The sequence below is a fragment of the Dipodomys merriami genome, unplaced genomic scaffold (genome assembly GCF_024711535.1).
Source record: "Dipodomys merriami isolate MVZ:Mamm:240054 unplaced genomic scaffold, mDipMer1.0.p SCAF_21, whole genome shotgun sequence".
Classification (NCBI taxonomy): domain Eukaryota; kingdom Metazoa; phylum Chordata; class Mammalia; order Rodentia; family Heteromyidae; genus Dipodomys; species Dipodomys merriami.
The window spans coordinates 16,510,638-16,582,443 of record NW_027203493.1 but is presented as its reverse complement, the minus strand read 5'-3'; the positions used below and the strand labels follow the sequence as shown (position 1 = coordinate 16,582,443).

At 42.4% G+C, this 71,806-nt stretch overlaps 1 protein-coding gene and 1 non-coding gene across 4 annotated transcripts; one reads left to right on the top strand and one right to left on the bottom strand.

The window, feature by feature from the left end:
- Positions 1-19,168: 19,168 nt before the first annotated feature.
- Ehf (ETS homologous factor) lies at positions 19,169-65,728 on the top strand. Of its 3 annotated transcripts, none has more exons than XM_070032608.1 (9): positions 19,169-19,328; positions 43,150-43,249; positions 47,857-48,102; positions 50,537-50,599; positions 54,573-54,641; positions 54,754-54,822; positions 60,443-60,505; positions 61,747-61,942; positions 62,035-65,728. In XM_070032608.1, the coding sequence occupies exons 2-9, from the start codon at positions 43,153-43,155 to the stop codon at positions 62,132-62,134; spliced, it is 903 nt and encodes a 300-aa protein (XP_069888709.1). In that variant the 5' UTR covers positions 19,169-19,328; positions 43,150-43,152; the 3' UTR covers positions 62,135-65,728. The 3 variants fall into 3 exon arrangements, with proteins under 3 accessions (XP_069888709.1, XP_069888710.1, XP_069888708.1); XM_070032609.1 differs by lacking the exon at positions 19,169-19,328 and adding an exon at positions 19,499-19,570; XM_070032607.1 differs by lacking the exon at positions 19,169-19,328 and having other exon boundaries at positions 60,446-60,505.
- Positions 57,504-57,626, bottom strand: LOC138834269 (U6atac minor spliceosomal RNA). The gene has a single exon (XR_011374039.1). It is a non-coding gene; the product is annotated as a U6atac minor spliceosomal RNA (small nuclear RNA).
- Positions 65,729-71,806: the final 6,078 nt, after the last annotated feature.

Here is a 71,806-nt window from a genome sequence, read left to right as displayed (position 1 = left end):
GGTTAGGAAGGCTGAGAAGCAGTGAGCCAAGGAGAAGGGGAAGTAATGTATTCTGGGAAGGTACATCAGCATATGTTGAAATTTAGGAGTGGGTAGAATGGCCTGCCTGCTTCTGGTACTGTAATATTGCAAAATATGTATTGAGTACGACTTAATTTCCTGGGGTTTTTTTTTTTTTTGGTGCTGGTACTGGGGTTTGAACTCAAGGCTTGGGCATTACCACTTAGCATTTTTTTTTCTCAAGACTTGCTCTACCACCTGAGCCAGAGCTCCATTTCCAGTTTTTTGCTGATTAATTGGAGATAAAAGTTTCATAAACTTTTCTTCCTGGGCTAGTTTTGAATCATAATTCTCAGATCTCAGCCTCCCGAGTAGCTAGGATTACAGGTGTTAGCCACCAGTGACCAGATTTGCTGGCATACAATTATTATAAGCCTTGGAATCAGCTGGGCACCCGTGGCTCACATCTGTAATCCTAGCTACTCAGGAGTCTGAGATCTGAGGATCGCAATTCAAAGCCAGCCCAGGCAGGAAAGTCTGTGAGACTCTTTTCTCCAATTAACTACCAGAAAACCAGAAGTGACACTGTGGCTCAGGTGGTAGAGTGCTCGCCTTGAACTGAAGAGCTCAAGGACAGCACCCAGACCCAGAGTTCAAACTCCATGACTGACAAAAAAACAAACAAACAAACAGAAAAGCCTTGGAATCTCCAAAAATGAAGTGTCTAAAGATACTTAAGCTAAGGAGTTGTGATGGAGGCTGGTTGATGGAGGGAGGGGGTACCTACTATGTGCTTAGATAATTGGAACTCTGCCCTGCACTCCACCTGGGAGGATGGGAGAAGGGCTGGGAATTGAGCTAATCACCAATGGCCAATACTTTTAATCAATTAGGCTGAGGCAATAGTGTCTTCATGAAAACACCAAAGGATTGAACCCCAGACATCTACATACTGGAAATATTTCACCTCCATTCCATAGGAATAGAAGCAAATGTGTGAATGTGGGGAGAAGATCCTTCCAAACCTCTATGTATCTCTTCATCTGGTTGCTCACTTATATCCTTTAAAATCTATAATAAATTGATAAACATTAGCAGGTGTTTCTCTGAGTTCTGCGGACTGCTCTAGTAAATCAATCAAACTTCAAGGATGGGTTTGGGAAGATCTTGATATAAAGCTGTTTAGTCAAAAGGGCCGATAAAAAAAAAAAAAAACATCTCTGGGAGCTAGGTACCGGTGGCTCACACCTGTAATCCAAACCACTTCAGGAGGCTGAGATCTGAGGATCACAGTTGGAAACCAGCCTGGGCAGGAAAGTCTGAGATTCTTATCCTCAATTAACCACCAGAAAACCAGAAACAGCACTGTGGCTTAAAGTCGTAGAGTGCTAGCCTTGAGCAAAAAAATCTCAAGGACAGTGCACAGGCCTTAAGTTCAAGCCCCCCCCCAAAATAAAAGTGAGGATGAAGCAGTTTTGTGGGATCTGAATCCATCTCTAGTGTCAGAATGATTAGAGAATGCCTAGCTAGTATCTTCTACTACCTTGTTTGCTTGATACATGTGAGAAAAGGAGAAAAGGTCACACACTTTTGGGCACAGATGTGCTCCATTTATTGTATATGCTACAATAAATGAGGTGTTTTTTGTTTGCATTTTCTATCTGTTATGGGACTTGAACTCAAGGCCTAAGCACTGTTCCTAAGCTCTTTTTCTCAAGGATAATGCTCTACCACTTTGAGCCACAGCTCCACTTCTGGTTTTCTGACAGTTAACTAAAGAGAAGTGTTTCACAAACTCTCTTACCTGGGCTGTCTTTGAACTGTGATCCACAGATCTCAGCCTTCTGAGTTGCTAGGATTACAGGTGTGAGCCACCAGCACCTGGAAATGAGGTGGTTTTGACTTCCTAGTTACTAAAAGCAGGAAGGAAGGTAGGAACTATAGAGAGAGAAGGCTGGATAAAAAAGGAGATGCAAAGTCTCAAAGGCTGTGCTTTATTCCAAAGGGTATGGAACTGTGGATGGATGTTAAACAAGCAGGTGCACAACATGGACAGCCCTCTGGGATCTCTTTTCCTTCTATCTGTGGGTCTGGGAGCAGGTCCTTAAGGGACTCTTGGGAAGAAGTTCATGTAATATATACTAGGATGAGTGCAGTCCCACCATCACACTAGGGTTTAGACACAACTTCCACAGAGCTTAGGACAAGAACAGAACAATGATTCACCTTCCATCAACTGGGGGAAGGAGGACTTAGGGTCTTTGCTGATGGCTTAGGGATTTAATCATAGAACAAGATGCAGAGGCTCTTATTGCCTTCTCCACTCTTCTCCACCCTTTACCTCTCCTTTTCTCTCTGCCTTTCTCCCTTCCCCTTTAGATTTATTAGACATTCCTAGGTATTGTGAATTTTATTTCTACCAAAGAAGCGGATCTAATTATGTCTATGGAAGCCATATTGCAGATCTGGAGGCCTGGAAAAGGTACATGGACTTCCAGTCCTGGTTTTACCGTCCACCAGCCACTTGACATGGGGTCCAAAATCTGTGCCTCTACTTCCTTGCTTCTAGAATAAGAGTACCATGGGGATGGTGTAATATTTAAGTGAAGTTTTGTTTGCGATGTTTCTCTCTATACTACAAAACTTTGTGTAGGTTTATTTTGGATTACATATTCAGATTCTACTGAAGAAGTGACCGAAAGAGGCACTGAGAGATGGTTTGTGCATTGGATTGCTATTGTCATATAAATATGCATCAAAGAATGTGACTGTCCCCGAACCTCAAACACAGGGAGCAACTCTTAACTCCTTGCTGTAGATCATTGAAGAAATACACAAAATACATGTATTAAAAAATACAATCATAAAGCTGGGCACTGGTAGCTCATTTCTTTAAGTGGAAGTGGAGCTGTGGCTTGTTAGAACAAAAAAAGCTAAGGTACAGTGCCCGGCCCTGGGTTTAGGCCCCAGGCCCAGCACCAAAAAAAAGTACAGTCGTTTATATGGACATTCTTTCAGCATTATGGCATATAGACTACAGATCCAGGGCCTCAAAAGTACCAGGCAAGCACTTTTACCACTGAGCTCCATTCTTAATCCTGTATTTGTCTGTTTTCTTAGTATGACTTTATGGCATAGATGGACCATAATTGCGCAGAGAGTTTCATTGTCATATTGTTACACATGCACTCCATGCACTTTGATCAAATTTACCCCTTCCATTACTCTTTCTTATCTCCTTCTCCCTTTACTGAACAATTTAAAAGGGTTTCATTATTCTATTTTCATACATATGTATGAAGTGCTTTGGTTATATTGAGCCCCTCAGTCACAGTTTACTTTGTAAGAATACTTCACTTCCATCCTAGGGGATTATTATAAGAGGGGCCATATTTTTCAAGAAAGGGAGCACATGGCACCCGTCCCTATGCAGGTAGCAGGAGGGTCTGAGGGTGGGAAGTGAGGTAGGTGTGTGCTCAGGTGGGTCTGGGCAGAGAGAGGGAGTGGCCAGCTGTAGGGGGGAACTCTAGGGCAGGGAGGAGCTCAGGGCTGGGTGGAGCTGAGGACCAAAGGTGGGGATAATACTAACTTACTTAAGCATTCTTCTGTGGAAGAGTATTAATGCTATTTTCACCTTTTTAACGTATATTTTTGTGGTCTTTTGTACACACACATATCTATGGGAATTGTTTTACATTTTGATAGATAGTCCTAAATTATTCTCCATAGAGATTATATAACTATGTCCTCCTTCAAATTGAGTGCCTGCCTCCCATACTTGAACCAACTCTGAGGGTTACTGGTTCTGTTGAGGTGTTGAACACCACAAAACCTTCTTCCTCCCTTGACTGGCCATGGGGTCCCTGATGCCTCAATTCACTGCTTTTTGCCTGACAAACTTGATTCTTTATGGCACCAGTAGTTAGATCGTCTGATTTTCCAATAATATCATAGACAGCTTTGGAAAGCTTTGCTCCAATACTAATATCCACATGTATTCTGGGCAAATAGAATGGTGGCTGACCTACTAAATGATCATTATTGAGTTTGTCATAATAGACAGCTTGACGCACAGATCTTGGTTGTTTCTGGCAGTTTGGTAATGAGAGAGAAGAGAAAGTGTGAGGAAGTCAAGGTGTTTGGAAAAAGGGCTGTCTCTGTCCATTGTCAAGCTGTGACTAGACTCACGTCCTGATCTCCGGACCAGGTGTTTCAGGCCTTTGGTGTTACAAAATGCAAAATAACCAAATAGCATTTCCATGGAAAGAGCTCACGGCCTGGGGCTGTGTGCAGGTGACAGTGAATATTTAGAAAGGGGAGGGTGGCCAGAGTGGAGAGGGCAAGAAGGGGGCCTCCATAGACTCTAAAACCAAAAACAAGGGGCCATTGAAAAGTTCTGTGGTATCAATAGCTGACAGTACAGGTGCTACTCAAGACATGTGTGGGGTGAGTCAGGAATATAAGATGGCATTGGCTCCCAATTCCACTGGCTCCATTTGAAAAATTCCCACAAGCAAGAACAGAGGGTTGAGTCCGAATGGCCATGGGGATGTGGCAATGGATGGAGCGTGTAGGATCGAGGGCCAAGTGCTAGGGGAAAACGGGGGGGGGGCAGAATCCAGAATTACAGGAGTAAAATGACTGCCAAAACTGCCTTTCACATGCACTGTCTAAAAATGCTACATCCTGAAGATCTTCACTTAAAAACAAAAGAGGAAGCAGAAGCTCAGTGAGGTCAAGTCATTTAGTCAAGGTCATACAACCACAAGTAGCTAGCTGGGAGCACAGGAGGCCTGCCTGACTCCAAGTGGAAAGCCTTCAACTTCAGCATGGCTGAGCAAGACCCAGAAGTACGGGCTGAGAGTAGTAGGTTTCATTTTTGGTCTTGATGAAAACTGGGTGATTTTTTTTTTTTTTTCAGAATGCCAGTGACTCACACATGTAAATACTAGCCACTCAAGAAACAGATCTGAGAATCATTAATTGGAAGCCAGATTGGGCAGGAAAAGTCTGTTGGTGAGACTATTACCTCCAGTTAATCACCACAAAGCCACAAGTGGGAGCTCCCAGGTCCTGAGTTCAAGCCCCAGTACTGGCACAGACATACACACAGCCACACACACAGCCACACACACAGCCACACACACAGCCACACACACACACACACACACACACACACACACAGAAAACAATGTTTTTTACTCTATTGAGGGACAACATGAAAAACTAGGATTCTATTTTATAACTGATATCCTATAATATTTGTTATTGTTTTGGGTATTTGAAAAAGCTATCACACCCCAAACCTTATACCTCTTCTTATCATTGGCTGAGTATGTTGGGCTTATGGAGATTCAGGCTTGGGTGTGTGTTGGGGAAGAGGCAAGGAGATCACAGTAAGGTATAAGACTGGGAGATTTTTGCCTTTTGTTTTTAAAGTTCTACTTGGGTACCAAGTGCACTGGTGGAGCCTCTAGACCTCCTAGAAGTCTTTGAGGTTGTGATTTATCGTCTTATAAACTAGACTGCCCTTGGCCTTTGTGTCGCTGCTCTAGCCTGTAATTATCTTTGCCACAAGTGGCTGCCTGGCTTTGTTCTGCAGTTAGATGCTCCTTCCTTGGTCCCTCTGTGGTCCTGAGTCATTCTCAAGCTCACAAGTGCTCCTCCAGTCTGGTGAGTCACCTGGGTGGGCAGAGCTGGTTTGGAAAGGGGAAGACAGTGCCAGGGAGGAGGGTGCTCCTAAAGGAGATCCCCTCTCTCTCCTTCCTCCCAGGCCCCTGTGAAGAACAATGGCTGAGCACTGACTGCTGAGCAGAGGATGCTTCTCCCTCACTCACAGTGCCATCTCGTCATAAAGCTATGTTGTACAAGCTATGAGAAATAGCATGCAGCGATGAAGAGCAAGGGTCTACACTTGATTAGAGGTACAACCATCTACAACCGTGGCCCCATTTCCTAATTTCTTTGAGCCTTGATTTCCTCATGTGTAAAATAAGAATAAAAATAGTTACTGCATCAAAAGTATTTGATACAAAGGTTCGAGAATAGTACTCTGAATGGTGATGAAGGTAACAATGATGATATTGTTGACAATGATGTTGATAGTTCTTGGGCCAACTTATACCCATTTTACAGGGAGGAGAGCAGAGTCACAAGCCATCCATCATGATATAAAAAGTAAATAATGGAGTCGGGGTGAAAAATCCCAAGTCAGTTTCCAAGACAGAAACCCTTTCTTTAATAATCCAGGAATTACTCTTTATTAGTCTGCCATGAGCTGAAAAACAATCTGTCCAAATTTAACAATGGTAATGCTTGTCCTGATGGGCTCTGGGTTTTCTCTCTAGTCTAAGTTGCTCTAGTGGAGCAACTTAATAAGATTATGTAAATATTAACTCAAGGTTCTGGGAAACCCAGCAGAGTTTCAGGGTAAACCATCTCTCCCAGCAAGCAAGGGCTTGTCTGATAATTCCCCTTCCTTCCATGACTGGCCAGATTGCCCAGTGCATGGTAAAACACCCGTTTTCTTCTATCTGGAGGGGAGAAAAGCTGTCAGTTCCTGCAGAGGTGGGGGAAGAGTATGTTACTTGTGTGTGGAGGTGGTGGTTAAATCAGAACTTCTGGGGTCAGGCAGACCTGGCGTTCATCTGTTCTCAATAGCATGGCCTTCAGCAAGGGCTAATCTCGCTCAGCTTCAGTTCCTATGTCTTGTGTGTGTGTGTGTGTGTGTGTGTGTGTGTGTGTGTGTGTGTGTGTGTGTGTGTGTGTGTGTGTGTGGTGTGTGTGTGTGTGTGAGTTGTGGGACTTCAACTCAGGGCCTGGGTGCTGTCCCTGAGCTTTTTTGCTCAAGGATAGCACTCTACCACTTTGAGCTACAGCACCATTTCTAGTTTTCTGGTGATTGATTGGAGATAAGAATGTCACTCATATCATTAAAATTTGGGTTAGGATATAACTTTCTGAGGACTGTGTGAGCATTAAATGCAGGAGGAGAAATTGCATGGAAAATAAAACAGTATCTAGCATATAATAAGTGCTTAATAAAAAGCATTAAGATGGGTTGAGTGTGTGGTTTACAGCCCTTGCAAACAAGTTTCTAGTTCTTGCCATTTAGAGACCCTGGTAAGAAGATACCTGCTGTGGTCACATGACTCTTGGGCCATGTCAGCCTCAAAATGTCCATGTCCACTCAGCTAGCCTTAAGCAGCTCCTAGGTTCTTTGATTCAGCTAAAATACTTCCTTTTCATTCTGGCAGTCCAGGTTTTAAAGGTATTAATCACCACCATTCGTGGTGCTGGTGAGCTACTTAAGTGCCCATTATGTCTTTTTCCTAGCAGCAGCTCTGGGTGTGGTTTTACCTCCATGTACAGATGAGAAAATTGGGACTTGGAATTGGTAGGACACTGCCCAAGGACACAGCAGAGTTTCATGTCTGTTTGCTATGGCACTGGCTTGGTCAACTTTTCTTTTCTTTTTTTCTCCTGGGATGTGGGGCATTTGGTCCTCAAATAGAGATAATCTAGGGTGGGTTGATGCTCTTGTGTAGTCTTCCTGCAGAGACTTGGCAATTGTTCTGGAGAGAAATGGAGGTAAGAGAAGAAAAAGAGATACAGAAAGAATGACTGTGGCTGCTCTGCCCTGTTCCTTGCAAAGACTTCCGGGTTTCCCCGCTTGCGTGTTTCTGGATGTCTTCTTCTTTCCTGCAGCCACCACATTGCCTCATGCCATCAGATGCTCAGAGCCTTATGCGGGTTTCACTCCTGGGGGGAATTAGAGTTGCATGTGCCTGGAGCAGTTTTATCCTCAAGCTTGAACAGAGAGTAGCACTCTTACATTCCAAGGACAGCCACAGGGAAAGAATATAAGGTTGTCCTCAGGCTAACATAGACTGATGATACAATCTCCGGAAATTCACAAAACCCAATGGAGTCTTCATTCCAACCACCTTGTTTGCACTACACATTGTCTCAAAGACATTGTGGGATCTGATGAGAGATGTGGAAGAAATGGTTTCCAAAGCACAGTAAAGACATAGAGTCAGCTGGGAGCCAGTGGCTCACACACTTGTAATCTTAGCTACTCAGGAGATTGAGATCTGAGGGTCATGATTCAAAGACAGCCCTGGCGAGTCCATAAGACTTAAGCTCCAAAAAACCCACACACAAAAAACTGGAAGTGGAGCTGTGGCTTGAAGTGGTAGAGCGCTAGCCTTGAACACAAAGGCTTAGAGACAGCACCAAAACCCCAAGTTCAAACCTCAGGAATGGCAAAAAGTAAAAGACCATGGAGTCTATGGCACTAGAGCCCTGGCTCTGGCTCATATGACAGGTGCCATATGATTTAATTCACAATAAGTAAATTTGGATGCCAGGAACTTTGCATGGAGTTGTGTAAAGCCTTTCTGGAATAGGACCACAAAAAAGAGTCTATCTTCCCAGATTAACCAGGCTGGCTGGAAAAAGCAGTGCCCCAAAACAGGCTGAACAAGAAACATGTTACTACCTCACTTAACCAGAACCTGTATTCTTCTCAGGATGGAATTCCCACTGTCTAGCTCAGCTTTTCCCAACCTGATAGAAATGCTGTAAACACTGGCTATTGAATATTGGACATTGAATGGATCCAAATATAAATTTGGATGGAGGCAGTGGGTGCAGCCTGAATGGAGGAATGGGGTACTGGCAAATGGTTGGTGCCATTTTGCATGACCCCTGTGGGAGGATACAGGAAAGCATGCGATACTTATGCAGAAGTGACTCAGTCCACCATGCCTGGCATGAGCTATCTAAGATGAAGTCGGAAACTAGCTGGTAGAGGATGGTGGATATCATTCCTTTGGCAGTTTGGATGTCTAATGTCTTTAAGGTATTTTCTCCCCAAGTCTGATGACCCTCATTTTGTTATTATTTCTTACCCATCTCTGTACTCATTTCTATTATTTACTTAAAAATTTTCCTTAAGTCCACTCACTCTTTTAGTTTTATTAAATTGGTTTTGATGTCAAAACGACTTAACTGTGCAAATAAGCACCAGTATTTGCACTTAAAATCATCTTGTATGCCACCTGACATGGGAACGTATTGAGGAATGCTCCTCAGAATATGGGAACAGTTCTAGAGATTGGGGAACTGGCAAGCACTCTATTACGTGAGCCATGCCTCCAGCCTTGTTTTGTTTTTGGTGCCAGCCCTGGGGCTTGAAATCAGGGCCTTGGCGCTGTCTCTGAGCTTCTTTGCTTAAGGCTACTGCTCTACCACTTGAGCCCTAGCTCTACTTTGGCTTTTGGAGATAATTGGAGATTAATTTGGAGTTAATTGGAGATAAGAGTATCACATACTTTCCTGCATGGGCTGGTATTCAACTGTGATTCTCAGATCTCAGCCTCCTGAATAGCTAGGATTACAGCTATGAGCCACCAGTGCTCAGCTTTTGCTGTTTTTTTTTTTTTTGTTGTTGTTGTTGTTTTGGCAGATGCTTGAACTGTGATCCTCCAGGTCTCAGCCTCTTGAGTAGCTAGGCATATGAATGTGAGATATCCGTGCAATGAGCCATCAGTCTCACAATGATGTTTAAATGAATATGTCCCTATAATTTGGATACAATTATGACTTTGGTGTGCTTTTCAAAGTGTCTTGGGAGGGAGCGGAGGTTGTCTTCGTCGTTGTCGTCTCTTTCTTCTTCTTCTTCTTCTTCTTCTTCTTCTTCTTCTTCTTCTTCTTCTTCTTCTTCTTCTTCTTCTTCTTCTTCTTCTTCTTCTTCTTCTTCTTTCTTCTTCTTCTTCTTCTTCTTTCTTTCTTTCTTTCTTCTTCTTGCTGTCCCTGAGCTCCTCAGATCAAGGCGAGCACTCTACCACAGTGCCACTTCTGGTTTTCTTGTGGTTTATTAGAGATGAAAGTCTCATGGACTTTCCTGCATGGGCTGGCTTTGAACCACGATCCTCATATCTCAGCCTCCTGAGTAGCTAGGATTACAGGTGTGAGCCACCAGCACCCGGCTTCCTTCTGTGTTTACTTCACCTACCTTCCTGGAAGCTTTGCCTTCTACCTCATGCTTGCTATCAACAGTTTGAGGGACAGAGAGGGACTGAACTTTGACTGTATTGCACATGAGGCTGTGCAGGGACCCTTTAGGCTCTGAGTGCCTGACACTTACATCCCTTGCTAGCATGGTCTGTGGCTTTCTAGTCTTGTCTGACTTCGTTCTCTAGAGAAGGTCACCCTACGGCCACTAGTTCACAGAGCACCGATCCAGTCTTTCACTAGCAGTAATACATTGTTCCCAGGTGTGCCTTCAGTCTTCAAGTGAAGGGGACCTGCCAAGCTGGAAAGAAAAATGTATCAGCAAAAGTCAAGTATTTGGCCAAGGGCACCCCTGCCCAACCTCCACCATACACAATTGTGAGAATGAAGATTAGACTTTTGGAGGTTTTCTGCTTTGTGGTTCCAGACCCTCCTGAAGAACCACAGATGAGTAAATCTGAGAACCATGAACCTAGGATAGACTTTAAAAAACATGGATGGTACATGTCCATTCCTATCCAACTTACATGTTGATGGATAAAGTCCCCAATAAGCCAAGCTCACCTCTGACATTCACTGTGTCAGCTTGGCTCCTGTCCCCGACTGCCCTCCACAACCTACTCTTTGCAGAATACCAGAATACCAGGCCTTCATGTTTTCCTCAGTGAGGAAGTGAGCAGTCTGTGCTGGTCCCTTCCACAGCAGGGCTGTCCTTCCAAGAGAAATTTGCAGATGTACTGGTTGCAGATTGGGGCTCAGTTTGCCGAAGACTTCCTTATTTCAGTTTTACTGGGCTCCCACCTACAGCAGACTTTCAGAGCTATTAACTCCCAATGTTAAATTAGGACTCGCAGCAAACTTTCCTGGGGACATTGTCATGTAAGAAACAAAGTCTCCAAAATAGGACTATTTAGCAGGCAGTTCTTGTCCATAAACAGAGACTGACTAATTCCAAACCCTGAAATGAGATGTGGTTACCAAGAATGGAGATGGGAAGAGAGAGGAGAAAAATCACACACATGCCATGATTACAAGTGGGGATATTTCATCTGGGTTTTTCCCCAAATACCAAGTTATTCAGAAATAATTCCAAGGGCTTTCTTTCCTGACATTTCTCCAGTGTGCAGGTGGCAGATGTTTTGAATGGACTGAATAGATAACTTATTTATGCAAATGAGCTTTTTGCATAGCCCCAGTGGATGTGTCTGTCAACTCTCTGGTATTATTTTCAGGTTTGTAGATGCAGTTTCTGTAAGGCTAGATTCCGAATTTCCATCTGGTAGACACTGAAGGGGCGGCATGCTGTTTGAGGACTTCGAGATGCTCTAGGTTGTTTGTGAAGAATGGGAATGGGGAGTGACCCCTCCCCCATTTCCAGCTAGGCTTTACTGTTCCTACTTGATGCTGTCATCATCACTGCAGCTTTCCACTTAGTTCCTCTGTTTCTGAATCCAGATGTCTAAGGACTTGTCACGTGGTGCTTAGCCTGCCATTGTTCCCAAGCCTAGTGAGAGGCAGAGTGACATTTAGGTCAAGTGACCCTCATGACTTTCCAGGCAAGACCAAATCACAACTTTTCCAATGGGTTTCCCCTCAGTTTTTTTTTGGGGGGGAGGGGTCTGGTCATGGGGCCTGAACTCTGGCCCTAGGCGCTGTCCCTCAGCTCTTCAGCTCAAGGCTAGCGCTCTACCACTTGAGCCACAGCACCACTTCTGGCTTTTTTCTTTTTGCTTATGTGGTGCTGAGGAATCGAACCCAGGGCCTCATGCATGCAAGGCAAGCGCTCTACCACTGAGCCACCTTCCCAGTTCCCCCCCCCCTCAGTTTTTATTATGAGCATTTAGCACTTCACATAGTTGCTATTGAATGCTGGGGGGTGGAGGTGCAGGACTGAAGAACTGGCTTGTACGGTCTAGACAGGTTTGCAGTCTTTTAAGCTTTTCTCATTTCAACTTTCTTTCCAAGCTTGCTTTTCCTCAGAAACACTTATGGTTCCAATTGTCTTCTGGAACTGGTCTTAATTTTTTTCATATCTAAGTAAATTCTTTATGATCCAGATCTCAACAAGCTGCTTGACTTTTTTTTTCTGGAGAGGTTGTAGGTAAGAGACCTTGCTTTGGGACAGCACTGACAGTTCTGAGCACCAGCTTCTTTCTGTGACCTTGGAAGTGACCTTATCAAGTTTAGGAGATTCAGTTTCCTTCTAAGTTTAGTAAGCATAGTACCCTCCAACAGATTTCTCTGAGGATTAAGTGAGCTAATGCCAGTTAATTTCCTAGTCTAGTGAGTGGGACATGATTAAAACGTACTAATGAGAACACCCATAATTCTTTCTTTTATCTATGCCTTTCTATCATCTGTGTTTCCTATTTTTCTTAGAATCATAGAGGGTTTGAGCTCTGGCCACCCCTATGGAGCTTACATCTGGCTAAGGGGAACTTTGAGGTTCAAGCTCCATACCTAGTAGAGGGGGAAGGTAATTGTTTTCTGAGAGTCTGACAAGCACCAAGCATTCTCCTAATGCTTATGTAACTTCTCATTCAATTCCTCAGCAGCTCATTGAAAACCTTAATATCCCCATAAACAGATGAGGAAACTGAGATCTAAAGTTTAAGTAAATATGGCAAATTTGGCTCCAAAAGCTATATGCTTTTTTATTCCTTTTCCCTCACAGCTGGTGCTCTACCACTTGAACTACATTTTGGTGGTTAATTGGAGATAAGAATTTCATGGATTTGTCTAAGTAGGCTGGCTTCAAACTATGATTCTCAGATCTTAGCTTCCTGAGTAGCTAAGATTATATGTGTGAGCCATCAGTGCCTGGTCAAAGATGCATTCTTTCTACCACATTATACTGCTTCTGAGACAGTTTAAGCCAACTAGTTTTTATTTATTTCATTTTTTGTGGGGGTTATTGGTTTGTTTTAAAGACTCAGGGTATAGTTCTGAGCATCCTTAGTCTTCAGCCATTAAAGATTGTCCTAAAGAATCATACCTCTGAGCTGGGTGTTGATGGCTTATACCTGTAATCCTAGCTACTCAGAAGGCTGTGATCTGAAGATTGTGGTTCAAAACCAGCCAGAGAAAGAATATCCTTGAGACTCTTCCATTAATCACCAAACAGCTGGAAATGGAACTGTGGTTCAAGTGGTAGAGCAGTAGCTTTGAGCAAAGAAGTTCAGGGACAGCATCCAGGTCCTGAGTTCCAGCTCCAGGAACAAAATACACACACACACACACACACACACACACACACACACACACACACACACACACACACACACACACACCAGGTCCTGAGTTCCAGCTCCAGGAACAAAATACACACACACACACACACACACACACACACACACACACACACACACACACACACACACACACACACACACACACACACACATTTTATACATTTCTTTCTCTCTCATGTTTCCTGAGTGAAAAAGACCTGGCACTGAGACCTTTAACCATGAAAATGTCCTCTTAGATGGTTGGAATCATGTTTTCTAGTTTATCATCTGAGGAGCAATATAGGAGCCCACTTAATATGACTAGACAGTGATAAACACAAAAGGGCGATCGGTACTGCCATTACTGCATGCTTGCAGGTATGTGCTGATTTGACAGAAGTGAGGAGGAGCTCACTGCCCTGTGACACTAACTCTGTTGGTCCATTGGCTTAGAGCAAGAACACAGAGGGAGGATTATATAGCAGAGAAGATTGTATACCCATGAGCTAGGAAAGGGAGCCAAGCTACCACAATTGTCACTGTCTTACCTCCAATCCATAGGCAGCAATGATATTTTAATCTGTTTTTATCTTTTAGGGTCTCATGATAGTGGGGAGTCCTTAAGCTAAAATAAATAAATGAAAATAAAAAACATAACAAATAAGATTAAAAAGGAATGATGGGTGAGTAAAATAGGCTCTATTGGGTGAACAGGTATCAGCAGGAGGGGGAGGGTGAATAAAAATGACTAGGGTATAAGTAGCTAATTTGCATATATGAAAATAGAATAATGAAATGGATGAAATTGTTTTAAGAAAGAAGAGGGTAAGGGAGAGTGATAGGGTAAATTTGATTGGGATGTTTTGTATGCATGTATGAAAATGTCACAATGAAACTTCACCTTGTTTAACTAATATATCCTAATTAAAAAGGTAAAGAAATAATTTAAAATAACCTATAAAAATAATAGTTGAGTTTGGGATGTGGCTCAGTGGTAGAATACTTTCCTGCTATATGCAAGGTCCTGGATTCAAATCTTAGTATCACAAAAACAAACAATCTCACTCCCTTGTCCACCCTCCCACTAATTATACAACACAGTGACTACAGTTAATAATAATGCATTGTGTACTTGCAAATTGCAAAGAGAGTAGATTATAAATGTTCTCACTACAGAAAAATGATAAGTATGTGAGGTAATGCACATGTTGATTATTTTGATTTAGCCATGCCACCTAGCCATATATCAGAGCATCATGTTGTAGTACACCACAAATATATACAATCATAATTTGTCAATTAAAGAAAGGGTAATGCTAAAGAGCGGGGGAAGGGATGGAAAAGCCAACTGCTATATTTATAAGAAACATTTACCCATAGAAAAAGAAGAGAAAATACTAGCCACAGGAAGTCTGAAAGTCTGTCTGGAAGTGGCCAATATGTCTAAACTTTCTGGAGGATACAAATAAAAATTCTGTGGTGAAGCTCATAGCATGGGTCAAGAACCAAAGTGCTTCTCCCAGCAGTGAAGTTGACATGAGTCAGGACAGGGTATAAAGCTATCTGTGAAGAATGGCAAAACCAGAAATCAGACACCTGTGAGGCAGAAGAAACAAGGGAGGGGTGAGGATAGTCATTCTGGGAATCACTAAAATATAAAGGGCAAGGCCATAATCTTTTTAGGTAAGATTATAGTTGCACTCATAAGCTGAAGTGTGTGTGTGTGTGTGTGTGTGTGTGTGTGTGTGTGTGTGTGTGTATGCATGCGTTGGAAGAGGGATTGCTCATAGATGATAAAAGTGATGGTAAAATCTACAAGTGCTCCATATATTAAGACAGCTGTCAATGCGTGACCTCACAAAGAAAACTCAATTGTCTCCTTCAGAGACCATGAAGCTTCTCATTGCACAGGGAGATCCCCTAAGCCCTGACCTCAACCAGTTGGGGGCAAGAAAATATTTATAAACCCTGGCTCTTTATTTGACTATAGCCAGGGTAATAGGTATCGATATTCTCTATTTGACTCTCTCTTCCCTGTTTCATAGGACCAAAGAATTTCTTGCTCCTTTCAGGCCTGTTCTCACTACAGATATCATACGTTTGTCACATCCAGCCTTGGAGGTAGTTCTTTGCCATTAGAAGATGATAGATAAATCTATATGTTAATATACTGGATAGTAAAAAAATAAGTAAGTACACTTGGACATGATATATTATACAGGACTCTAGACATTCACATAGTGAGACCAGGAGAATATTCTTAGGAGAGGATAACAAAGGCTCAATAGCTATGTGCATATGTTCATATAAAGTGATGGTTATCGAAATAGACTCCAAGAAATGGAAACATGAGTTTTTTTTGTTATTTTGTTTTTGTTTTTCTCCTTTGTTGCTGTTTTTGTCTTCTGTACCTTTTGTCTTCTATGTACATTTATCTGTTTTAGGGAGGGTAAGGGGAACACAGAAATGGAGGGGCAAAAGGTGAACAAAGGGTGAATACTCACTAGACACTATTTTGAAAATGAACAAAACAACTTGTGGAGGGGAGTTGGAAGGGAAAAACTGGGAGAAAATGAGGGAAGAGATGACACTGTTCACAAAGAAATGACTTATGTACCTGACTTATGTAACTGTAACCCCCCTGTACGTCGCCTTTACAATAACAATAAAAAATTTTGAAAAGGATGATAGAAATCCATACAAACACATAGTTGCTTTCAAAAATAAATGCCAACGTCTACTTCAAAGCCATCAGTCCTTCTTGCAAAGCAAGCCCACAAGTACCAATGACCTTGTAACCACAGAGTGTTGGTACTAAGACTCAAATCCATAGGGCTTGCCTTGGAGAAATTCTTTGTCTTAGCCTTGATTTGACATTAGGTCCCTAGGGCTCTATGTGTTCATAATGGAGCTCTTCTAAGAGAAAAACCAACTTACTCAGAGGCTTTCCCCTGCAACGAGCATAGTCAAATTTGTTTTATTCCCCTTTTCTCTGTGAGCAACTGCCTTTGGTCTAAGACCCATAGAGAAAAACAGGAAAGTTTCTATATAGAATACTTGGATGACTACAGTTGGTTCAAGTTCCTGACATTATCTTGGTCTTGACTTTGGCTCTTTATTCCATTCTCCACGTCCTTCCTCATTCTCCCAGAGAATTTTGGTGGCACAGAACAAATGAGGGAGACCTTCAATGAGAATGAGACTTTTGCCTGGTTTTCTCTCAAGAATTTATGATGTGTCTATGTAGGGTGTGTGCTGTGTTTGAGGGAGTCATGGTACGACTTGAATTTCTCACTATGAGTGACTTTCTTGATATATATGAGATTCTTGCAAAAAAGGCCTCATCAAGTTCAATTTTCAGTACTCTGTTCTCTCCCCCTCTCCTTTCTCATTCTCCTCCTCCTCCTCTCCTCCTCCTCCTCTTTCCTCATTCTCCTCTCTCACATCTTAGCACTATCTTATTGAAGTTGACTATAGAGTAAAAGACTTAATATTCCAAAGGAATTTCCCTGCAGATGCAAAAGGCCTATCTGGCTTCTCTTTTCATGGAACAATAAATAGTTCTTGCTTATGTTTTTCTTCTAGGGAGTTCAACTAAGATAGAAGAAAAGAACCAGCAATAAGTAGCCATGAGGTACCACACACACTGCTAATTACTTCATATAAGAAATTCTACGAACAAAGTGGCTTCTGAGAATGAGATGACATTCTTCTGTTCCTTTCCACCCGGACCAGTGCCCCAAAATGACTCCTCTTAGGAGTGCCTTCATGAAGCTGTCCTGCCATCTGGCTGACAGGAGTGAGTGGAAAGAAGAATGGAGAGAGAACCAGGATTCTTCACCTACAAATTAAAGGTCTTATAATTAAAGGTAGTTGGGCCCTTAGCCAGGGCCAAGGAGCTGCATCATACTAGGCATTGCATTTGAAGTTCACTACCTCAGGACCACACATCATTTACCTGGAACTGTACTCTGCTGTGGCAGGTTAATTTCAGGCAAAAGTGCCAAGAAGGCCAAGTTTGCCTATTTGCAGTCCTACCAGCAGTGATTCCCCACCCCTACCCCTGCATGTACCCAGTCATGGGTGGAGCCTAAGCTCCTTGGGCTGCACCTGATTCATCTTTCAAGCAAAACACCAGCAGGCTGTTTCCCCAGGGCCATGATCTCAGATCTGGAGCTGATAAGCTAATTGGGGCTAATGTGATAATAGGCAATAATGACATTTACTGTTTTTATCAGGCTCAAGGCATACATACACCTTTGCTTGTTAACAAGGCCCTCCCTCGGCTAATACAGGAAGTGGCATCTGAGGAGAGGGTAGCAATGTGTGATGGCGGCTAGAGAGACAGAGGGCCTTTATGGAACTGCCTGTTCACTACTCAAATCTTCAAGATCTCCTTTAAGATCTGTTGGAATTCCAAGAGTCCCCTCTCCAAAGCCCCCTACACTTTTAGACTTCTCTGCATACATGCTGCCTAAAATAAGAAACTGAGCAAGAAAGAATGATGCTTCTGTAATTCCTTTATCCCCTCCCCTTAGCCAGGTAGGGGCCACCTACTCTGTTTGGTTCTGTTAACAGCCAGCCTTTGCTCTTAGGCCAAGGAGTTTCTTCAACAGACTTTGAATCTCTTTCCCAAAATGTGATTTCCTTTTCCTCTCCCACAAAGGGCAGGCCTTGTGAGTTCAAGAAACCTGCTCAGCTCTTGCCAGATTGGTGCCCAGCAAGGAGAGAGCGAGAGAGAGTAAGAGTGAGAGAGAGGGGGTAGAGAAAGAAGAAAGAGAGAAAGAGAGAGAGAGAAAGAGAGATTGGGGGATGGCATTTTTCCTTGCCAGGGAAATGGCTCACCTCGTCAGGTAGAGGAACATTTGGTGGCCCATGAAGCAGGAGCAGAAAATGAACTCCTGGTATACCCTTGTCCCAGGGGATATGAGGGAGTTTGGGTGTTTGAAACCTGTAGAAATCCTACCCAGTGTTTCACTTGCTTGCCCAAACTATATTGTTTTTCTTTCCAGTTGTAGCATCTTGGCTCTCTCTTTCCTCTAGCTCCTACAGAGAGTGTCAACAAGTAGTAAGACAAAATAAAAAGATTTATGTCAGTGTTGGGAGGATGTAAAGAACCTAGATAACTCCAGCCAATCAGCCCTTGCATTGTTGGGAGTTGATTGTTGGACTTTAACATCTTGTTGTGCCCCTCCTCCCTTCTCCATTTCAGATTCTCTCTCTCTCTCTCTCTCTCTCTCTCTCTCTCTCTCCCCCTCCCTCCCTCTCTGTCTCTCTGTCTCTCTGTCTCTTCCCTCTCTTCATCTCTCCCCCTCTCCTTTTCTTCCTTTCCACATCTTCTCTCAAGGTTCTTTTCCAGGGCTGGGGGATTTGCCTTTACAAAATCCACTGAAATTACCCAAGATCATTGTCAGAATAGGTAACCAAAATGATGCCTGGAGAGAGAACTGGGAGCTCCTTTCAAACCTGGTACCAGAACAGCCCAAGCAAAGCTCTAAATGCAGGCTGGAAAATGCGATAGATGTTCAGGAGGCCTCCATACCCTCTGCCATCACCTCTGACAGATTTGGACTTCTACTCGTTTTGCATTTTTACCTTCTCTGTTCCTGATGGTTTCTGTGGGGAGTGAGGTGATTTTTTTCACCTGAAACTGCCACTAAGCCGAAAAGAACAGTCACCACCAAATCAATTCCTCATCCATTAACAGGTTGTCTCTGTTCTCGAGACACACAGGCATAACCTGGTTAGACCTGTTTTGTTTGAACACTAATGTGTGAGTTGGCCAAATGCAAATGAGCCAATGTTTGTAATCCTTTATTTTATTTTTTTAAAGGGCTGGGCAGCCAATCAGAAGAGGGGGAAGTGACTTAGGGAATTCCCGGTTGGTGGCTTATTGCTTAACATCGTACAAAATGATTTTAAATTATTGTCATATGCATTTATCTTCACTCTGATGAGGGCTCAGACGTGATAGCACTGTAGCTCCCCAATCCTGTAGGAGCTGGCGTGCTACCTACTGCCTCCTCTCCATTAGCCAGAGCTATTGGATTTCCCACCCAGAATCTTTAGGTAAATGAGGTAAGTCCTGATTTTTAAACCTTCTTTTGAACCTGGAATTCAAATACCGGAGTGGAAAGAGAAGCCTGTCTTGAATGAGACAGATGAAATAAAACACACTCCCGGAGGCAGCTGGCAGGAAGTGAAGCTTGCTTTACCTGGGCTCACCTCACTGGGTATTGTTAGAATCGCATTTTGAGGGGCAGCTGGGCTGTTTTGGATGTTATCTGTGAATTCCTGCATTGTCTGGACATCTAAACACGGTGAATATAAAAGCCCTCATGGCAAAGCCATGTCCCCTGGGTTGGATTCTTGTGAAACAAAAAACAGACAGGTAGCTCGGCCATTGCTCAGTACTGGGTAGGTTGGCTAAGGAGCTGTTGGAGCTTTGAGTACAACCTCTTCTTTTCTACAGGTATCTTTTGCTAATAATTTTCTGACATAAACTATAGAGAAAGACAAGTTAATCTGTGTGTTCCAACTCCTAGGAACTGGCTAGAAATAGGCAAAATAATTTTTCCCCACACTGGAAAGAGGGACCAACTGAGCCAAAGTAGGCAGCAGGAACATTGGGAGGAACTGAACCCTTAAAACGACCCTGTCTAGAAAATCAAAAGCAATGTAGGGAAAGTATTTTACCATATTTTGGGGGACAAACTAACCCTTTGTTTCTCTGTAATGGGCTCTGTGGCTAGACAAGCAGATGTGACTCACTAGCAGCAAATGCCTTCGCTATAGGGACTCTTTTGATTTTGTTTGTATGCTGCCAAGCAATATTGGTTACTGCATAGACAGAACTGGGAATAGAGGAGAAGTAATCTTTATGTTGGTTGATCATAGCACTGCAACAGCAAAATCACATTTCCAACATATTTGCTAACGTAGGGTACTCCAAGTAGTAGGCAGGGGTTATTTGTTTTTGTTTTTGTTTTTAGATGAAATGTAAGATTTTGTGAGCCTGTTTACAAATATCTTTGGTGGTTGTTGTCACTGATCCCCAGTGACAGAGAAAAAGTGAATGAGTAGATTCTGAGCACTTTCTGACCAAAGCTGTGTCTCAGGCCCTGGTCCTGTGGACATAGGTGTGAGGATGAGTTCCAATGGTGTCTTTCAATGTGGAAAAGGGAAGTTGAGAGTCACACAGAACTGTGTGCTACTTCCCCTGAGGTCAAGAGAAGAAGAGATTTCCAACAGCATTAATAAAGACGTTAAGAAGAATTTCATGGTTAGGAAATGCTATTAGAGAAGGCTCTTAAAGGGATTTGAAGAATGTAATCGCTACCTTTGAAGTTTGTAGAAGGATCCATTGTCCTCTTTTTGTCACTTAAAATTCTAGGACTTTGAAATAACTCATCAAGCCCATCTTCTCATAATACGGAGCCAAGTGGTTCCATGTGAGAGTCATTTGGACTGTGTTTTCAAATTGTTTGATGGAAGCAAGAGCAAGACTGGGAGAATGGCTAAGATTAAAGTCTTCTCATCTCATCATTCAGGATGGTTTTCAGGATCTTTTAAAGCTAGCTAGGGGCAGAGCAAGATGCTGGTGTAGGTCTGATCGGTACAAAAGTTCTCAAGTTTACTTACATTTATTCTGTTGTGCTAAAAATGACCAATTTGTTAGATCCACTCAAACTTTTAGATTATTTTTATGTGAATTCAATTGATTAATAGTATTAATACATTATCATTTTTATCATTTTATCAGTTACCACATTCTAGAATTTTAAAAAAATTCTTAATATATTCATTGATTGCAATTTCTTGTGGAAGAGCCTTGAACCATTGTAGCCCTTCAACAAACCATACCCATGATTCCCAGCTTAGAAGTTTTTGGAAGTACTCCCATTCACAGACCAGATCTACCAGGGGCCTTTTTGGCTTCTCAATGGTCTGAGACAAAATGGAAACCGAGAAGTTACGATGTGGACTCAATTATATTCAGCAAGCTAGCTGAAAACTAGAAGGAACTTATATTAAGTCTCAGGTCAGCGTGTGCGTTCTTTGGGTCAAAGTATCTTTCTAAGGAAGTAGAAATTAATTTCCTTTCTTATCTCCTGTCACTCCTCCTTGAATTTGGGTCCTGAATACCAGGTCATGTTTATTGAACTTCATTGCTTTTCTGGAAGTCTTGTGTAAGAACCAACGTTTCATACTACAGTGTCACACAGTCAGAGGTTCAGACATTATAAGGGTTCTCCTTCTTCCAGGTGTGCTTTCAAATAGAGGTGGCCTTCAAAGACCTCTGGGAGACAGGATGACATGTGGGCACTAAGAATATCATAGCAGAATTTGCTAATACCCTCCAGGGACAATGCCATGCATTTAGTGAATCAGAACTTTGGTTCTGATTTTACAGCGATTTCAGCCCATTTCTCTTGTTAGATTTACTCTTTGGTAATGTCAAAGTGGTGTCTTTTCTGTTGAAGGTGAGGTTCTTGTTGAGACATTATGTGCTGTTTAGAGACTGCACACATTTTCCCTGCCTTAACAAAGGCAGAGCATAGTGGCTGTCAGCTTGAGTAAGCCGAATGTGTGGTGGGGTTGTTATTTGAGCACAGAGGCCGGAGACAACCATACTTTATTATGTCTCTGAATAACTGAAAGCAAAGAATAGATTTTTACTTTTTCAGACATTTTCATATGTGAGTTTTAGAAAATGCCCTCATTTATTCTCATGAGCAATTGTACTCCTATTAAAAATTGTTTTGTGTCTTTAACTTGGACAATTTGAAAGGGCCAGATTGCTAGGCTTGTACGGGAAATCAGCAGTGCTGAGTGGCAAATACACCCCCAAACAGATTATTTCAGGAGAGATCTGTTTTCTAGCCACACGACAATGAGATCAGGAAGCAGTGATATACTAGAGGAAAAAGTCCCATGGATCTTTCAGAGTTATTTGACAAAATAATCCTGGAGAGCAAAGATATTTTCTTAAGAATCTTTTCTGAAGAAGGCCAGATTCTACCTTTGGAGTGATGGGCACACTGTGTGGTACAGTGCTTAGGATGGTAGTCAGAAGAACTGGCAAAGCTATGTCTCAGAGCACCATACTCTCTGAACTTTAGTTTCCTTCTCTAGACAAACCTTTAAAATCCATTTCAACCCTCAGGTACTATGGCTGTTTTGATCAAAGTGGTGGGGTGGGGGAGGGTAGAAAGGAAAGGGGGCAGCTATGTCTGAAGGTAGGGGGCAGTAAGACTACTTGGGAAGTGGGTGGCAGATGCCCTATACGGATGAGATAGGAAAGAAGAGTTGGGTACACACTAAATTTCCTTCCTTGGATCCCTCAGAACTTTAGCTAAGGGATTATTCTACGAGGAGGTACTTAGACCCAACGCCTAGAGTTTTGTGGGTGTACAAGAGTCTACTTCCATCCATACCCCATCTTTATCAGCTTTTGTCCCGTGCTCAAAGCCAGCGTGAGTGTGGAAGTGGATGAAGCTGTGGGCATAGGAAGTAGCCAATGTACAGGAGCAGATACTCTAACAGTGTTGTCCACAAAACACCTCTGGAAAGGTGGCATTTGGCACCTTGGCATCCAATCCGTCCATATGGGCCCTTGTGAGTTTGCTACACTGACTGTCCAAGAAAACTGGGCAGAGGGGAAGGGATCGGGGCTCCTTCTCTTTGCAAAGTCTCAGTGGGAAGTCGTGGAATGTTCCCTGAGGGCCTCAGCCATGTATCTGGAGTAACTAGAGCTTGTAACAGGGTCAAGCAGGGTGTCCCACTTAAAGATGTTCCTAGGGTACTAATTGACTTTGTTTTAAAAGAGACACCCTGTAAAATACTCCTTTGAAAATGATTTCACTAGCACCTAACCACATTCTGCCCTCAGTTTGTTTGACGGGACTGGGCCCCTTTACTCTGGCCTATGGGATTCACGTTCTCCTCCAATCTTTCTCAACTCTTGGGACCCCAGAGCATGTCTTGGGTATTTTCTTGAAAGCATTGTAATTATTGCTCAGGGTACATGACTATTTATTTCAAATATAAACAGTGTGGCTGCATTTAAAGCATGCTTTCTCATGAAACAAAGCCTAAGCTTAAAAAGGAGCCAAAGTGCCAAACTGATAATAGTCTGATAATTGAACTAATGAGGCACCTTATTAACACTGCTATCAGCAGAACAATTTTTTTCTACTTTTTCATGACCTTGTCTGCAGACTTTCTTTGATATGTGTTGTAATTGTGGTGAACCTGAAATATTATACCTACTACTTCCTCCGCACTCCATGTCATAGATACACAAACAACAATATTGAGGGCCAGCATCTTACAAGTTAGAGATTGGAGAAATTTCAGTCCCTCCATTAGCCTTCCTCCTCGCCTGGTGCAAATTATCCTCCAAAGCTCTGATAAGCTTTTCTTGGAATAGGAAAAGGATCTTCTTTAGAAAATTTCCTTAGTAGAGTTGATGGAGTATTTTAGAGGACAAAGTGAAGGTAGTCTGAAGAACTATTTTCTGTTTATATAGTGACATGGTTCTGTTTATATAGTGACAAGACTGGTTTTTTGTTTTGTTTTGTTTTTTTGTTTTTTTTATCTGTAGTGAGGTTCAACTCAGGGCTCAGGCCCTGTCCCTGAGCCGTTTTGTCCATGGGTAGCACTCTGCCACTTTGAGCCACAGCTCCATTTCCAGGTATCTAGTGGTTAAGTGGAGATATGAGCCTCATGGACTTTCCTGCCAGGCTGGCTTTGAACTGTGATCCTCAGATCTCAGCCTGCTGAGTAGTTAGGATTACAGGCATGAGTCATTGGCTTCTGGCACCAGACTTGTTTTGTCTTTGTAGGAGCCTGTGGATTCGACCCTAAATTTGGTATATCCTTAGACTTTGTCCACTTAGAAAACCAGAGAGCACTGAATCACAGCTCCTGCATCTCCACTGGTCAGAGGTAGAGGAACACTGTTGGAAAGCAGAGGTTCACTGCTGTGTATCTGAAGAGGCTGGCAGCAAAGGAGTCTTTATGGCCTGTGAGCAGCTGGAATGTGGTATAAAGAGCATTGGATTTAGAGTCAGACTACCTGGGTTCAAATTGGACACTGCCACTGGGGTAGTCAAGTGACTTTGGGTGAATTATATAAGTGGTATCATCTAAGTTCTTCATCTGGAAAATGGGGTTAATGACACATACAGCACAAGGATGTTGTAAGGTTTAAGGTAAGCAAAGAATAAGAAAACACCCAGAAAAATGTGTGTGAGTTATTAGTAATTTGCAGAAGTCAAGGAGAAGTATTCAGTTTAATTGTTTTTGGTGACTCTCCCTTTGGCTGGAGTGGATAAGTACTAATTTCTGAAAGCAATTTTTTTTAAAATAATGATCTACTCTGGTTCTGTACTGTAACTTTAAGAAAGAAATGTACTGAGTAGGAATAGTGAGCAGCAGGGAAATGGGACAATCCAAGTTAATGGAGAACCTCCACACTGAACTATTTAAAAAATTGTTATTATAAAGGCGATGTGTGGAGGGGTTGCAGTTACCTAAGGCAGGTAAAGAGTACATTTCTTCTTGGGCAATGTCACCCCTTCCCTTGTTCTCTCCCAGTTTTACCTCCCATCTTTATCCACAAGTTGTATAGTTCATTTTCAACATAGTGTCTAGTGAAAACCATTGCTGCCTTTGATCACGCTTTGTCCCTTCATTTCTATACCCCTGTTTAAGCCTCTTTTTGAGCTGTCTGTAAACCATGATCCATGGAGGCTGTGGGAAGGCCCTGGAGGGTTTAGGAAGTACACTCTTATCCCTGTGTCTGATGTCTGGTCCATAGGAACCTCCAGAAAATAAAGGCTCCCTCCGGCAGTTCACAGGACTGACAATGCCTTTGTACATTGGTGCTCACTTCTAAAATTCTTGACAGGGTCTCCAGATGTCTACTGACTACAGCTGCTGAAGAACTGACCTTGGGCATTTACTATTTACTAATTTTGCCTGGACATTATAGGATCTGCCTCTTGCTGACTTGTTCAAATGTTCAGGCCATGTGGAAGTAGTTTCTAGGGGCTGAGTTGAACAGGCCAATCCTCACTGATAGTAAAATAGCCTATCTAGTGTCCAAATATTTCTTGGTGTCTATGGGGAGGACTCAAAGTGTGTAGAAACTTGGATATTTATCTATATATATTACCATTTACAACATTTACAAAAACCTCTAATTAAATTTGAGCATCTTTTCTTGCTATGAATATATATTCTCTCAATATGAATCTTTTTAACGTGAATCTATATTATGATTAGCCACAACTGTGACTATTGTGAAGAGAAGTCACAAACATTTTTGTCTTTGCTTAGTATTTCTCAGAATGTCATTATCTGACATCACAGAAGTTATTAGACTTGTACTAGATATTCTTATTTGATGTGTTAATGAAGAAGCACGTATATTATTATGATGCCGCACATATGTCTTACAAAGTATTTCGGCAATTAAGATCGCAAGAAGGGGCCTGCAGGCCTCAACAGGTTGCAGAATAGCATATGGTACAAATAAAAAGATTAAGAAGTTCTAATTTACAACATTTTCCTGCACGTCATGAATGAAATGATGTCTGAGCACCATTCGTGGATAGACAGTCTCTGCCAAAAGAAAACAATATATTTTCTCTGCCTCTCGGCATTCTTGGAGTTGTGTCGGGATCTTGGCATTATGAAGATGATAATAGTAGTAACATTAATGTGAATAAAAGCTAACCTTTGTTGGGTGCCTGCTATAGGCAAGCTGGTTATAGACATAATCTACGTCATATTTAGTTTATCTTCCGAATCACCTGATGAGGTAGACAATAGGGCATTTGAAGACAGGAAAGACCTCCCTGTTCCCACTGGGGTGTGATACAGCTTTGGTTGGGGTAAAGGCAGTTGAGATCCAACACCCCTGGAAGAGACCAACCAATGTTCTGGGTTTGCAACCTGTGCAGTTACATAGGGCCAGAGCTTAGAAAGACTCTTATTTGTGCCATGTTTTAATAAGTTTGAAACAAGGGGCTCTGCATTTTCTTTTTACATGAGCCGTGCATTACAAAACTTGTTCTGCCCTTAGATGTGGTGAGAAGGTTTGTGTGTGCAGACAATTCCGTTGTGTTGAGAGGCTGGGAAGCTGTGGCAGACGGAAGAGATCCCTTGCATACTCTCACCCTGCTTCTCTAATCAGCCATGAGGAGAAGGCTGAGGTCTGCCAAGAGTGGAGGATATCGTTTCGGAGCTTGTGAAGTGTTTAGTTCTCAAGGTTTCCTCTGAAATAATGGAGGGACTGCTCAAACCATCAGGAATTTTAATTCCTTAGAAACTATGCTGGTGAGGAGTTGCTTGCCTTTCAGATGGGTTTTCTTGTTTTATTTTCCAGAGAGCTTGACACAGAGACCCAAGAGTTAGGAGAAGCAGAACAAAATCTGTTTGGGAAGAGAAAAATAAGACCTGGCCTAGGAGGGTGTATATTCTTAGGAAGATACTTTAAAAGAAAAAAAGGAAGGAAGGAAGAGTCCCGATTTCTTTCTGTTTTCATTTCATGATTATCTGAACAAAGAAAACTCTTTTTTTTAAGGCAGATATTCTCTGATATGTGAGGAAATCCAGATCTTATTCAGTTTTCAGGCTGCAAGGATGAGAATGAAATAAATCTCATTTGTCCATATTTTAGGACTAAGTTTGTACAGTCCTGTTGCAAGATCTGCAACAAGGTGGTAGACAGTGCTGACAGTGTGTATGTGTGTGGGAGGGATGCTGGATTTCTTTGAGCAGTGAACTTCAGGATCACCCCTGAATGACACTCTGTGGGCTCTTGCATGTCACCATGGTATTCCCAACACAAACAGGCCTGCCCTCAGGATTTGCGTGATGGCTCAGATACCAGGTATTCCTCCAAAGAAGCCATAATTTCCCCTTAATTTTCCAGCCATGTTTCTTGTTGTTATTACTCTCTTTTATCAGAGTTAATAAGTGTGAGCCTGCTTCAGGTAGCCACTTTAAACGCTGAGTCAGTCCAGGACTTTCAGGAAGCCAGACTGAAGGTTTTTTTTTTTCTTCTGTTGTTGTTGTTGGGTTTTGTTTTCTTTTGTGTTGCTTTGTTTGGGCATTGGGCATGGAATCAGGGGCTCATGCATGGTAAGCACAGCTTTTACCACCCAGCCATATTCCCAGCTTCCCTGAGTCCAGGTTTTGAATTTGATCAGGTCATGACTTAGTATAGTGAAGAGCTTTCAGATTAGGACACAAAGGGGTTCAATATGCCTCCTACTCATCTTAAAAAGAAAAGTTAAGGGAGCCGTTTTTAAAGAATCCTCACATCTCTCTCCTCTTTAGAAACACAAGAATCCATTTTTGAATTACTGAGAATTGCATGCTTTTTTCTATAACACATGCATTAATAATCTACCCAACTTTAGCTACTAGGTCCCTGTCTTTGGGTAAGTTGTGTAATTTTTCTGTGCCTTTTCATCTGTAAAATGGCAGGGTGGTGGTGTCGGGGGGGGGGGGGGAGTAGAGGATATTATTTCTGAGGCTTGGAGTTCTTGTGAGACTTAATGACATAATTTGTGTGAAGCCTAGCTCAATTCATACACACAGTAAACATGTAAATATGAACTATTCTTGCCGTCATCGTTTTTCTCGTTTGTAATTATTCAGTCAGTGAAATACCAAATTGATGGCTGTTCATCTCTCCTGGGCTTGAGTATCTTGGTGTTTTCCTGGTTGGAAACTTGACTCTCAAAATGGTCAAACCATTGTCCTTGTCCATCTCAACTGCTCCCTGGCTCCAGTCCCCACCCCTTTCCTTCCTCCACCCTTCTTGCATTCCTGCGCAGCTGATTTTATTTATTTTTCAGTCAACTAAGGGTGTTGTTAAATCTTTTCTTTTTCTGCTGCCTGATTTGGTTCGAGGCACTCCACTCCCTGCCCTGCTCATGACAAGAATGCTTGGGAGTGCTCAGCCAGCCATGTCCCTCCCCTGTCAGATCACCCTGTTCTTAACGCGCACTTGGTGAAGCCAAGTTCCCCAGCCCTTCCCCACTGTCCTGCCCCACCATTAAATCAGTGGCCTGGTGGTAATGCGACCCATGGCTGAAAGACTAGGGGCACGCCCGAGGCTTTGGGAGGGAAACACTGCCTGCTGTCTCCATAGACTTTTCTTCAGCCCCAAAAGATATTAAAAAGCTTCCTCGGAATGATGCCACTGACTAATCAGTGTTGTTCATGATCTCCACCTGGGTGATTTGTTTAGCAGTCTAGGGCCCTTTTTGGTTGTCGCTCATCATGTGACATTAACACACTCAACGAGAAATGGGAGCGCCATGATGATTGGATTAGGGTAGGATGCACACGTCCAGCCGCTCGGGCCCTCTCCACATAAAACACAACACCTCAGCACGCAACACCTCAGCTCCCTTGGCAGAATGGAACCCGAGTGACTCTCTGCAGCTCACTTTTGAGGTAGGCTTGGTGGGCTTCATTTCCAAAGTGGGAATATCATGGTCCAAAGACTAGAGGAGGTTTTCTTCAAGTATGGCTCTTTGCCCAGGGCTGGATGTGAGGATATCCGTGGGAGAGGCTAGTCTGAGATTCTGGGGGTATTGAGCCTCTGCTTTAGGAGGTAACCCAGAGACCACACCTACTCTAAGAAAAGCTGGATTTCTGAAGTCTACTCTTTGGAAGCCTGTAGTTTGGGTTTCGACCACCTCCCATTTGGCCCCATCTTCTTAATCTGATTCCTGATCTGAACCCAGGCAGGCTGGAGGCTGGCCATATCGCTGTCCAGACTTTGGCTACCCCTCAGTGCCCTTGTGGAACCAGCTAATGGAAAAGTACAAGGTCTTCTGGCTTTTTGGCCGACCAGCTCTCCCTGGCCGATTCCATACCTTCTTCTATTCAGAGGGTGTGGGAGGATAACATCCGAACTGAAAACGCAGGTTTTTCTTTGGTTTTTATAGGAAAAACAAATTGGCATGAATGCTCAGTCAAACCAGCTCAGGCTGCTTGGGCACATGCCTTTCTTTCTTTCTTTTTTTTCTGTTTATTTTCCAACAAATCAATGCTTAACTGCGTTGTTATCGGAGCAGAGCAACAGGTGCAAGAAAATAACTCTGCTGCCAACTCAAATGAAAAGGAAGGGTTTATCCCCTCTGGGAGGTATTCAGAAGATAACAGAAGCCCCTGCCAGCAACTGAATTAACAGATCTGTTTACGGTGGGTTTTATGTTAACAACCTGCTCCTAACCCTCTAACACATAAACACACCATTGTCTTGGGACTAGACTTTCAGCCATCCAGACAACCAACTACTTTATTCTGCTCTGAGTAGAGATTGGTTTTGGCTGAGAATGCTCTATGAATTCAGAGGCATTATCCTGTCTGCCAAGTCCATGTCCTGGAGGGGGTTTTCTGTGAAAACAAGGGTAGGGGTTTGCTGCAGAGAAAAGGATGGATTCTGTGTGTGTATGTGTGTGTGTGTGTGTGTGTGTGTGTGTGCTGGTACTGAGGCTTGAACTCAGAGCCTCTCACTCTGGCTTGGCTTTTTTGCTCAAGGCTGGTCAGCTCTACCACTTGAGCCACAACTCCCCTTCTGGCTTCTTACTAGTTAATTGGAGAGAAGAGTCTCATGGACTTTTCTTCCCAGGCTCACTTTGAACTGCAGTCCTCAGATCTCAGCCTTTGGAGTAGCTAGGATTAAAGTGTGACCCACAAATACATGGCTGGGTTCTACTGTTGAATCTAATGGAAATTCTTTTCACAGCTGGCTACCCCTAAATGCCAGGATGATTGCCTGGCTCTCCTCTTGCTCCATTTCATTGCCAAGGAGGTGGAGAATGAGCTCAGCAGAGCTTTGGAAAGAGCTGCTATTGTTTTTGTAGTATGTCCTCGCTAAGAATCCAACAGGGCAGGGCGGTGTCTGTGTTTTGTACAGAACTGCATCTCCAGCACCTAGCATGGTGCCGAGCATCTAATAAACATTATATATGTACATAAAACCAATTATATAATACGTAATATTTATTATATATGAAAATTCGTGAGGATGAATCAATATTTGGAAAAGTGATTCTCAGAGATCGTTTCTGTCTACAGAAGGCTGAGACATTAATTATATTGGCCAGGCACAGCTAACAGCAGGTGGTTAAATAAGCTTCTGAAAGGTTAAGGTTGGAGTCAAGGGTTCTCTTGATTGAATAACCTTTATGGAGACCCTCTGCAGGAGTAGTAAGCCGAGCAGATTGCTCAGCTTTCAGAAACACACACTTGTGAGCAACTGAATGTTGTAGAACGTGACAACTTGGGGATACTGAGAATCTGGAACTGTTTTACTCCCGACTGACAAGAATGCGTTCTCCACAGGCAGATTGGAGCTTGACCTTTCCTAAGTGAATCTTTCCTGTCCTACTCTACCATGGTTTTCTTGTGTTCATGGATAGTTTTTTTTTCTTGGTGTTAGTTATCTTATGGTGGGAAATTGAAGGAGACAGGTAAATAAACCAGCAATCCTCAACTGTGGAGGGACCAAGAATCAAAAGGAGGTGCCTAGTGATGATTCTGAGGCAAAATGTGGGGTGATCCCCAGGCCAGTGCAAAGTTACTTCTCCTAGTGACTACTTTTTTTAGTGAGTACTTCTGGTGACTACTCCGCCTAGTGGTCCATAGACAAAACCATGAGAAACAAGTGCATGGTCTCAAAATCCAAGAAGGCCTACTAAACATGGTGGTGCTCACATCTGGGACTTAATGAAGCTTATAAAACCCCGTGTTTGTAATGAGAAATAAGGGATATATATTGTTAGAGTCTTTTAGACTTTGCCAGAAAACCACGCAGACATCCAGGTACAGAGAACAAAGAAAGGTTTATTGCTGGGAAAGGGGCCGGCAAGACCCCTTCTCACAAGGGAGAAGTGAGAAGAAGCACCGGCTATTGTCTGAGGTGACCTATACAACCTAGGAGGTCTAGGAGGGGCTAGAAGGGGCTAGGAGGTGGAGACCCTGGTGTGAATGTGAGGACCAGGGGCTTCATCATGGTGGATTAGGATTTATGACTACTGCCCATAGTAGATAAGTGGCCCTGCAGCTCCTAGATCTGAAAGACACTCCAAGGGGCTCTTGTTGCCCTATATGTTGGTGGCTGCCCCAGAGAAGTGCCATCCCAAGGTAGAGGGGTTTGGAGGCGGATTATTTACTGGCTGATTATTCACTACCTTTACTACATGAGCCTAGAGTTGCCTAAGAAAGGAGCATACTAAGGGGAAAGGAAAAGGAGTCTGCTAAGCTATGGGAAGGGAGCTCATTGGCTCATTGGGTGGTGGTGGTGGTAGTAGTGGTAGTACTGGCGGTTGAAGCTAGAGCCTCACACATGCTAGGTTGGTGCTTTACTAGTTGAGACATGCCTTCAGTACTTTTTTCTTTAGTTGTTTGGGAAATAGGCTCTCTCATTTTTACCCAACCTGGCCCAAATTTTCCTGTTTACATTACCTATGTGGCTAGGATGACAGATGTGTACCACTATGAGCAGCTAGCTATTGGTTGAGATGAGATCTCTCCAACTCTTTGCTGGACTAGTCATCTTCCCCATCTCTGCCTTTTCAATAGCTGAAGTTACAAGTGTGAGTCACAGCTCTCAGCCTCTGTGCCTTCTTTAGTCTGTCTTATGGTTATTTGGTTTTAGAATAGAGAAAGGTATGAAAAGTGGCAAATTCTTGGAAAAGGAAAAGGATCTATCCAGAACTATTCCTATTTCAGCCCAGTGGAGTCCTTCCTGTTTTCAGTATAGGAGAACAAGAAGACATCTAAGCCAGTCAAGAGAGCCAAGAGTGTATTTTCTCAGGCCTTCTTTCCTAGGAGAGAATAAATTAATGTACCCGAACCCTGTCTCCAACACAAAATTTTCTTTAAATTATAATATAAACATAAGTGCCAGTGAGATTTTCTAATGATCCACAATCTCTATAGATCTTTGGGTTCACTGGATTATATTGAAGCCCACAGAATACATGCAAACACATGCCCAAGTGGATGTGCAGTTTTGGTGGACAGAAAGAGCCACCACTTCGACTACAGTTTGAAGAAACTGTGACCTTTAAAGATTCAAAGCTTATCCTGGACTTGATTGGATCGGCATGAGAGTGACAAAGGCCATGCAGGTTACTTCAGGCAATCTCGTCTTTCCATCAACTTTGGTGCCTTCCACTGTCAGTATGTGCCATCTTGTCTCAGTCTGGCACCAAGGCTGATAAAGATCAGCATAAAATGTCTATTTCTTAATGACTTACAGTCAATAAAGTATACCTATCATGGGACCAGACTTGTTCTCCTGATAGAGCATTATGGGCCATGAAAATACTTGAAACCCTAGAAATAAGACTTCAAATGTGGCCCCTGGGAACATGAAATGCCTGTTTCAAACACATTAGGAAGGTATGGAATTACCTATGATGTAATCCTAAGAGGATCAAATACATTCCCCATGCTTGATTCACATCTTGATTCATTTATAAAAACACAAATTATTACCTGTATTCTATTCAACTACATTTCACACATACATGGATTTTTTTTTCTTTCCTGGAAGGGGAGTAGTCCTTTGACTTGACACTCATCTTGAAACAGGAAATCAGTGAGTTATTGCAACATCCTTAGGGCAAATACTGTGGATTCACCTGCTAGAAACTTTGCTTAAAGACTGAAATGGGTCTGGATGTCATCACAAAATAATCATTTAGAAGATCTACTTGCTCTTCTGGCTTGAGGGGTGAAAATGTCCCCTGGCAGCTAGTTCTGTGACAGTTTGGGGATGATGTGGCAGACCAAACACATCATGACCTTGACTCTCAGTCCCCCAGGGCTGGGGACAGGGAATGCAGATGGCAGTCTTGTCGAAGCTTCCAGTGAGCCATCAATCTTGTGACAAGAGCAAACTATATTCTTTAGCCAAGGATCTAATTTGGGAAATGCACAAATAATGATGGGCCAGTGTGTTCCCAAGTTTAAAGTGAAAATAACTTGAGTCATAGCAAGCATTCACCTTCTATAGGTATTGGATTGTGTGTGTTTGCATACAAGCTTGATAAAGCAGCTAATGACATGTTGAGATTCTGTGACCAGGCATGACAGTTGGAATAAGGAGAAATTGATATTGAAGGGGTTTTCTTTTCCGCAAAAATGCCCTCTTCTTGGTACAGAGTGTAGCTGAGTTCTCAGGGTTTGTTGCTAGACGTTCTCAGGGTTTGTTGCTAGATGTTCTGAGTTTGAATTCTTTTATAGCTCCAATTCTTTAAAAACAAACTTTAATTGTTATTATAAAGGTGATGTTATATAAGTCAGGTAAAGAGTACATTTCTTTTTAGACAATGTCACCCCACCTTGTTCTCTCCCAGGTTTTCCCTTCCATCCCCACCCACAAGCTGTATAGTTCATTTCCTAGCTCCAATTCTTGCTAGGCTATGTGACCTTGGCCAAGTTTTCTAGCTTCTGTGAGCCTTAGACAGGCCATTTGTCATTATATTCACTGAAATAATGCACTTGAAAATTCATAGCACAGAGCTGGGGCATTTGATGTGATCAATAGGCCTTCCTTCCTGAAGCATGATCATTAGTTTTACAGCTAAACAAAAGAAAGATATGCTTCCAGCTGAGCAGGCCCTAGGTGGAAATGTGTTCATTCCAGACAAAGAGGAGGAGAAGGAGAAATGGGAAGGAGGAGAAGGAGAAATGGGAGGGAGAAGAGGAGGAAAGGAGGAAGAGGAGGAGGAGAAGGAAAAAGAGGAAGAGGAGGAGGAGGAGGAGGTGAAGGAGGAGGAGGAGGAGGAGGAGGAGGAGGAGGAGGAGGAGGAGGAGGAGGAAGAGGAGGAGGAGGAGGAGGAGGAGGAGGAGGAGGAGGAGGAGGAGGAGGAGGAGGAGGAGGAGGAGGAGGAGGAGGAGGAGGAGGAGGAGGAGAAGACCTCCTTTTTTAGGAGAAATCAGTTGAGCAATTGCTTGTCTTGTTAGGAGTCTAGAGACTGGACAAAGCCCCTGGGGCTTGAGCTGCACCTTGCCAGCACGCTTCTGCTGGAGTTCAGGGGGCACCTCTTTACTCTCACTCTTCTGTATGTATTCACCAAATCCTAGATCCTATGCTTCATAGCATTTCCTGTGCAAGTGGACTCTGTGGGGAACCCTGGACCACTCTTCCAGGATCCCATAGACTTGCTGTGCTCTCTTGGCCTGGCAGCCAGGGAGCCTAGGAATGTGAAACCTGTTATCTCCAGTGCATTTGGATGTACGGCCTTCAGTTGTGGGAGTCTTGGGCTGTGTGTCTGGTCAAAGGAAGAAGGAGAGGTGTCTCACAGACCCTTGGGCAAGCACTACATTCATAAGGGGAAGAGCATGGCTCCTGTAAAACGGGCTGGGACCTTAGTTCATAGCTCAGCCATGATAGTGAATTTTTAACTGAGGCACCCAGGATGGGGCATGAGGATCTGGAGCTAGCTGTAGGCAGTGGCAACTGGTGACCTTGGCTCAGTTCAGTTAATAGAGGTTAGACTTGAATGAACTTGACCTTTAATTTCATCCTTGGAGGTTCAAAAAATATTATAGTTTGTATTAGAAAAACTAGCTTGCATTTATCAAGGACTTATCATATGTCAGAAGCTTTTCCAAGCAATTAACAGCCATCATTACATTCTAATACAAAAATGTTCTCATATTATACTTATTTTGCAAGTGAGGAGATAGAGTTCCAGAGAAGATCAATGACTTGTCTAGACTTGCTTCATTAGTAGATTGGTAAAGCCAGAATTTTCACAGTACTCATTGACTTCAAAGCTCAGAGCTCCCTGACCATTACACGTTCCCTGCTGTGTGCAGAGTGCCCCACCTCAATAGTATACCAAAGCCAGCTTACCCATCCTGCCTAAAACCTGACACTGACCTGTCACTAACATCAACTTGTCACTTGTCATGTACGAGGTAATATGTTGTGTTCTCACCAGACATCTTTGTGTCATCCTCACATCAATCCATTATTTCTCACCCCTGTGGGGACACCAAGACTGTAGAAGGGTAGAAATTTCTACAGTCAACTCAGCCACCAGCTTAGCCACAGTACTACAAAACCAACACTCACCAACTATGTTACAATCCTTTCTACTTTTAAGAACAGCTCTGGAGTCAGCCCAAGAGACAAAGAACATAGGTTCTTTCTCATAGATGGGAGCTAGAACTAACTCATAAATGTACAAGTAAACACATATGGGGTTGTATGCAAATGCACAACTGTATTAACCAAAATATAGTACTGGCAGTGTAATTTCTTAGAAACATTAACTCATAGTTCAACCAAATGTATACCAAGAAACTGGCACTTGAAAGCTGTGGGGAGGAGACCCAAGAGAGGGGGATAGAAGAGGAGGAGGAATGCAGTCATAACATTCAACACATGTCCCATGAAACTAAGAAAATGGAGGGAGGGTAGATTGAAAGCGTTGGGAGAGAATATTGAAAAGGTTGACATGGATCAAGATGCATTGTACTTATAAACTAATTTTTGTTGAATGGCAACTCCTTTGTACCACTTAAAAATAATAAAATCTAATTAAAAATAGGAAGAATAGCTCTGACATCAGACACCAGTAGCTCATGTGAGTAATCCTAGCTACTCAGGAGGCTGAGATCTGGGGATTGAGATCCAAAGAAGTAGAGCTGAGGCTCATATAGTAAAGTACCAGCCTGGAGTGAAAAAGCTGAAGGACAGTGCCCAGGTCTTGGGTTCAAGCTCTAGTACTGGCACAGATAAAGGAAGGCTCTGGAGACAGGAACCCAAAGCTAAGTCAGAATCTCTTTCTGCATCAGACATGTCTTAAGACTCAGATTTGGTGGCACTTCTCTATGTGCCAAGCTGCTGCCAACCAGCAGGTGCAATGGGTTCTTTTAGATTTAAGTCAGGCCAAATTTTCCAGCCCATTTCCTTTGCTCTAGTCCAACCTATGTGTACCGGAGACGGGGCTGGTCACCCATAGGGAAGGAAACAAGTCTTAGATGAAGGTCTGGAAGAAGAGTGGGCATTGGAGCTCACTTGGTGGCTGATGCAGAAGTGGCCAAAGCTCTTAGCTGCTTAGGGCATGGGAGGTAGGCTTAATGTTGATCTAAAACTACACATTGAAGTGAGTGACAGGGGGACTATGGCACTCACCAGACTCACTCTGTGGTTACTTAACAGCTCTTCCTTCCTGCAAAAACAAGTTCCAGACAGGCCAGTCTCACATAGCCTATTGTCTCTAGGGGAGCTAAATGGTTTATCATTTGCAGGGGACTCACTGTCTATATATAGTAGAATAGGTCCTGACCAGAAGTGATTTGAGGTTCTGTACTGTGCTTTATTCTCTTGGATAGCATGCCTACATCTTGCTCTTTAAATGATGCACATTTCTGTCCCCTGAACAGTCATTCTAGCAAACTTCCTCTCAAGGATATGAAATTATGAGTGAGTGTGGGTTGGGGGCATAGTCGACTAACTCCTCTTCCCTCTGTTTGCTCTGATTGGTTCTCTCCAATAAGGGGGTGGGGAGATAAAATATAGTTTAAAATCTTGGTTTTTTGGGGGAGGGGGTTCGGTCGTGGGGCCTGAACTCTGGGCCTGGGCACTGTCCCTCAGCTCTTCAGCTCAAGGCTAGCGCTCTACCACTTGAGCCACAGCGCCACTTGTGGCTTTTTTCTTTTTTTGCTCATGTGGTGCTGAGGAATCGAACCCAGGGCCTCAGGCATACAAGGCAAGCGCTCTACCACTGAACCACCTTCCCAGCCCCCAAAATCTTGGTATAATGTACATTTACTTTCACTCTTTGGGTTTGAAATAAAGTTAGGTTTTCTTGAATGCATGCATTTTTTGGTTTTTATAACAGTCTAACTAATCACGTATCCTGTATTTCCTGAATACATGCTACCAAGGATAGATGGAGACAGCCCTGATCTGCAGCACATTGGCCTCACTCTCCACTGATTAGGTAATCATTTTCAGTGTATGTGAGCCACTGTGTGGCCAGCTTGCAGGAGCCCATTGTGTTTAATCCTCAGCAAGCTTGTGTGGTAGGAACTCATGCGGTCTGTTTCCCCAGAGAGGAAATAGCAGCTTAGAAAGGCCAAGGGACAGCCCAAGGTTGCCACACCAGTAAGAGCAAAGCTTGGGCTGTCTGCGTCCACAGGCTTTGCTACTAACCACTGCAATCAGCCAGGTGTGCATCCATAGGCTTTGCTACTAACCACTGCAATCAGCCAGGTGTGAGTTTGCTCTAGGAGAATTTGGGGTGGAAGGAGAACCCCTGTCATCAAGTGGGAAAAAGGTGATTGATCCTGCTAGATAGTTTACAATTCATAACACAGCCCATCACCCCAAATAATTTTTTCCAGTCCCACCTGTATACTAATGTTTATTGGAACATGATTCACAGATGTAGAATCAAAGTGTTGATAAAGAAATGTGACATATATATATAAATGCTACTATATATATATATATATATATATATGATGGAATATTATTCAGCCATAAAATAATAAAATCCTAATTTTTGTGGAAATGATGCATGGTAAGTGATAAGCCAGGCATAGCAAGACAAATCTTCATGTTCTTACTCATTAGTGGAAAGTAAAAGCATTGATCTCAAAGAAGAGAGTAGAATAGTAGTCACTATAGCTGAGAAAGGTAGGGAAATGGGAAATAAAAGGTATCAATATATAGTTAGATAGGTGAAATTAGTTGTGATGTTTTAAAGTATAGCAGGGTAAGCACAATTTATGCCAATATTTCAATATAACTAAGAGAAAAGAGTGCAAAATTTCCCAATCTGTAGAAATGATAAATATTTTAGATAGAAATAGTAGTTATTCTGGCTTGATCATCACACATTGTGTATACATACAAATTCTCCTACTGTATTTCATAAATATGTGTAAATATCATGTGTTAACTTTTAAAAATTAAAAAATTGTCAGTCCCAAATCAGTGGTGGGGACATTGAGAAACTGCTATTCTAGTTCTTGCTCTTCTTCCTATTATTGCAGGGCCTGGGTGCTGTCCTTGAGCTCTATAGCTCAAGGCTAGCCCTCTACCACTTTGAGCCACAGCTCCACTCCCCCCTCTTCTTTTGTGCCACTCCTGGAGTTTGAACTCAAGGCCTGGGTTCTGTCTCTTAACTTTTTTGCTCAAGGCTGGCACTCTACCATTTAAGTCACAGCTCTATTTCTGTTTTGTTGTTGTTGTTGTTGTTGTTGTTGTTTTTGGTGGTTAGTAGGAGATGAGTCAGTAGGACTTTCCTGCCAGGCTGGTTGGAACTATGATCCTCAGCTCTCAGCTTCCTGAGTAGCTAGGTATAGAGGTATATAGATGTGAGTCACTGGGGCCTGGCCTGCTCTTTTTTTTAAAGAAATATTTTTATTGATAGAAATAGTGCCTACTTGCTAAGTAGGCACTATTCCACTTGAGCTACTGCTCTAGTCCCCCCTCCCCTTTTTTTTCATTGGTTATTGTTACTAGATGGTCTCACTTTATGCCCTGGAAGGTCTGGGCTATGATCCTCCTATTTGTATTCCCTGTGTCAGTGGTGGTGACAGGCAGGCCAGTGAGCCCAGCCATTATGCTTTCCACCTAGCTAGGATTATAGGCACATACCATGGAGCCCAGCCATTGAATGAGGTAGTCTTTCAAACTTTTATACGTAGGCTGGCCTTGAACCATAATACCTCATCCCCAATTCCAACTTCCAAGTAGTTAGGATTATAGGCTTGAGCACCAAACCAGGTGAGAAACTGCTTTTAATTACTTGGCATGTCCCCAGCCCTCAGAGTTTGCTCTGAGCTGAGGAGCGGAGGACAGAGAGAAGAGAATCCTTCCCCCAGTGTAGCTGATGCATGAAATGTTCATTCCTTACTCAGATTTTGAAGAATAGGGCCTGGAAGGAACAAAAAGGTGCTAGCAACAGCTTGAGAATTACTACTTAGAGCAAGGAAAGAAAAGTGACTTCTTTTATTGAGGGTATGTGTGCCAAGATGCTGGTAGATACTTTTAAAACCTACTATATTATTTATTCTTCAAAGCAGCCCTCAGGCTGTGAGGAAATAAGCCCTTTGCCCTCCATCTCAACATTACCTGTCAGATTCCAAAATCGACTTCATATAGTTGACAATTTTTTTTTCTTCAGGAAAGTTACACTGAGGGTAAAATAGGGAGCTGAAAACAGAGCATTAGATAATCCTTCTTCTTTTTAATTAAAAGGGTTGCTTTTTTATATCCCATAAAGCAATCACATATACCATGGAAAGTCTTTATTAGTGTAAGGGAGTGTAGGTGTATTGGTCAGAAGAGGGTTGTTTTACAGTTCTCAGGGTACATTTATGATCCATTATCTCATTTACTCTCCTCAACCATCCTGGGAGACTGTTGGAAGGCAAATGTCCCCTTTCCTCCAAATTTATACCTGAACTGAGCCTCAGGGGGACTTGACCAAAGAATTTGGCTCTCTTAGCCCATCCTAGTGCTATCTCCCGGTGAAGTCCTGTGGGTCCCTATGGGTCCCAGCCCCCAACATCCTGTGTTCACAAGCCTAGGGGAGCTCATGAACTCTGACTCACTGAGAGTTAAGCCACATAAACTCTTTTATGAGTAGTAACCATTTAATTGGCCTTATAAAAAGGGCCCCTCACCACACAGCCTGCTTTCCCCTGGAAAAGGGGGTGCTGTCAGAAAGCAATGCTGGAGAGAGGGTTGGAGAAAGGGATGAGGCAGCTGAAAACCTTAAGTCTTGAAGGCCTCTCTGTGAGTGGGGAATAATTCTGGATGCTTCTAGATTGTTAGGGCAAGAAGCAATGCCTCTCCTGAGAAAAGATCCTTACAAATACTATGCATTGGCTTGAGACACTTAGTGAACTCTTTCAAAAATTATTATTATTGCCTGTTAAGTTCCCCACATGCATGATCTCCTGTGGGTCTGCTAATGCTTTGAGTTCAGTGGTGTTCCCATTTTTTTCCTTCGTGGGTGAAGTGGGGGCCAGAAAGGTTTTGGTTGGGCAGGTCTGGAATTCAGAACCATCTATGTGAAGCAGGGGGGTATGGATAGAAATCCACATCCAATTCTGACAAATGGGGACGCCATGCTTATCTTCTGCGGGGAGGTGGCTCCAGTTTGGCCAAGGACAATTTTACTCCCACTGAAATGGCCTCTTTGCCACAGTCCTGGAGGCAAATCCTCATAAAAGATTTTCAGAGAAGTCTTTTCCTGCCTGTGCTCCTGAAGCCTAGAAGATTGGCAAGTCCCTCCCTGCAAACAGGCTAGGCACTGAGCTTCAGCTCTTTCAGGGTTAAACAGTAACCTTTCCACTGCTTATGGTGGTGCAAATACTGGCCAGGAAGGAACCCAGCCTTGGGCAAACAAGAGACTGAGCCCTCTCTCCCTCCCTGACCCTTCCTCCTGGGGACTCCAAGCTTTTCTTTGGTCTTCAAGTCCCCAGACTGCTTTCTTAGCTCCAGGGCACTATTCTAGAAAGCTGATAGGAAACATGCCTACTTATTATATTAGAGAGAGAGAGAGAGAGAGAGAGAGAGAGAGAGAGAGAGAGAGAGAGAGAGAGAGAGAGAGAGAGAGAGAGAGAGAGAGAGAGAGAGAGAGAGAGAGGACAGAGAGAGAGAGAGGACAGAGAGAGGACAGAGAGAGAGAGGAGAGAGAGAGAGAGAGAGGAGAGAGAGAGAGCGAAGTTTCACCTGAGATGGCTTTTTCCTTCTCTGTGGGTGAGAATCACGGAACTTTCCAAAAAGGAACTCACTCAAGAATCAATTTTTAGAAGGGAAAGCTGGGGTTCAGTGTTGTTTCTGATCAGGCTCTGCTCAGGTAGTGGACTTTCTTCATTGTCACATCTGTCCTAATTATGACCTGCTCTGTGACAAATTCATTTGGTCTCCAATCTATGTTGACCAGACTTTGGGTGATCATCAGCATTTGGCATAGGAAGAAATGAGTTCAGAGAGGTTAAGTAACCTGTGTGACTAGTAGCAACTCTGGCTAGTAAGTGGGAGAGCCTGGAGTGGGCCTCAGCTCTTCTGGTTTCAAATTTCTCCTAATAGATAGACCAGGAGACAAAACCCTACTCTCCTATTTCTCCACCCAGGGAGCTATTCCTGGTTACACTGGCCCCCATTCCTACCTTGTCTTTCCTTCTCCACCTTCCACTTAGGCTGGATTCAAGCCTACTTATTTACCATGCACCAATGATGACCATATTAATAATCATCACGAATGTTCGTGTCTAGCCTGGTTCAACCCTTAATCACTGCTCTATCCCTAAACAGTGCCCAGCCCTTCATTGGGATGATAAATATTTGTTAAATAAATCAGGATAGGGTTCATCTTCTCTCCCTCAGTTCTGACACAGAATCAGAGGGGTAGAAGCTGAGTTGGTGGGATGAGGGGTGGTGGGGTCAGGAGTAAGGTTGATATGGAATAAACGTAGGGAGACAGTTCCAATTGATGGCCCTTGGTAACACCTGAGCATGTAAAAAATTTCCCCAAACAGGCAGAAAAAATTTCCATGATCTGTAGCTATTGACTTCTGTCCCCACCTCAGCATTTTATAAAGAGCAAATGACTTTTACAGCCTCGGGGCAATGCTCACTAAGCTTCTAGAGAAAACTTGCCCTTCCTTTGAATGGTTGCACACACCCTGAGGTTCTGATCAGAAATGTGGAGGGTGCCCAGTTTGGGGGCAGGCACGTCATAACTGTTAAATGAATGGAGGGAATATTTTTAAAGTGTAAAAAAGTTCCACCTTGTTTAAACATTGCAAAAGATGCATGGGGAAAAGCTCTTCTCCGGCATCATTAGCAGAGAAACTGAGCCCACAGACTGAAGAAGTCAACTTGAGGACCGATCCAAACCCCGCTAAATTCTCCAGGTCTCTGGCAGAATAAGTGTGTGTCATAACTTTTATCAGAAAGGAGAAAAACAGTAGAGATTAAAAAAAATAAAGACAAAAATCTTTATTTTTTGGGGTCCGGTCGTGGGGCCTGAACTCTGGGCCTGGGAGCTGTCCCTCAGCTCTTCAGCTCAAGGCTAGCGCTCTACCACTTGAGCCACAGTGCCACTTCTGGCTTTTTTTTCTTTTTTCTTATGTGGTGCTGGGGAATCGAACCCAGGGCCTCATGCATGCCAGGCAAGTGCTCTACCATTGGACAACCTTCCCAGCTCCAAGACAAAATTTTACTTTTTTCCAGAAAGGGGGAAGTGTCTGTTGGAGAAACAAAGTCATTCTGAATCATATCACAAAACCAGAAATACTTGAGGAGCTTTACTAAAACATGGCACAGGCCCCAGACAGCTGGCCCATCCTGTAGCAGATCTCCACACTGAGGAAATGTTAATGGAGCCCCAGGTGTGGGGTCCACTGACTGTATGAAGACTCTCAAACATCTGATTTTAGTCCGAGTTCCTACATCGGTGCTGGGTCTGAAATTTCATTGATTGAAATTTCACTTTAAATCTCTCTGGCATTTTCACTTTTGTAAGAAACTTGGATGTTGGCCAGACTTGCCCTGGGAGCAGGTATTGTATTTTCCTCCTGCTTCATTCCTGATCAGAGATTATTCATTTATGAATGGGTGGCTGCAAATACTTGCCTCATGCATATGAAAATCAAACTTGGAAATTTTTAATTGCCATGGGTATTGCTTTTACTGAAAAGGCTGTGGCAATGTGGGGAAGGACTCTCTCTCTCTCTCTCTCTCTCTCTCTTCCTCTCTCTCTTCCCCCCTCTTTCTCCCCCCCCATTTCCTCTAAAATTAACTCTGATCTGAACCCTTCAGTAATGTTTGTCCATAAGGCACAGACTGAACCAGCTGTTTGACCCTTTACAGATCATGATTCTGGAAGGAAGTGGTGTAATGAATCTCAACCCAGGCAACAACCTCATTCACCAGCAGCCAGCCTGGACAGACGGCTATCCCACGTGCAATGGTAAGATCCATGAAGATGTGGGCATTGCTGCCCATGCACACATGTAGGTGTCACTGCCCATGCACATCCTTCCTTGCTTTAATTCCTCTCCCAAATTAACATTTGGGAACTACAGATGCTAGTTACGAGGGACATAGGGACCAGTCTATTTTGCTTGCACTTCTGGGGACCGAATCCAAGGCTTTGCATATGCTACCACTGAGCTCTGCCCTCATCCGGAAGCATGTAATGCTGGAGCTGTCTGTGGCTCCACTGTCTTCCCCTGTCTTCCACTGAAAGGCAAGGTTTCAGGTTAGCAGCCTGGTGCTGGGGGTGATAGAAGAAGTTCCCAAAGGGAAGGGAAGACCTCCTGTTGAAGCTTTCAATGGTGTTTTGCTGGAATATTATGGCAGGCTAGGGAAGGCTAGGGATGTAGCTCAGCAGTAGGTGCTTGTCTGGCAGGCGAGAGGCCTTGGGTTCAACCCAGTGTAGCTCTTTAAAGGGTTCAATAAAGTTAAAGGGCTGGATGGGTAGCTTGGTGATAAAGTACTTGCTAAGCATACACTATGATTCAATCCCAAATGCCACCAGTGAAAGAGGGCAATCCGATAGGGAAAGCCTTTGTTCATGGGCACAACACATATGTGTGTGTCCCACACAACATTTAAGTGTGCATAGGAGTAACATATGAGCATGCAAGTTAAGGGGGAAAAGGTTATAGCTTCAACTTTCTAGTTCATCTTGCAGTGACCTCCCTGTATAGAAGGAGGGAAAGTGATCGGGAACCAGGTGTTGTCCTTTAGTGCTTTAGTCTAGAACATTCTATGCAAAGTGCGGGGGTGAGGGGGACTTCATGTTACATCTTACAGAGTTGATCAAGCCCTGGGCTTACTGCAGAAGCTGAAGGAAATGGAGTTGTTGCTAAATCAGGGCCCCACACCCGGCTATGAAGGCGGGCTGTGTAGGCAGACTGCTGAGTGACCAGTAGCACTGGATCTAGAAAGCTCTGGGATTTATTATGCCCCACACCTGCCACTAATCTCCCTGCCAGAGACTCTGCTGCTCATTTGTGTGTGTGTGTGTGTGTGTGTGTGTGTGTGTGTGTGTGTGTGTGTGTGTGTGTGTGTATGTGTGTGTGCAAGCAGAGTCGAAGAAGTTGGAGTGAGAGAGCAATCAGTGAATTCTATTCTCCCACAAAAGGCTGATCCATGTGGAGCTCCACCTCTCTTAGTTTGGAATCCCAGCCAAACACAGCAGGAAGTGTGAGCAGGTAACCTTCTTTCATCACTTGTCCCACAACATTGCTGCCCTTTCTTGGCAGTTATGTATTTTGTTGCCGGCCTTAGGTTCCCTGTTAAGTTCCTGGCACCTAGCAGGAATCTTCCAAACAGAAAGAGAGAGAATCTGTATATCTAGATTTGGGAACCCTTGAAGACAGCAATCTCTAATTATATTTGTATTTTATTTCTTAATCTCTAGAAGCCTAGAAGAGACTTTGCTCTTTAGTAAGACTGAAGGAGAGAGGAAGGTCCATGATGGAGATCAGAACTTGTGGGGTTTTCTGTTTCTTCTGAAACATGGGAATCTGATGACTTATCTGCCTGAGGAGATACCTTTCTCCAGTCAACATATTGAACAGGATGCAACTTCAGACACTACCCTTTTTGTTAAATGAATAAGAGATGAGCAGGACTGAGGTTTGATTTTAGGACCTTATACTTGCTGGGCAGATGCTGTAGTCTGTGAATGATGCCTCAAGTCATTTTTTAATTTATTATTTTCTTTAGTTATTTCTCAGATAGAGTATTGCAGGTTTTTGTTTGGTCCAGAGCTGGCCTCAAAATTTAATTTTCCTATTTATGTCTCCCAAGTAGCTAAGAGGATAGACACATGCCATCATGTGTCTGTTTAGAAACAACCTTTAACAGAGATTGTGCCAGGCCTAATACTGGGTTATTGAAAATTGTTGCTTCTTGTTGGCAATCCAGAACTGCATTGTTGGAGCAGCAAATTTATTTTAAGGGGAAAAAAGATCAATGACTAAGGTAGCCACAAAAATATATTCCATTCTTAAACAGGTGTGTTTGCAAGACACAGAACATATTAGAGGGGACTTAAAAAAACCCTCCAGGAGGAGATGGGGACAAACAAGTCGTTTAAGGATTCAGGTGGACCTGTTGCAACAATGAGAAGTACAAAATGTCATGTCAAAACCAGCTTTACAATTTCGGTGTGGGGGGGGAGGGGGGTATAATTGGGTGGGGGGAGGGGGGTAAAATTGGGTGGGGGGAGGGGGGAGACGGGGAAGGGAAGTGAAGGGTAAACAAAGGAGGAGGCTGCAATGCTTGGTAAGAAATGTATGCATTATCCTGCCCATGTAATTGTTGCCCCTATGTACAGTATGTTCTCAAATAAAATAAAATACAATTAAAAAAAAAAAAACCCTCCAGGCTAAGCTCAGTGCTTTTGTTTATTTTGGAATATTTCTATACAATTACATACATGCAATAAATGTTTCCAATCCTTGTTAGGACTGGAGCTGAAAGTCTAGGGCAATGTTTGTTTGATCATGAAGTGTTATGAGTGGCAGATAGAACCAATGGCAGTCCCCTTTGCCTCCCAAATGCTCTTCATCTCCTGCATTTGCTGCTTCTGAAAGCAGATGATAGATTTTGAGGGATGAGTACCAGTGGGATTGGGTTAGAAAATGGGATTGGGTAGGTCTGGGGTGTGGAGGGCTTGGCCATCTGTGCTGTGGGAAGTGAGCCTTCAGGAGTTTGTGTCCACCTGCCCTGGCCTCTCCTCCTTCTCCCCCATCCTGCTAAGTCCTGATCTGTACCTGAGCTTTATTCATTGGCGATTTGTGATCACATGGAAGTTTGAGAAAGTACTGATCTAGTGTAACTTTGTAGGAAGTTATGGGCAGTTCCCTTACAAATACCTTTCCTTCTCTGGTCCACATCTTGAGTCAGTGCCATGTCGAGTGGCACTTCCCCTACTTCAGGTTGGTAGGGGATACAATGCACGTGTCCTTGACCTATTCCTTGCTTTTCTTGAAAGAGAGCTCCTTTTGTTGATTTGCCTTTAGAAGTCACTGTAAGAACTCTCAGTCCCATAACTAGCCCCAGGGCTGGCTCTTTCCTCTCAGCCCTATTCGCATGGCTTAGGGCTGACAGTAGTATTCTTTTAAGTGAGTGTAAGAGATACATAGAAATAAATATAAATAATTACCACACTATAAGCCCAGCAGTGTTTATTGATTTAAATGAACTTTAGTTCTTTGCTGGCATCTAACTTAATAATCTCATGGATGCACCTCAAGGTGCTTCCAAAATCCTGCATTATTTTTCTTGTGCAAAACATGTAGTGGAATAAACATGTAGTGAGTCCCTGTAATAGAAGGCCTTTAAGGAAGTTTTTGTAATGCTGATATGAGGATGAGTTAACCAGGACTTTGGGATCAGTAAAGACAAGCAGAACGTGATAGAAGCCATTAGGAGAAATCCCAGGCATCTTTCCTTGGATCCATCCAAGTAGGCTAGGAGAAGTAGTGATCACTTTCAGACTTTGGGAGACAGGTAGGAATTCAACTAGACTAGGAAGTAGAACACAAACAGGGCTTAACGAGCAGCACAGATAAAAGACAAAAGCCAGATTACTTGAAGAAGTTAGCTAAGAGTCTCCAAAACTGGCTTGGCAGTTCTGTATCTTATTTAGTGGATACTGGGGAAGATATTGAAGGTAACTGAGTAGGATAGTGGTGTCAGGTTGCTATAGTAATCAGTGGGGCAGTGAGATAGCACCATGGTTAGTTCTGGAATAATCTGGACTACACTAGGATCTTCATTTCAGACCTCAGATGTGGTTGCAAATGGTCTGAGTTTGGAGTAGACATAATGTGAAATATGTGAGTGTATTTGTGTTTCTTTGTGGTATGTGTGAAAGAGACACAAACAGATAAAGCCAGAGAAGAAGAGCTACAGGTCTTCTGTATCCTAGGGTAGTGTATCTATAGATTTAACTAGCCCCAGGTTCAAAAATGTAGCAAGACAACAATGGTTGTAGGCACCACACATATACAGGCTTTTTTTTCTCTCATCATCCCTTCTAAAATAACAGCCATTTCCCTGGTATTGTCATTGTGTTAGGGATGGCGCATCATCTACAGATGATTTGAAGTCTGAGAGGATCCATAACACGTACTATACAAATACTACACTATTTTGCATGGGGAGTCAAATGGCCCCAGGTTTTGGTCTACAAGGATTCCTGAAAACAATCCACCATACTCATTGAGGGATGACTGTGTTTGGGTGTAGATAACAAGCTCACAAGCAACTGAAACAGTATCAGTGCCTTAGTTTTTATACTATAGTCTGGGAGAGTCCTTACCTCATGCCCAAGGATAAGTATCATGCTAGAGAGGACATGAAGATGCAGAGGTAAATAATCATCCCACAACAATTGGGGGAAAGAACCTCTTTTCCAGAGCTTAGCTCATGTTCCAACCTCCACAGTGACACACACAGATTGAGTTCCTCATGACATCTGATACCCAGCAATGCCTCTCCATGTGTAAAACTTATGCCCAGGAATGGCTACTCACGGGGCCGCCTCCTCTTTTGCAGTTTCCAGTGGGTTTTTTGGAGGCCAGTGGCATGAAATACACCCCCAGTACTGGACCAAGTACCAGGTATGGGAGTGGCTCCAACATCTCCTGGACACCAACCAGCTGGATGCCAGCTGCATCCCCTTCCAGGAGTTTGACATCAATGGCGAACACCTGTGCAGCATGAGTCTTCAGGAGTTCACTCGGGCAGCGGGCACAGCTGGACAGCTGCTCTACAGCAACCTTCAACATCTCAAGTGGAATGGTGAGAGGTGGCCAGGAAGTGCAGAGGCTCTGCAGCTGGAAAGGGTCCTTATGAGGAAGGACAAAAGATGGCTTCACTGACAAATGAACTTTTTCCAAGACAGGGATTGAGAAGGGAGGTGAGAGGAAGGAGCAAGGGCTAGGATAGGAAGTGTGTCTAATCCCTGATGATCACAGTATAATTTAGATCTCTCCTTAGGGTGATACTCATTTCCAGAGACACAAGGCCTGACTGGGTATTTATGCAAAGTTTACTATTCCAACACAGACATTTCTTTTACATTTGCTAAATGTAAAAGTTTTCAGTCATTTACTCATTAAAAATCATTTTTAAAAATGATTTTAAAATGATTTAAAAAGCAATCTAAACCTAGCATTTGTTTGCTTTTTAATTTTTTTTTTCTTTCAGACAAGGTCTAGCTATATAGCTCAGGCTGACTTCAAACTCTCAACACCCAATGGATGTAATTACAATTACATGCCACCACACTTGGTCTAGATATAAGTTCTTAAAATGGAGGTTTGGGGGCAGTAAGAAAATATGTGAAATTGGATTTGTGTGGTTGAGAAAGGAGAATAGTCACCTTTTTTATGGAAGATTTTTTTTTTTTTTAGAGCTGACAAACTCGGGACCTTCTGAGTTTAAATCTCCAACTCCAGTTGGAAGATTGGAAGATTTTAAAAATTACATGACAAAGAAAGAAACAAAAAGGAAAGCAAGAAAAAAAAGAGAAGAGAAGGAAGGAAGGGAAAAGAAGAAAGAAAGTGGGGGGGGGGGAGAGAGAGAGAACAGATTTTGAACAAGCAGTTTGGACACCTGGAATGTTTGTATAGTGACTTCTATAATTGAAGCTGTCCTTATACCTCAAATATCTCTCAAGGCTTCCCAGACAGGCAGCCCTGCAAACTCTGCCCATCACACATCAATAGTGTCCACACATACTCTAGGCTGACTTGGGAAGACCCAACTTACCTTGCATAATGCCTTTGACACTGACATGGGACTCTTCCTGCTCCTTGAATCCAGGAAAGCAGGCATGTTGAAAGATTCTCAGCTGACTGTCCATGTTGAGAAAGGCCTTTATATCCAAGCAGAAGCTGTGTTTGGGCAAGTATCTAGGGTTGAGGCAATTCGAGCAGGAGGGCTGAAAGCCAAAGCCAGACCCTGGCAGCTGCCATCAACATGATGACCTGGTAGGCTGGCTATGGAATGGCAGCTGTGGCGGCCATTTTGGATGATGTCAGTCAGCACCTTGGCACTCCCTTCTTCCCACTACCTTACCACAGTGGTTGCTCATTTCTCTTTTACTAGAACCAAACCAAACAAAAGTCTATAAATAGCCCCCACCTCCATTCCCTGAAACTTCAGAAAGAGCAGCGTTAAACTTAAAGAATTCAGAGCATTTACCTTCCCACCTCCAATTAAGTCCTACTTCTTTAAAGCTTTGCCCTGATTGAGCCTGAGGCTGAGAGGCCTGAGAGATGTGGTGGTGGCCACCTTTGACCTTACATGACTTGTGAGGTCCTCTCAGGCTGCTGCTGTTACCTCTGATGCCTAATGGGCAAGGTTTCTCACCTTTGTTTCCTGGTTTGATTTTATTTTTGGAGTTTAACTTAAAGTTATTGAGTGTTTACATCTATTCGTTCCCAGCAAATCAATTCATTTAATGACTTTGTAATGGAATACATGCTGTATATCCATTTTACAGATGGAAAACAGAAGAGGTCAAAAGATTAGTACATGACCTCCACACCTGAAATGTTGATGATCTGTCTGGGACGAGGAAACCATTTTAGATCCATTCATGTGTATGTATATTGGATACCATATAATACAAGAGGGGTTGTCAGAAAAACCCAAGGATATCTGACATAAATAAAAGAAAGCTCATTGCCTGTTATCCAGATGTATCTCATGGGCTGAATGTAATCCAAATTGGTTGAGTAAGTTTAAGGTTAACGAAGAATCAAGCTAGCTAAATTGAAATAGTGTCCCCTTTATTTTTGCTTCCATTTCACATCATGTCTTAGTATGGGAAAGTACCGTGGAGGCTATCTAGTGACTGTTTAATTTAATCCCCTAAATATGCAGATGAGGAAATTGAGACCTCTTAGCTAGCAATGGAAAAACTGGTCTCTTTCATTGAATATTATATGTCCACCATACTGGATGTCTTTCCTCCACAATGCCAAATAATTCCATTTGATGGGAGTGCTCTAGACTAGTGATTCTCTGGTGTTAGGGACAGTGTCCAGGCTTGAGTGTGAAGAATAAAGAGGGAAGTCCCGCCCCCCTCCTCCTTACAAAGCGAACATGGTTAGCTAGGTTGTGAAAAGGCAGAAACTTTTTGAAAAAACCAACTCTGACCTTCCTGAAGCACCAAGGTTTGGCTCCAGCTGGGCCCTCCCTGACATTCCCATTCTATCCTTCACAGGCCAGTGCAGCAGTGACCTGTTCCAGTCTCCACACAATGTCATCGTCAAGGCTGAACAAACCGGTGAGTATGAGAGATGAAGGGAGTCAACTTAGCCTGGTTAGACCCTGGGGAGAACAATCAGGAGCGAGTCTTAAGGGAAAGTGTGGGAGTAGGTTTTGGCAGGAAACCCGAGAAGGCCTTTTTCTATCCTTTCTCCAATGGGTCACTATACCATGAGCCTCTCCTCTTGTCCTGGAACCAGTGATCTTCATGAGGCATAGACCGATGGTATGCATCATTTCTTCCCATACTTCTTTCCTTCTGCCCACTGTTCAGGGCAATGTTCAAAGTCTAAGCAGATGACTGGAAGAATGTGGAATTTTAGATGGACCTCATCACTAGCAAAAGAAGGGGAGTGGATGTGGCTAAGGTCAGAAGAGCGAGGGAAAGTGAGGGAGGCAGGAAGGGAGAGAGAGAGAGTGAGAGAGAGAGAAAGACAGAGAGAGAGAGACAGAGAGACAGAGAGACAGAGTCAATGACTACTCACCTTCCTCTCTACTTAGCAAGGCAAGTGCTTACAAGAAGGAAGAAGGGAGATGCTGAGCTGGTGGTGTACTTTGCATGGTTTCTGGGGCTTTAGGGAATTTTCATTGGGATGTCTCAAAGCAGCTAAGGAACCCAGTTCTTTTTTTTAAAATATGTTTTTTATTGTGAAAATACTGTACAGAGGGGTTACACTCACATGAGCAAGGTAATGAGTATATTTCTTAGGAAGCCAATTTTTTTATCTTTTTTTGGTTTTGGTCATGGGGCTTGAACTTTGGACCTAAGCATTGTCCCTGAGCTCTTCAGCTCAAGGCAAATGGTCTACCACTTGAGCCACAGCACCACTTTTGGTTTTCTGGTGGTGAATTGGAGGTAAGAGTCTCACGGGACTTTCCTGCCCAGGCTGGGGCTTTGAACTTCACATCTCAGCTTCCAGTGTAGCTAGGATTACAGGTGTGAATCACCAGCGCCTGGCTCTTTTTATTTTTAAGTAGTTGTAAAAAAAAAAAAAGATTTCAATTCAACATGTCAGGTTATGAGTATAATGTATCTTGATCAATGTCACCCTTGCCACTTTTCTCTCCCATCTCTCTCAACCCTACCCATTTTCTCAAGTTACCTTGAAACCCAGTTCTTGCTTTTAGCATATTTTCACATGACAGGTACTGTACTGGGTTCTCAACAAGTCTACACTCTCACAGTATCTACTTTTGTGTTTGTTCCTCTCTTCTGTCCTAACTCATGGAAACGGTCCCCGAATCCTTATGTGTAAGAGCAACTGCTCCTGGGTCACTCCGTATGTCTACATCAGGGAGGTTTGGAGCCATGTGGCCTGATCAACTTGGCCACCAGCCTCCCTGAAGGTGGTGTACCAGTTACCTGAGGGTGATTTGCGAGTCATTTGGCACCAAAATTAGCCCATGCAGTTATTTCCTCTTTAATAAGGGGACTGGTCTACCATTATTAAAGGAAAAAAAAAAACCAATAGATTCAAAGCATTTAATTAGTCCTACCTAGCCCTGCCCTGGTCCCTAGAGTCTAGGGGATGGGCCTGGATAGTCTTTGAATTGTAGGTCTGCTCTAGCTCTGGAGATAGACACAGTGCTTGCCTAAGAGAATGGCCTTTACCTGGTAGATAGCCTCCCTTGGGGAGCCAAGGTGATATTGGAGAGGTTCTGCAGAACTCAATAATTCCCCTTGACCATCTAGACATTCTTGTGTTGCCAGTTCAGAAAAGCTAAGCTGAAGGGTGGAGATGGAAGACCCACCCTGGAAGGAGAGGAGAAGAGGCTCATGGAGGGGCCAACACCCCCAAACCTCTTTGGTTTGGTTTGTTTTCAGAGACAACAACAGGTGTATGAGATGACCCAATGAAGAGAGAGGGTGTAACCCCAGGAGACTGGGCTTGGGGTGTCCAAACATGTATCTATCTATTAGGTAAAATACCAGCTAAATCCCTATGTCGTAAACAAGAAGACTTAGGCAGTGAGTCAGGTTTTATACAATTTATGCTATAAAAACAAAATGAAACTGGGCCAGTGGCTTGTCATTTTAGCTCTCAAACTCAGATCCTGGGCAGGAAGGCAGCATGCATCTTGGGGTAAGGGAAGGCAGGAAGTTTTGGAGGAGGGTAGACAAGGTAAGAAATCTTAGAGCTCTTGACCATTCATTAAAAAAAAATGCTTATGACAGAGGCTAGGGGGTTATGTGGGAGTTTGGACTTCGTTTAGGGTAGGCGGAGGGGAGTTCCCTTCTGATCTGAAATGTTTGGAGTGAGGTATGCTTACACAGCAAGCGGGAGAATGAACAGGGAGCCAGGGAGCCAGTATTTCTTTATCCCAGAGATGAGGCAATGGGCCCCACTCATCAAAGCTGTTTGTTTGACTTTGTAACGCTCTCTTTCTTCTTGCTGGTTTTGCTTTGAGAATATTATTAGCTAATTGGAGAGATCCTAAAGCAAGGGGACCTGTCACCCAACTTAGGGGACTCTTAGAATTTTAGCAATGAAGGAAAACAGGATTATAGAGCCTTTTCTGAGAGCAACAGTATCAATTCTTTCAGGAAGGTAGTTATAAAAAAATGTGCCCATTAACCATTTATTATAGATTTATTTGTCCTAAACAAGGCATTCTCCTTACCCAAGGGTAAAAGTATTTTGGAGATATTATAGTAGGATGTAAGAAAAGGCTAAGGCAGGCTAGAAAAATTCCTAGGGGGGAAAAACATTGTTCTAAGACAGGATTTCATTGTTATAAAAGAAAAATCTCATTTCCCTAAAAATTGTGATAAGCATCGGTCACAAGGACAGGAGTGGACTTCAGCTATTTTCCCCAAGATGCTGGGGGGAAAATAAGATTGCATTTTTCTAAAGTAACCTGGACCAAAGCAATCTCTCGTCCCGTCTCTCCAGGGGCCTTCTCCTAACCCATGCCTTTCTGATACCTTTTTTATTTTTCAACTGTAAAGGTGATATACAGAGGGGTTACAGTTACATAAGTGAGGTATTAATTTCTCTTCCTTCCTTCCTTCCTCCTTCCCTGCTCCTTCCCTCCTCTCTCTTTCTCTCTCTCTCTTCTTTCTTTCTTTCTTCCTTCCTTCCTTTCTTTCCTTCCTTCCTTTCTTTCCTTCTTTCCTTCTTTCCTTCTTTCTTTCCTTCTTTCTTTCTTTCTTTCTTTCTTCTTTCTTTCTTTCTTTCTTTCTTTCTTTCTTTCTTTCTTTCTTTCTTTCTTTCTTTCTTTCTTTCTTCTTTCTTTCTTTCTTTCTTTCTTTCTTCTTTCTTTCTTTCTTTCTTTCTTTCTTTCTTTCTTTCTTTCTTTCTTTCTTTCTTTCTTTCTTTCTTTCTTTCTTTCTTTCTCTTTCTTTCCTTTTTGTCAGTCCTGGGGCTTGAACTCTGGGCCTGGGCACTGTCCCTGGGCTTCTTTTGCTCAAGGCTAACACTCTAACACTTGAGCCACCATGCCATTTCTGTTTTTTTTTTTTTCTGTGATCAATTGGAGATAAGAATCTCCTGGAGGGGCTGGGTGCCAGTGGGTCACGCCTGTAATCCTAGCTACTCAGGAGACTGAGATCTGAGGATCATAGTTCAAAGCCAGCCCAGGCAAGAAAGGCCGTGAGATTCCTATCTCCAATAAGCCACTAGAAAACCAGAAGTGGCACTGTGGCTCAAGTGGTAGAGCACTTGCCTTGAGCTGAAGAGCGAAGGGACAGCACCTAGGCCCAGAATTCAAGCCCCAGGACCAACAAATATATATATTATATATTATATATATATATATATATATATATATATATATATATAAAAGAATCTCAGGGACTTTCCTGTCCAGGCTGGCTTTGAACTGTGATCCTCAGATCTCAGTCTCCTAAGTAGCTAGGATTATAGGCATGAGCCACCAGCACCTGACTACATTACTTTTTGATATCTTTTTGATGAGCAGAGATTTAGAAGAGGGAGGTCTTCATCCTGGGGCAATGGAGGTTGACATTCCCCATTTTCTATTCCTTGTAGACCCTTCCGTCATGAATACCTGGAAAGAAGAAAACTATTTATACGACACCAACTATGGTAGCACAGTAGGTAACTAACTCCCCAGACCTGAAAACCCTGTAGTGCTGTTATTCTCCATCATTGCCAAGGGATTGTGCTATAAGAGGGTATTCTTCCTATCCCCTATTTGTTCATGCTGCAGATTTGTTGGATAGCAAATCTTTCTGCCGGGCCCAGATCTCCATGGCAACCAGCGGTCACCTTCCTATGGGTAAGTTGTTCTGACATCTGAAGCTAAAATAGTCTAATGCATCCTAAGAAAGAGAACTGTCAACACACTACTTTCCTTCTCATGAAAAGGCTAGGGAAGGAAGTGGGTTCTAATTTGTCTGAATAGGTGTGCTTTGGAGCCAATATGTATACTGTAAGAGTGTAAATTTAAATATGATAATCTTTGGGATTTCTCTAGGACAAATGTTTGTGTGAAGCAGTCACCCTTGTGACAACAAAAGTTGTTTGTGTTTTCCACTTTTTTTAAGGACAACAACAATAACTCTTGGGATCGATTTGATAAAATTATTTGTATGGATGGGACAATAGCCTATATTTGATTTTCATCAGCATTCACATACCAGTTGCATTTGGCTTTAGACAAAGAATATTTGACAATGGATCCAGAGAACAGTGAACCTGAAGTTATGGGTTCTGGGACTTTCAGGAATCCTTGAATCCTTCTTCTCTCCTTTACTTTCCTCTCTTCCTCAACCCCAGTTTTAAAGTCTAATTCTGATGAGCCTGCACCATGTGAATTATGCTCATAATGAGCTGTATTTGGTTTAGATTGGATTCAAGACACTCAGTTACTGTTGTAGCAAATGATAGAGTTGGTCCATTTTGGGTCTGGGAAACAGAATTTCAGACAATAGGTAAAGTTGCATGTACAGTATAAGGATTAAATCCAAGGTTTTGAGTTGTCCTTTGACCTGAGCATAAAGTTCTGGGACGCCTTACCTCTTAGAAATGGACTTTACATATCAACTTCTCTCCAGGGAAATGACTCTTCTCTAGGAATTGAATTTGGGAAACTTCAGAACTGGTATTTAATTGTATTTTGGTGAAAGAAAGCGTGGAATTAAGCAATGATCCTTTTTTTTTTCCTTTGTGGAGTTCGTGTTCTTCAGAATGGAAATAACCAAAGCCTTTTGGTTTGAGATTTGTTTGAGGTCAAGCCCGCTGCAGGAGACAGGGCTAGATGCCAGTGTAAATGCTCCTGGAGTTAAGGTTGAGACGAAGAGCCAGTTCTTTTCTTGGCATCCCTCTCCCTCCAGCAACCCTTCACACCCTGTATCACTGGGAGATCAGGAAACAGCAAACACTGCGACCTCCCTGCTGTATCTTTGACACTGGAGGAACAGTGCATCGGATAAAATTTCTGTGGCAGTCATTACCACCCAGTCAACACTAAGGACTTGTGGGTGGAGGAAGCCACTGGGTCCCCCTCTGACTTCCTGTGGAACTTCCTCAGGTGTCACTTTTCACGCTTCCCAGTGGAAGCTTCTTTCTGCCTGGGGCAGAAGATTCCAACCAAGAATAAAGTGAAACCAAGCACTTCCCAAGCCTCAGGGATTGCTAGGTCTGGAGACTCCTGGATAAATCTGAACAGTTCTGAACTCTGCTGACTCTGCCAGGTCATCTTTACCTGTTCTGGGACTTCACTGAAACATTTAGGCCTTCTGGAATCTCAGAGTTAATGGGGGTTTGGGGGACTGGTTTCTACTTGTATATTTATAGTCACAAAGAACCCAGTGTCTAGTTGGTACATGAGTCTACCTACTGAATTTTCACATTGAACCAGCTGTGTGAATATTCTCACTCAGATTTTCCTGTACCCTTGTTCTCTGTTCCCCATTTCTTCTTGTGATGATAGCAGGTTAGACTATGAGATCAACATCAGAATTGTGCCCTAAAGTGTCAGCAGTGTCAACAGTTGATAAATTTTGTGAAGGAACAACCCTTCAGTAGGATATTACTTACCAACTAGTATGGGCCAATTCATTCCAGAATTGTTTAGTCTCTCCTAGATGGGACCAGAATTCTCCAAAAGACCTTTGCCATGTGTCCAAGTCTTTCCATCACAACCTTTCATAAAATAACGTAGTAAGTCTCTTGCTATATTTTAGTGCAAATTCAAGTTCAAGCTAAGGTGAGGTTTCCTGTAAACCAATGGCCTCTGAGATAGCACAGGTGGGAAGCGGGTTTTGTTTTGATTTCCCTGTCATCGACCAGTTCATAAAATGGTTCCTGCCAGGGTTCTCATCTACTCCTGGGTCCTGCAGCCAGTATAAGTGAACTCAGGCTTGATGTGTTTATCTACTGACTTGAGCCTCCAGCTAGGGTGGCACAGTCTATTAGAACACCAAAATTTGTATATCCCGTAAAGAAATGGCTCATAGATGAATCATATGCAAATATTTCTAATCTTTGCTTCTCTAGAAGCAGCTTAGCTGAAGTCATGCCTTTACACCTTCGTGTTGAACCTGTGGCTTCTTAATTTTCCCTACCTGGACCCCGTGAACCTTGACCTAGAGCTCTTAGAAGGAGAACAAGAGAAAGCCAGAATGGGCAGCCTCCCCTGAGTGAGCCATTATTTTATAACAATGAATCATCAACCACATGGCTAACTTCAAAGGCCTGGCTTTATTTTGTGGCAGTAGGGAGGACAGAAGAAGAGAGAAAGGCTAGTTGTTTCTGTGTTTTGTTTTCCTATGGGGAAAATTTAGTGTTTTCATTTAATTTTTAAATTTAATTAAAGGTGATATACAGAGAGGTTAGAGTTACGTAAGTAAGGTACTGAGTACATTTCTTTTCCAACATTGTCATCCCCTCCCTTGTTTTCTCCTGTTCCCTGTCCCTCCCACCCCATTGTAAAGTTCATTTTCAACAGTGTCTAGTGAAAAATTATGATTAGATGCCACAGAGTAGGTGGCAATGCCTTAACCATATGAGTGTTGTCAGGCTCAAGGGCCTTGATTCTTGTCAAGGAGAGTGCTAACCTTCTCTCCTTTCATACAACATGGCTAGTGGCTAGTTGTTTTAAAGTGAGAATGTAGATCAGAAGATTTCAATGCCAAAGCAGGTCAGGGACTCTGTGCCTTGTCCCTGCACATTAGGAGAAGAAGAGGAGAAGACAGATCTTTCTTTTTGCCATATGATGATAGGAGATTTTGATCGTAAGATTTTATTGTTGTTGTTTCTTAAAGAAAATCTTTCCCAAGCTGGATGGAGGTCTAACTTGGGTAACTGACATCTCAATGAAAAAAAAAAAAGGCAAACTGCCCCATGGTTTATTTACAGCTCACAAATTCTTCAATGGGCCATGACCTCTGAAATGACTGACACAATATCATGATTGTACACATATATGCAGTTTCAAGGAGACGATGTCTAAGGTTCTCACCCTATTCACAAAAGAGAACTCCAAGGCAAATGGTTCTGCATCAGTTTGGAGCTTACAAACAATGACCAAAGCCAAGATGCTGAGAGACACCTGGCTTTTTCTGAATTCAATCCTGGCTCTGAAATAATGGTTCTGTCCCCTCCTGGATACCATTTGAAAATGAGCTTTGCTTGTGGCCTGCTGGGTAAATGCCACCCTTTGTCTTCAGGACAACATGGCCCTGACAAGGTGATGTATCGCTTGGAAACCGGGGTGGGTGCCAGAGCTGTTGCAATATTGTCACATCCTGATGGGGTGTCGCAACCTCTCCCTGCAACCTGCAGGGAGGGAGAGTGACGTCTCCTTGCATTTCCTGTGAATTTGTCCTTCGAGATTTCAGGGTAACCCAAGTAGGGTACAGGCCATCCCGGTGACGATGCCAAGAGAAAAAATTCTCAACCAGAACAAGAGCATTTTTCTCTAGCCAGGTCTTTCTCAATTCCTCTTCTCCATTGTACCACAGCTTTTGGAGAAAATGTTAGGAGTTGCTGGGTAATCAGATCATATGGAGAAATGGATCCATACACATTGGGGAATACACAATCATTAATCTCAAAGTTGGTTTTTTTTTGGTCAAATCTATTGTGATAGAGTTTAGGCTTTTATCTTTGGAAATGGCATAGAATAACCATAATGAATAAAGCCTATGGATTTAAGCTCTTTGTGTTCACATCTGGACATCAGGCTGTTGGGACTATAGACTAGTCATCTGACCTCTCTACTTCCCAAATCTCCCATGGCTGTTAACTATGGATTACAGAGGGCCAATCTGATAGGGTTATCTAAGATAGTTCATGGAAAGTGCTTAGTAGGACAGTGCCAGGCACTTGATATGTTCTCTATTTAAATGAGTGGTTTGTGCACTGTTTTGAATAAGGGACCAATTCAAACAATTGTGATCTCTTGCTTAGTACCCAGCTTTAGTCTGGTATGTCTTTAGATCCACACATGGTCAACGAGCCCCCAGGTTAGGAAGTCCTGATAAAATGTTCATGGAAGAGACAGGTTTTCCTGGCCATTTCTCATGAAAACATTGACTTGTGTTTAAGGAGTACTTTGTTTAAAAATTGGCTAGTTAGGGATATGTGTTGTTAAGATTTGCCTTGGTTCTCACAACATTCCCAGTGCCCTCTGTGAGATCCCCCCGCCCCCCTACACACACACAGAGCTAGATCATTTGGTTTCCTTTTGCTCTTTAACTGATACAATAGTTAAACTTTTTGTTTTCTGAGACAAGCTCTCAGAGCGTATCCCAGCCTGTCTTCATATTTGTGATCCACTTATCTCAGCTTCCAGAGTGTTGGGATTATACGTGTGTACCATTGTGCCTGGTTAATAAATGAATATATTTATGGGCAACAGTGTGATAATTTGATACGTGTATATAATATGCCATGATCAAGTCATAGCAATTTAAGATTCCTATCATTTCTTTGTGTTGGGACCCTTGGAAGCTCTTTCTTCTAGTTCTTTATAAGAATCTTAACTTGTGAATAATTGTCACCCTGCTGTGCCACAGAAGACCCAAACTTACTATTCCTTTGTAACTGCATTTTGCTGCCCATCTCTCAGCCTCTCTCCTTGTCCCTCCCCTCCCCTTCTTAGCCCATAAGAATCGCCATTCTCCCTCTGCTCCAGTGAGGGTGGCCCTTTTGGCTTTCTGCTATGACTGAGGACAGGTAGCACCAGACATTGGTTTTGTTAAAGGAGGCTTTTACTGGCGAGGTCTGCCTCTGTCACCTGCTCTTTGGGGATAGTGGAAAGGTGGCCATAATGAGTCATTTGTTAAACTAATCTGTGTTTCCATAGTCTACTATGGCCCTCTGTGCCCAGCTCTGATCATTCAATGGCCTCTTTGTCAGTGTGATTAAAATGTAACTTTGCATGCCAAAAAAAAAAAAGGTACTTCTCTGGCTCCAAAGCCATTTTTCTTCATTGTAAATGTTTACATTCTTATATTATGTAAAAACATTTTCTAGTAAGTTCAATCCTTTAGTGGTTCCCTATTTCTCTCAGAATAAAGTCCTTAAAATTAAGTCTTAGAACATATTCAGTGATGGAAGCTTCCCTCACTTCACCTCTGGACTAAACACATACTGACCTCAGGGCTCTTGCATTTAACCATCCTCACCTATAGAAGTTCTGCATGGTCTGTGGTATAGGTCTCTGTCAGAGAGCTTGTCTGTGACTACCTTGCACTAAATTACAAATTACCCTCACCTTTATACTTATATTGCTATTTATTTTACCCCGCATTATTTTTCTCCATAATATTTATTATGCTTTGTTTGGTTTACTACCACATAGCGACAGTGCCAGATATACAGTAAGTATCCAATACATGTTGTTAGGAAATGGATAAATGGAACCACTCTCATTTCTTTTTCCTCCTAAGCAGAGTCACTGGATATGAAAAAGGAGCAAGATCACCCTGCAAAGGCCCACACCAAAAAGCACAGTAAGATCCTTTTCCATTTACCTTTTGGCTCTTCTCTTCCTGTTAGGCAGAACTAGAGAAACTGGTTCTTAGGCAAAAATTGCCCCTTCCTTCTGTTACCATTTCTTCACTCTGATTGGGTTGGGGGAGAAAATTGAGGCCTCATTTTTTCCTCTGGCCAAATAAACTCCATGTGCAGTGGTTTCTCAAAGTGGGACACAGACACTGAGTTCATCAGCTAGTTCCTCCTCATTTGTAATATTTGTCTAAAGATGAGGACCCTTGAGGGCCAGAATTGTCCACATGCCTCTACCCTCTGAAAAAAAAGAAGGAATAGAGGAGCAGATGGCAAGAAACAGCTGAGCTGCATGGTTCTTTCTGTGGCTGATCATCGGCCTTTGTGAGTTCTTGTTCCAAGAAAGAATTGCTTTTGTTGATGATTCAATATAGCTCTTTGGAAGCTGGAGTTCCTCCACCATAAAACCTTTTAAATCTAGAAGAAAGATAGAACTGAAGAGGCCATAAACTGAAACTGAAAATGTAGAAGAGATAATGTCCATAATGCAGAAAAGATTGAGAATTTGTTATCTTTGGCTGAATGCTGTTCTAAGTTATTCTATGAAAAAGAATTGATGCAGCCCCTTAACATGCTTCTGAGCAGTCAAATGAAACTTTGGTTGCTGATCTCATTTCACTAGCTGCTTAATCATCAATTGAGTGTTCCTTTATCTTTGTATTATCTACATTTACCCCCCAACTTTCCATGTAGTTTAAAAGATTCTGCAGCCATACTCGTGTGTATTTGGCCACAGCAGAGTTGCTAGTTGGAGCTGTGTCATTGGGTGAAGAACTAAATAGAAGAGGTTGGAAGTCACTTCCAGCTGAAGCAACACATTGACATGAAGTCCAAGCAATAGTAAATGATAACTAGGAGAAATCCTTCCTCATTTAAAGACTGAGACATATCTCTTGGTCTCAGCTTTATCAGTAGTTGACTGTGTGAGGCTGGTGAAGATACTTAAATTCTTCATACCTCAATGTCTTCATTTGTAAAACTAAAAAAAAAAAAGTGTAAATTATTCATCCTCAACTGCTTTTTTGTTCGCTCATTTTTTAAATCATCTGGTATTTGGTGGTTCTGCCATCCTTCTTTCTGAGGGCTAGGACAAATTTGGTAGCTCAGTGAAGAAATAACTTGGTATTCCCTTTGTCCTTTCTTTGTAGTAACTTAGGCCACTTTTTTTTTTCCTTCTTCTCATCAGACCCAAGAGGTACACATTTATGGGAGTTCATCCGTGACATTCTCCTGAACCCTGACAAAAATCCAGGGCTCATCAAGTGGGAAGACCGCTCTGAGGGTGTCTTCAGGTTCTTGAAGTCAGAGGCAGTGGCTCAACTGTGGGGGAAAAAGAAAAACAACAGTAGCATGACCTATGAGAAACTCAGCCGGGCCATGAGGTGAGCGGGTTTTTTGTCTCCCCACATGGCTATGCCTCACACCAGAGCTGTGTATCTGAACAGCCACCTTATGGAAATTTCCTTTGTTGCAGATATTACTACAAACGAGAAATCCTGGAACGTGTGGATGGACGACGGCTAGTATATAAGTTTGGGAAGAATGCTCGTGGATGGAGAGAAAATGAAAATTGAGTCTGCCTATCCTTGGAACACAAACCAAAAGCACACATCAAATGAATATACTAAGCAAGGAAGAACTCCTGGACATAAATATTTCAAAGACTGCTTTTCTCTGATATTTATGTACCATGAGAGGGGCAAAATCTACTTCTAACAGAAAGAAAGAACACTACAGTTGATAAAAGAAATTATTTTGTTACTTTAAAGTATGTCCTGTACGGGGAACACATGTACACAGTTGTCTGTGAGATATGACGCTGTATGTGGTCATGATTTGTATTTGCCTCTTGTGAAGTTCAAGAATAACAGGACTGGTAGCCCTGGACTTCTTACTAAGAGAGAGAAAAAGGAAATCAGAGGGCATTAAAATGTTTTCCTATGCACAATGAGTTAGAAAAAATTGATGGGTCTTCTGCACATGGCATCCATAATGACCTTGTCAAGAGAGCTGGGTATGGTTGCTATGGTGAGATCCAGGGTCAAGACAGATGGGATCCACAGAAAGGGTGCTGTGAACTTTAATGTGACTTTTGGAGCCAGTGAGTAGAGAATGGGAACTTTCAACATCCAGGGTGGGCTGAAATATTTTAATCAGTGACAAGAATAATGGTGTATGGGGAGTAGGGGACTTATACTCATTCAGGATTGATTTACCTGTTTCACCTTCCTCTTGGATGGTTGCTAAAAACAAACAAACAAAAAAATCTTCAGTTGCCACATCTGCCCACTTCTAGTTATTTGAAAGAGAACCCAGCCTTGATTATTTTTATTTCAACTGTTTGAAAGTAAGTGGGAAGGAGTTGGTGAATGGCTGATAAGTTTGCTTTTGTATCTCTGTACTTGTGGTTTCTCAACTGGCACAGCTGACATTTTTGGTTGTCAGTCTTTGTGCTGAGGATTGTACTGTGTACTATAAGATGCACATCAGTGCCCCTGACCTCCATCAAATACATATCCACAGCACTTTCCCACTACAGTAATCAAACACATTCCTGACAGCTCCCAGTATCTCTAAAGGGACAAAACTGTCCTTGATTGAGAACTGCTAATTTATCCAGTCCAGATGAAAATACATAGTGATGTAGTCTCAGAGGGAAAAAAGGTTGTCAGATCTTTTAGTCCCTACAATAAAGCAAAAGTAAGACCTTAAAGTCAACTCACTAAGGATAGTAGGTTGAACCCTCTATAGGAATTTTTTTTTCCAGAACCCCAGATGGGAACTAAAGTCAGATAAATTAAACACAGCAATGCAGCAAGAACTACAATAGAAGACATTTGCGCTAGAACCCAAAGCACAGCAAAGATTTCATTGCAGAGGGAAATGCTGGAAAAGACTGTGTATATGTGTGTGTGTATGTATGTGTGTGTGTGCACACATGTGTGCGTGTGCGTGTGCATGTGTGAGAGAGAGGGAGAGAGAGAATGAGAGAAAATGAGAGAGAGAGACAGAGACAGACACAGAGAGAGAGACATACAAAGAGAGACAAGACACAGAGACATAGAGATCTCCAAGGAAAACTGTTCACAGGTGTTAATTCTTCCCTCCTGTTTCATTTGGAGGTATATTGCCTACATTTACACTCAGAGGAATGTTAGTATGAAAAGAAAAGGAAAATGAAGGAAAGATAGAAAAGGGGAGAGAGAACCCAGAAATGTTCAGGGGACAAGCATTGGATGTGTATTCTTCATAGTGGGATTTTTCTTGAAAACCTGAAAACTTATCACTGGTCCATGTGAGCTGGGAGGAATGTGAGTCTGTAGACACTTTGAAAACTGAGTCTGAACATCTACATCCCTTTTGCAACTTTTCTTTTTGGTTCTCTCATGTTCTTTACTATCCTCTCTCCTGCTTTATTATCTTGAACAATAATATGGGGATATAGGAAGGAACGAAGGTGTTCGTCCAATAGAGAGAGCCCCTTGCTAAGTGCTTGTAATGTATTTAGAGGGCTAGAAATAAAACTTCCAAATTTATCTTAATTATAATGATGGCCATTATGGATGTGTCCAAACTTCTTCTAATATTATAACTAAGATCATTTTCTAACTGGCTTGGTCACCTCCACAAGGATTTGGCTTGGGGTTATCAAGTATCATTTACTGAGGAAGCCGAGAAAAAGAGCAATGAACAGCAAAGATCTTGATTATACAACTCAGATTCCTGTGTCAAACACATACCTTGTTTTCCAAAGCTACAGCATCATGTAGCTTCTCTGCACCAACTACAATACAGAATGAATAAGACGTGTGTGTGTGTGTGTGTGTGTGTGTGTGTGTGTGTGTGTGTCTGTCTGTCTGTCTGAATTCTGTGAGGCGTTGATAGGCATGTGCCAGTTCTCTCTAGGACTTGCCTTCCCCAGCTTGAGCTGTTCATTGTTCAAGATGTTGAGATCTTTCTCTTACAGTTGGTCTTTGGCTCTTCCTTTTCAGGGAAGAGCAATCCTTGCTAGGAAGTAGGTGTGTCTAGAACAGCTCAGCAGATAAGCAGTTGAAGGTGATAGTTTCTTGGCCCCCAGCACCTGTTTCAGTAGGCTGGAGGATTAGGTTCTCAGCATAGCTCTCTATTGTCTTGGCTTCACTTGGCTGTGTTTTCTATGTGGTGTTTGTGACTTAGATAACTCGGGGTAACTAGGCCAGGCCAACACAAAGTGTGCACAGAATATGTCTCTCTACAATGTTGAAACAGCTGAGTTGTACCGAAAACTCCCCTTTATGTACAGGGACACAGCTTCTGAGAAGCTCTGAGTAGTCTACCTTGGTCACCCTGAACCCTTCTAAATATTCAGGCTCATAGTTCAATGGGAACCTAAGTCAGGGAATGATCTGCTAAGGGCTCTCAAGACTCAGATCATTTGAGGTTCCTATTTGTCTTGATAAAAACTTGAGCAAGGCCTTGGGCCCCAGGGACATGTTCCACAGCTTCTTCATCGTGCCACCAAGCAAGGCAGACCCAGCTGATGAATTTTTCTTTGACTCCACTGATTTTTTTCTCCACCTTCTTGTCCTGCTAGACTATAAGCTCTTTGAAGATAACAACCATATATTCCCTTTATTGTGTGCCTGGCATGCCACGAGTACACAACAAATACCTGTTGAATTAATGAATGAGTATCTTCTGGAAGATGGGAGGCCATGTAACTAAGACAGGAATTATTTCTTTACTGGAATAATTCAACATTCAAAACTTCAACGACATATTATCTGTTATGAACATTTTTCTGTGAGACTATTTTGCTTTCCTACCTTTGCTGAAAGGAACGGTAGATAGGCTGTTTGGTTCCACTAGTCAGTGTACGTTGGATGAGAACTTATGGCCTTACTTGAAACTGTGAGACTTACCTGGTACAAAATGCCAGTAATGAATCCCTGACTTATTTTAACCAATGAAGAGTGTGAATGTGTTTGTATGATGTCAATTAATACGATGCTATTTAAGCACAAACTTGTTCTAAGTTTTAGTCTTTGGGGGTTGGTTTGTATTTTTAATTTTTCTTTTTGAAAAATATGGAGGGATTTTTTTATAAGGTTAGCCATGCATATTTGATTTTAGTTTTGCAAATGTGTTATTTTTCAGATACATAAAATGTAAGAAAAGGTAAAACCATAGAGGAAACGAATTATTCTTCTGCAGTTTCAAATAACATTTGTTAACCAGGTGCTGAAGCCTGTAATCCTAGCTACACAGGAGGCTAAAATCTGAGGATTATGGTTCAAAGCCAGCCCTGGGCAGAAAGGTCCCTAATCTCCAATTAACCAGTAGAATGCCAGAAGTAGAGATGTGGCTCAAGAGGTAGAGAGCACTAGCTTTGAGTGAAAAGCTAAGGGAGAGTACCCTGGTTCTGAGTTCAAGCCCCAGTACCAGCACACACACAAAATAATAAAATAAAAAAATAAAAGTAACATTTGTTGAGGGTCTGCTGCATGCATAGCAGGGAAACAGATTCATGAGTAGTTTGTATGATCTGTCCTCAGGGATGAATGGGTACTGACTATGGATGGTAGATCCTCACAGCAAAGCTTGTGCCAGAGCTGAGTCACCCTCACACTGGGCTTTCAGTATTTAGTATCAGGAATAAGAGATAGACCGCCTTGAAAACAACAACAACAACAACAACAACAACAAACCTGTTGGATTTTTTGAAATGTGCAGGTCTCCACAAGTTTCACTCAATGGGAATTCATCTTTCTGTAGCTATCTTGGGTAATTCTTACTTTTTCTGGCCGTGTGGCTTCTGGGTTGATAAGTTATAGGTAACAACCTTACTGCCATTTTTTAAAATATTTAAATCAGCCATCTTTCCCCTTACACTATGTTAAATTCAAATTGAGTATTTCTTTTTCATGAAAGGATTTGATGAATCAAAATAGAGGGATTTGTTTGTTCATTTGATGAGACCCAGAAAACACTAATAAAACCAGAGACCAGCTTGTAAATATGTGTTTTATTCTTCAATAAAGACATTCTGGCTTCATTCAGAAATGTAGTTAGCCTCCACAATCTAGCAAAACAGATGCAACTTCTACATCTGGTTACTGGTGAGTGTATAGCAAGCAACTCCCACATGCTTGACTCTGTCCTGGGCCCCAAGTATAGATTAGAAACATGTAAGAAAAACAAAACAATATAAAACCAAAAAAAAAACAAATCAAACCCAGCATATCAATGTAAAGAAATGGGGAGCATCTGGCACAAGCTAGATCCTGCTTGCAATGCTAGCTACTCAGGAGGCTGAGATCTGAGGATCACAGTGCAGAGCCAACCCCAGTAGGAAAGTCCATGAGGCTTTTATCTCCAATTAACCACCAAAAAAACAAAACAAAACAAAACTGGAAGTAGAGGTGTGTCTCAGGAAGAGTGCTAGCCTTGAGCAAAAAAGAGCTTAGGGACATCACCCAGACCTTGAGTTTAAGCCCTAGTTTCAGCACACACACACACACACACACACACACACACACACACACACACACACACATACACACACACACACACACACACACACACACACAAATGTGATGCAACGAAAAGGAATAAAGGGGGCGGTGTTGGAGCATGTAGGAGTGTACAGCAAGTTTAGGTAGGTTAGACATTTCTGTAAAGGGCTGAAGGCTGTAAGAGGAGGAGTCATGTGAATAACAGGAAGAACCTTCTTTCTTAGAGAGACCAGTAAGTTCAAGGTCTAGAGGTAGATATGTTGCTGTCCTGTCCAAAGGAAACATGGAAGTCTGTTAACCACAGTGGACAACCAATAATAGAATGGGTAAAAGAGAAGCAGAGCTTGGAAAGGCTCTAGCTTCACCTTTGCATGAAGATGGAAGGCCTCTCAAGGGTGAAGAATCTTTATTTTTCTTCCAAGGGCCATGAATATTTGTAACATTCATATGTTTTACACAATTATCAATACGGTAGATGGGCTGTAGACAGCTGGTAGGAAGCATAAACTATGTCTGACAAGTCATGTACCAAATTATTTCATGGGCCTTATGTAGCTTGCTGACCAGATGTTCCCATCCCTGTAAGGAATAACATTTTCTGGTTTAAAATGATCCCGTGGCTGCTGTGTTGAGAATGGACTACAGAAAGGGTTCAATGCAGGGTGGACATTTCTAGTAAATGATGAGCAGAGATCACCTTGGTGTAAAGTCACTTCATAAATACTACTACTACTAGTAACAGCTAACCGTTCAGGAAGCTTTGACTTTAAAAAGTGTGATAAGTTCTCTGATTAACAGGTCCTTTTACTTAATCCTTATGCAAGCCATAGTAACTCTAATTCCTCAGAATGCAATGCACAGACACATATGCACATGTACACATTTCCAAGTTAACTATGTTGAAGAACTCCTAAATTGAACTTGCTTTCCTGAGTAAGGTAGGACAGTGTATGTTGTGAATCCACAGGACAGGAAAAGGTGCCCACTTCCCCTGGCTTCTTTGTTGATGAATCTTTTTCATCAAATACGATCTTGTGAAACGGACTCACCTCAGGACACAGAGAGGTTGCTATTATTAATGATGACATGTCAGGTATGCAAAGGGGCGTATTTTCACTCTTGGGCCAAATAACTGTGCTCATATTCAAATCAGGCTTTTAGCTCTCAAGCCCAAAGTCCAGGAGTCCCAAGTTAGGTCTAGCCACTTGTTCCCATGTGCTAAATGAAGGGATCATTTTGATGCCATCATAAAGAGATCATTTATGATGACATCATCAAGGGTTAGAGAAAGGAGCTTTATTCTATGACAGTCATGGGAAGATAGCACTTCAGTACATTTGCAGCTATCTTGGGGGAAATAGACATTAGCTTCAAGTTCAATAAGAATTGTGGACAGGGTGTGGGAAGATATGCATAGTTAAAGCAGTTTCAAGTCACAGGCATGGCCTGATGACCATTGGCACAGTCCAGGTAGCAGTGACCTTCTGAGTTTTTGATTATTTTTTTAAGATGATGCGAAGGCCTTTCCTCTTTGTGGATTAGTTGGCCTTCCACCCAAGATACTTATCAGTAAATGTGGTCTTTCCTGGAGCCCAAGGTGATTATAAAGTGACTGAAACAGAGAATAGCTCAGATCAAAAAGCACAGATACAAAGCTGGGGTACTTTTTAGTTAATTCATAGGGCCCAGCAAAAGTATCTTCTAAGCTGCCTCTTGCAATAAAATACTTGAATATATTTAATCTTTATTTCTCCTTGAAATTTCCTCTCCAACTGTGTATGTCATTGTTTATTTGCATAGGAGTATTTGATGAATCTCTCAGTAATCACGCAGAACTTGCAAAAGGACTGTTTAGAGACAATAAACCCTCCTGCATTTTAAGTCTCTGGAACTATCTATTCTAGCCACACATGCCATTAAATTTACATTAGGGGAAACTAAGTCAATAAAACACTTGGTTTCTTCAATCAGACTTCCCACTCCTCAGGTGCTGGGGAGTCCATGTGGTTAGTATCTAACCACAGTGAAGATGTCAAAAATTTCCATCATTAGAGAAATTCTCTTGGACTACATTGCTCTAGGTCTGATGTGGAATGGTAGGGTGAAGGTGGATGAGATTGTGAACAAAACTATCCAACATAGAACAACATCCAAGGAGACTTAGAAACGAAAGGTGACTGTGAATTGTAGAGAACAACAATAACAAAATAATAAAGATCTGAAGCAAATGTCCTTGCCTGAGCGGGAACAATGGCAGAATCTTTGAGTACAAACAAGTTTGTACTTGGCGTGGGAGGATTTGATTATTCTTATCTCCAAACCTCACCAATTCTCTAGTTATTAATACGAATATCCTTCCACTGTGGCTTTTAGGTTGTTGGCAGCAAGGGTTGACAGAGAAAGGGAAATGCTCTGTTTCAAACAGCAAAGAGACCACTGTTTTCTGTTTAAGGGCCCTCCTGCCTATAGCTTACTTCTCCTTAGGCTTTCGACTTCCACAGAGGTCAATTCTCCACCATTTGCTCACAGTCTGGCCTCTGTTCCCATCAAGGCACTGACAATGCCCTATTAAAGGTCCTGGTCAAAGTCATTTCCATCATAGGGACTTGGTTCCAGCTCTTTCCTCCACGTAAGTGAAGTTTCTTTCCATCCATCTTTTTAAACTCATTTTCCTCAAGACCCCAATTCTGACTTCCCATTCACCCCTCTCTGGAAGTCTGTTCTTACTGGATTATCCACCTATCATGTGCTTAGAACCCACAGCATCTGAAATTGTATTTTTAGTTTATTATTTTACTTTGTGTACTGTTTGTTTTTGCTGCGAGGATATACATTCTTGAAGAATAGGGAGTTACCTTTTCACGTTCCCAAAACTAGGATAAGCTTTCCAGACAGGCACCTGTCCCTGTCAATATTTTTTTGCACACATAAATGAAAGAACTTTTTATTAGCAAATAACCTTCTGATCTTGACTCTAACTGGCTGGAGATTGTGATATATCCCTTAACTTCTCTATTTTTTACTTTCTTCTTCATTGAATGGAGCCATGTACCAACTATCTTGTGATAGATGGTTTTGGAATCAAGTGAACAAATAATAACATATGATGATTAGCTAGGCCATGGAGGATTCATGATACAGGAGCATGCTAAGCATTTTGCTTTTATATTTTACAGTAATCATGCCTGTAATGGTAACTATACAAGTTCTACTATTATTTCTATTTTATAATTTATTATTATTAATTTTAATTGTTCTCTGGTTTGAACTCACAGGCTTATGCATTGTAGGCAAGAACTCTAATATTTGAACAATACTCACCCCCAACCGGCTTTGTTTTAGTTATTTTTCAGATAGAACACTTTTTGCCCAGGACTGGCCTCAAACTGTGATCCACCTATGCTTCCTTCTACTCTTCTACTATAGCTCAGATTACAGGTGTGAACCACTATACACTACTTCCATTTAATAGATGGGGAAATGAGGCTCAGAGAGATAAAGACCTTGCCTAAGTTCCCCCTGCTGTTGGATAGAGAAGCTGAGAGATTTGAATCTCTGCTTTGGTGATTCCTGAAGTCATGATGCTCTATTGTCTCTGAAAGCCATGTGAAAATAATTTTGCCCTGAACATAGTAAGGGACTTATTTCTGAATGTAGGACAATCCACACTGAGGCATTTGAATATGTGATTTGTGAATGCAACGCTATCTAGCCAACACAGTGTTGTCAAGTTATTTACCCTGGATTAAAGTCATTATCAGCCAGGAAGTAAGAGCCAAGGGAAATTTGGTGTTAAAAGCATAGCTGTAGAAATGCTTTGAACAACGACCTATTTGGTACAAACTCCTATTGTAAGAGTTAGATTTGAGGTCTAACTGGGCTATTAGTTAGGAGGGAAGCCAGTCTTCTCATCATAAATCCTTCCTGTTAAAGGTAAATCTTCTTTTTTTTTTTAAATTTTATATTATTTTATTTGAGAACATACTGTACAGAGGGGTTACAATTACATGGGCAGGATAATGCATACATTTCTTACCAAGCATTGCAGCCTCCTCTTTTGTTTACCCTTCACCTCCCTTCCCAGCCTCCCCCCTCCCCCCCCCCCACACCGACATTGTAAAGCTGGTTTTGACATGACATTTTGTACTTCTCATTGTTGCAACAGGTCCACCTGAATCCTTAAATGACTTGTTTGTCCCCATCTCCTCCACATGTTATACTGACATCAAATATAGTGAAAGCGGGGGTTACACTGTGGGGGAGGGACATACAAAGCAACAAAGAAATAATCTTATAAATGTGTTAGAAACACATGCATGAAAGAAACGAAAACATTAAAATACATATTTAAGGGTTCGTTTTCCTAACATCTTATTATCTGACCTTTTCCGCTTGACTCATACCTATACTAGATATTGCAAATAAGGGAAACCATGGGACCTATGTTTCTTTGGGCCTGGCTTACTTCACTTAATATAATTTTTTCCAAGCCTTTCCATTTCCTAACAAATGGGGAAATGTCATTCTTTCTGATGGAGGCATAGAATTCCATTGTGTATATATACCACATTTTCTTGATCCATTCATCTACTGAGGGGCATCTGGGTTGGTTCCATATCTTAGCTATGGTAAATAATGCTGCAATAAACATAGTTGTGCTGGTAGCTTTAGTGTGGTCTTGTTTGTAGACATTTGGGTAAATGCCCAAAAGTGGGATTGCTGGATCATAGGGGAGATCTATGTGAAGTCTTT

Bases quoted from the DNA above. Each gene is read 5' to 3' on its own strand.
- Ehf (XM_070032608.1), top strand. From the start codon at position 43,153: ATGATTCTGGAAGGAAGTGGTGTAATGAATCTCAACCCAGGCAACAAC. The intron at 54,642-54,753 runs GTAACTAACTCC...TTCATGCTGCAG, and splicing joins CAACTATGGTAGCACAGTAG to ATTTGTTGGATAGCAAATCT. The intron at 60,506-61,746 runs GTAAGATCCTTT...TCTTCTCATCAG, and splicing joins GGCCCACACCAAAAAGCACA to ACCCAAGAGGTACACATTTA.